Genomic DNA, 61,495 nt, shown 5'->3' with positions numbered 1-61,495 from the left:
CTTGTGGCTCCAGCTTGGCTGCCTGTACAAGGTGACCAGGATTACAGAAATAGCCAAGTAGGCTTCACTACCCACTCTGTAAAACTCCATTTAACATCTATGGACTGTGCACAAATGGCACAGTAAAAGCCCATTTACACACAACAATTATCCCTCAAACCTTACACTAGTCTAACTTTGCCATGGCCATAGAGACAGATGTCGGGGCAGATAAGGAGGAGACAGCTAGATTTCAATGTCCCATCATTTTGTAATTGTGAAGGCCACAGCCAGAGGTGCATGTATATGAGCTTGTCAGGCAACAGAGCGGTTTACTTAAAGAGGTTGTCTTGCGAAAGCAAGTGGGGGTTATACACTTCTGTATGGCCATATTAATGCACTTTGTAATATACATTGTGCATTAAATATGAGCCATACAGAAGTTATTCACTTACCTTCCCTGGCATCCTCGTCTCCATAGCTCCGTCTAACTTCAGCGTCTAATCACCCCATTAGACGCGCTTGCGCAGAAGGGTCTTCTGCCTTCGGGTCTGTGCGGCAGCAGCGGCGCTCTGGCTCCGCCCCCTTCTATACGTCATCGCATATCTCCACCCCATCATGTGTCCCGATTCCAGCTACGCAAAGACGTGTAGAAGGAGGCGGAGCCAGAACGCAGCTGCTGCCGGACAGACCCGAAGGCAGAAGACCCTTCTACGCAAGCGCGTCTAATCGGGCGATTGGACGCTGAAGTTAGACGGCGCCATGGAGACGGGGACGCCTGCGCAGGGAAGGTAAGTGAATAACTTCTGTATGGCTCATATTTAATGCACGATGTATATTACAAAGTGCATTAATATGGCCATACAGAAGTGCTGAACCCCACTTGCTTTCGCGAGACAACCCCTTTAATGAGTGTTATGCAAACAACCATATAATGTATGTGGGCAACCTCAGGGTTCAAAATAAAGAATGCAAGAGGGAAAACCAACTTTAATCTTCTCCCTTCTCAAAACTTTATATACAATTACATGTGTACACATGATCGTTTTAACAGCATATTTAAATTAAGAGAAGTACTCATTCATTAGAAAGATGAATTCATAAAATGAGACAAGTCTGCTTAAAGCACAACGATGTCACTGTACATTGTTACAACATTTAGCTGCACCACATAGCAACTTAAAAAAGGCACACACATGGTAGTAAGATGGTTTTACAGTCTCTGCTTATTGACTTTGCATATGCTATAGGAATTTCAGCAGTTTCCAAAAAACTGTTGGAAATATATATATAAATTAGTGTCTAAGAACTACTTAAGTTAGAGTAGCATGTCAGACAAGAAACACATATTGCGGCAGTAGTGTTGTGCTCCCATGTTCTTCATCATTTGGGAGGACTGAAGCCAGTCAACTACAGAAGATCAGCCAATTGTCTACCGCTTGATCCATGTAGACAAGAGGGATTAATGTAGGAATCGAATGCTCATTTTCTGCTCAACATCTACCTTCTCCAGAACCTGTTAGAAAAGAAAAACAAAACCCAAAAATTAGGTGTGAAGGGAAGGCGTTGCTTTAGTAGAAAGAGTCCTCTGGCAATAATCTAATCTATAGTAGTCTATTCCTAAGTGATTGGATGTAATCTGTCAGTCTGGTCAGTTGTCCTGCAGCAGGCACTGTACCACTCTGCCAGTACTAAACATGCTGCTTATGTCAATGCCCTGTGAAGGCAGCTTCATTTTAATTTAGTGCATACAGTGAGTATTATACAGGACCCTTAAGGATCTTCTTTCCCACATAGAAGAGTGTCTCTGGAAAGTGAAAATTACTTTGTGCTTAGTCTTGGGCCAGCTTCACACAAGCCCAAGTGCAACTGCACACACATACACCAACTGATTAGAGGAGTTCCAGATGCGTTTTATTCTGTGCAATTACACAGCGTTTCAAGCATCTCCATGAAAATCAATGGGTTCTATTCTCTGTATATTGCACACGCAAAGAGGTCCACGTTTATTTTGGTTTTTCTTGACCCCATAACCATTTCTTTTAGCTAGGCCTCCTGCAGATGGCTGTGTCAGATCCCGCTGCGAGAATTCTCACAGTGGGATTAGAGCCGTGCCCCTGCAGTGACCACTGTGGCTCACCTCTGCTCTGTGCCGGCTGCTGTCCAGTCAGCACATGCGCAGAGCAGAGCAGGCGCGTCAGCCGTGAGGTTTCTGTGCGGGCCTCTGTGAGGCTCACACAAAAATAGGACATGCCATGATTTGTTTACCATATGAGTTTTCACACGGTCAGATCACAGCTGTCTGCATAGGATTGTATTATCTAATGCAATCCTATGGCAACAGGCACAGGCGGAAATTCTGCAGGAGCGTTATGATCTAATTATACTATATTCAAAAAGTATGTCACTCTGGAACTAATGTTTTAATTTGTACAACCACTGTTGCATGGACACGCCAGGTCCACCACAGCAAGAAACTGAGACTACCATCCTCACTAGATAATACATGAGAAGCTGCCTTATCACTCCTTAATTGAAAATGGGGTTTCTGAACCAGACAACCTATCCACCATCTGATATTATAGCAGATCTAACAGCTGAGGAAAAAGTAAAAAAGCAAAATAAAGGGGTCTGCAAGATATCTGCAGTCCTCTACTTTGGGTTTATTTACATTGCTACATCATGCTATGAGAATACATAAAAAATATATTGTAACGCCATGGAAGGTTACCCTAACAAACCATAAAGAGGGCCCAAGTTTGGAAGTCCTACAATAACAAGAGTGCGGCACTCAGGAACTAGTATTTTACTCCATATGGTATCATGAAAAAAAATCCAAACCATTTATTGTGTTACAATGGTATCTATCAGATATGCGACATTTCGACCTATGTGGTCTTTGTCAAGCAAAGTTTGGAAGCCCTGTCATCACCATTGAAATCTTTTAAGGAATTTGGAGTTGAGTGTCAAGATGCATACCTTCACAAATTCAGAGAAGGAAATGGCGCTATCTCCATCTTGGTCTGCTTCCTGGATAGTGCGGTCAGCAATGCTTCCTAGTTGCTCATCTGAAATGTTTACTCCCACCATCATTCGCAGGACCTAGAATAGAAGAGGACGGGCATGGTAAAATAAAATGGTCTTACTAGCAAGGTTTGCAAGACTCCGGTCTACATATGCCAGCTATACCCCTGCTTAGGTTACAGTTCAAAGTATCTACTCGACAGATTTTCCAAATCTGGTAGGCTAGAAATAAGGCTGGGTTCACACAGGGCGGAAATTCTTCTGCCCGTGGCTCCCAATTCCGGATTAGCCAGCATGATGCATTGATTTGCTCAACTATATGCCTAGCAAGAGTTTTCTTTGGGGATGGGGGGGGGGGGGGGGGGAGACGGACCTTTTGCTTCCACTTCAGAACTGTTCAGCATTATGAACCCTCTAGGCATCAGTATTCTATAGCTATTGGCTATAGCAACATCACTGCTTGTCAATTGTTTTAGACAGCTTGCACCCACTTCTTCAATCAACTGACCTAGAGTGCCTGTACACCTTCAATGGAGGTAAACCAAATGCTTGTTCGACTGACAGATATTACCCCCAATACGCACAAATATTTGGTTTGGCCAGGCATGCATGTATCCTGAGAGGGAAAAGATGAACAAAGTGCTGCAAGGCATCTAATCTTCCTTGAAAGCAAAATATTGGGCATAATGAATTTCACCATTTCCCTCCCATATGGTTCTTTTATATGAGCCGATTACCAGACTCCTCTGAATGCTCATTTACCTGACAGCTGAGCCATGTAAAGGGACCAGTGATCAACTAATGAATAAGCAAAGTAAAGGAACTTAGATGCCATCACCACCAAGAAACATTTAATACAGCAAACTCACTAAGGAGGGGTCAGCTATGTTTACATGCCAAGAAAGGAGGAGTGGACTAGATCACTTTTTTTAGATCCATTAGCCAAAAGCAAAAACACTTTATAAAATGGAGTTAATCAAGCAAATTTGACAGCAGATTTAGTTTTAATAATAGTTACCTGGAGAAGCTCCTCCCGAGAGATTTTGTCATCTTTATCCAGGTCATAGAGACGAAATGCAACTGTAAGAAGAACAAAAAAGAAAAACAAAAAGGTTTTAATTTAATGTCAGGTCACAGCTTCATCAGGTAATTCTACATAAAACATGCATATAGCAGCCAAGAAACAATACAAAAAGCTAAAAGGCATTTCCAGCACTGAACTATTGATGGCCAATCCTCAGGCCAGATCAATAGTTGATCGCTCAGGATCCCCCAAGGATCATCTAATATAAGAAGCTGCAGGTGAGCTATGTGGCCTCTTCTCAGGCATGTGATCAGTCACAAGACCACCTCAGTCCCAAATCAATGAGACTCAGTTGCAACACCAGGCACAGCCACTATACAATGATCGGCACTGTGCCTGGTAAGCACTGAAGTTATAGTGACTCAGTGCCGCTGTCACTTAAATCAGCTGATAATTGAGTATCCTGAGCAGCAGACCTCTGCCAAATCAATTAGATCCCCATCCCTAAGGCTAGGTCCACAATTGTTTACTACTAGAAAACCTATTTAAAAAAGGAGTCTCAAAATAAATAAATAAATAAAAATTCTCATTCTAGACAGATAGCTACTTGGGAATGAGCTACAATACCAGGCATGGCATAACCATGGAGAGGTTTTCAGAAACTTTCAGTAGAATCCAATAAATAAAAGCTTTTAAAAGGAAACATAAATCTTACACAAAAGTTTGTTGTTTCTGCTGTTAAGAGGCTCTGCGCTGGAAAGATCTTTTGATTTTTCGTTATCTTCAATAGGTCTGAAGTGAGCTAGTGTCCTCATAAAGCCACGGAAATTAACTTGGTCCTCTCTTAAAAAGGAGGGGGAAAGAAAAAGAAAAAAGTGTAATATACATGATAGATGTGTCTAAATAGGGCTTTACAGTTTCAAAAACAAACAATTCATATTATACCCCATTAACAGTTAAATGACACACACTTGCCTCTCACTCTGAAGGTCTCCATGTATTGCAACCACTTCCATGCAGTGCAGCCTCCAGTCTAATGCCTAGGTTTTTTTTATTATATACTTTGTTTCACATCTATCCCATGATGCATCAGCACAGCATTAGCAGAGGCTATACCATTTTTGCCTTCTGGGAGGGCAGTTCAATTATAATTACCTTCCATATTCACCTAAAAACGCTACTGACCATAAGTATTCAGTCTGGAGGAGGAGATGGGATCTCCTCTATTATAACTGTGTAATCATTATAAACTGTGATAGGAGCGATTGTGTCCCCCTCTAGGCAAGTCCTATGTAATAGCATCACACAGTCTAAGAAATTGACTAGTTTCAGGCATCGTATAAGGGTTGATCATTTTATTACTTGTTGGTGCAGATTATGCCACAATGGCAGTACTACAGAGGTTGTGGGTACATGTAAACATTGATGTGACAATGCATGCAGTAAGTCCCCTGCTATTGGCAAAACAGAACACCACACGACTGCTACTGTGCACATGGCATGCTTTGTCATATGTGCTCTTTTTGTCGGCTGGACACGGCAGATTTGCATTGTGGATGCTATGGATTCCACAGCGAATTACCGCAGTTTTTCCTGTCTACAAGTGGAAATAAGTTGTGAATTTTCCATGCAGAGGGAATAAAAAAAAAAGAAAGAAAACCGTAGCATGCTCTATTTCAGTGCGGATTTTGCACGGATGGCTTCCATTTGAGGTCAATCGAAGCAGTCTGACCAGCAGTTCTTCCATAACATTGCGAAAAGATCACGAATTCCGCATCAGTCTAGCAATGACACAGGAAAAGCTGGGATTCAGAAACATTAAGCTGTACTGTGGATGTCCGACACGCTCGCTGTGCGGACCATCTGCAGTACAGGAAAAATTAAAAAAATGAGAAAAAAAAAAAAAAAAGACAGTACACGTGGATGCCGGCTGGGCACAGGGTTAGATTCCGCTGTGGAATCCGACCCACCTGTGTGCAGGCGGCTTTTAAAACCGCGCTGAAGCATCATGCGGGATGGAAGATCTGGAAGTATTGGGGGTCTCAGCTTTTCTATTAACTATTCCCTAAATGGGGAATTTGAAAAACTCATAACCTCTACTGATTAGCCTGATTGGCAACAAAGCCTCTGGAGGATCAGTGACCCAGTGGCAGTTCCATAAAACTATACAAAAATTTGCGGCCAAGTTCTTCAGAGGCTACAGTGGATCACTGGACAACTAATGGGACCCCAGCAAACGGTTTCATTTTGGGCAGTTTCATTAAAAAAAAGAAAAAAAAAAATAACAGGTAAAGGAAGAATACTCCTTTAAAGTGTGAGCCCATACTAGTGTTCATCCAAATATGCACCGTTTGTTTTTGTTTTTTTTTAACTCAGCTTCTCTGTTAAGAAAATTGTAGATCAATGTATCAGTTAATTATTCTATATTGCATTGTAGACTAGGAATATATAGCAGTGAAGGGGTTAAACGAAACTCTTCTATAGGCCTGCATGTCTTCTGAGGAAGAAAGATTAGAAGATAAGACAGTCTATTAAATCCTTCATGTATGTTTATAGTATAACATACACAGGGAGAAGTGACTAGACTATATGGCACCTTCCCAGGCCTTCCTTCTCCCTGAATTTATGACGGTCTTATTGTATGTAATAGATACACTTAAGGAGGTGTAACTTATGTTAATCACTTTTATTTTAAGCCTATCATATATCCTTATTCACCTTGGAGGTATAAACTTTTGCTGTGATGTCATTTATAATATATAATCTTTGACCACCTTAAAATTAAAGCAGAAATCATCTGATATAGCTCAGGCTAGTGTGATGTGTTTCTCCTGGGCCCAGACTTCTGCACGGGATCTGGGACCGTCTTCTCTTTGATAAACACATAAATTCTCCTTACATTTTTGGTCCTTCGAGCCGGAATCACTCACTGCAGAGGGAGAGGACAGCCTGGCTGTGAAAAGGTGGGTCTGAAGTACTCTCCGATCATTAAAAGACCTCCGTCTTGCTTAGACGTAATTAGAGGCCAGTCGGGCATCCTGTCTGAAACAGTGACGTTTTTCCGAACTAGCCGGAGAATTTGGAAGCCTCCCAGATAACGTGTAGTAAGTATAACAATGGTTAAAACTTTTCTTCTCTCTTCTTCTTCTGTATACTTTAGTGTTAGTAGAATTTACAATGTGTATTGTAAATGAGAGGCAATCATAGACGAAGGGACAATAGCAGTAGTCTATGTGAAATGTGTAAGGTAAATGAGAAGTATAGACGAATGGGTTGCCAAAGGGGCAATAGCAGTAGTCTATGTGAGACCATAGCCATTGTGAGAAGGTTACAGGAAAGAATTAACTCCGTGCGACACGTAAAAAGTGGTTAGATGACGTCATGGGACACAGGGGTGTCCAGGAACTTTACTTCTTATCTTTCTATTACTTTCTCTTTGATATTGTGTTATAGAGTAACTAAGAATATGAAGAGGGCGGCCGCCTACTAACATAATGTACTATTTGTATTGCTGTCTTATATTGCATGAAGCGAATGTGTGAGTGATTGAGATGAGTGGAATAAATAAATAAATTAAAAGTTCTAGTTGTAAAGAATTATGTGATACAATACGGACAAAATCAGCTAAAAGATCAGCAGAAATACGGATTATCCGCTGCTGAAGTCTGGTTAAAAGAAGCCCCAAACTGTCACGCCCATATAAAAAGAGACGCCCGACAGTTTGATGAACAATTCAAAGGGTTAATGGGGAGTTCCAATGGAATGAAAAATAGAGAGAGCAGATAGAATAATTCTATGGCCAGATTGGAGTTCTGTAGAAGGAAATTAGAATGGGAGGGGAGGACATGGTAGACCTCTTCCATAGTATAATCAGGGGGCATGAGAGATGATCCTAATGCTGCATATAATCAGCCATTAAGGAACACGTTAGTAAGTGCAGTAAAGAAGGAAATAGGAGGTTATATAATGAGATACATAGTTACCCTGAGGATAAGATCGTTGCAGGATGTTTTGCAATATGCAAAACATGCAGAAAAGTGTTACAAAGAAAAGGGTCAGAAAGTGAGGTTTTTTTTTTTATACAGGGAGAGGAATGTGATATGATGGTTCAAGAAAGTAAGAGAGGTCATTGGACAGCGAGAGGATGTGAAAGTAGAGACAGAGGAAGAAGCAGAGGTGGGATGCAGCTCGGGGATTTAAATGTGTGTTTGAATAATGGAAGTCTAGTGATTTTGCCTGAGAGCGCCCTGAGAAACAATGTTCTCAGCGACCTTGGGGAAAAATGACTAGGAGGGGGTCGATGTACAACACTTGGAGGATCTCATGGCAATCTCCACTGCCTGAGATAGATCTCCAGGTGAATGGGCGGATGATTACTTTCCTGGTGGGCTAAGGAGCGACCAGGACATTAACACATCCCAATATGTAGCCAATGTAAAATGTATTAATAGTCATATCCTGGTAAGAGGGGTTAATGGCCAGACCTACAGGGAATCCCTCTCTGAACCAGTTATAACAGACCTAGAGACAAATAAGCCTGTGAAATGTCAGATTATATAGTCCCGAATATGTCCAGTAAATGTGTTGTAATGAGATATTATGATAAAATTAGGTATACCTTCACCAGAGTACCTCAGGGCTGCTGTGAATCTCCAACAATTGTCTCCCAGGCTATGTCAGTACACTTAGCCCAGTTCCAGCCTCTTAGAGGTAGTCAGCGACTACTGCATGTTGGTAGTCAGCAGCAGACAGTGGAGAGAATTGTGGGGGGACACAGTCGTACTCTTGAGGTTTATTTATGAGCAAGGCCATAAAGTAAACATGTAGAAACTCCAATACGGTCAGCAAACGGTTAAATATTTGGGGTATAACCTGTCAGATGAAGGTAGGCAAGCAATTCTGGAGGTCCCAAAACTATGAGCAAATGATCTCCTTTTTTGGGAATGAGAATGTTACGTGTGCTGCTGGGATTTGTTGTTCTATTGTGTTTCCAGCAGCACAGCACTCACAGGGTTAATGATTGAGCTGGCTGGGTGTGGTGCTGTCTGCTAGCCAATCCCCTGGTCAGTCTATATGGCCCCTCAGGTGGGCCGTCATGAATGCTTGTCTGGTGAGGGTTGCAGTGTGACTTGGTTCATGTCCGTTTGTACGTTTAAATTCTGTCAGTTTTGTGTTAGCTTGCTGTGTGTCCTGCTATCGGTGTCCTGTCCTGTTGCAGCGTGCGGTGTGAACGGTGTCCGGTTCTGCTGGACTCCTGGTTAGTGTAGGGACTAGCAGTATAACCAGGAGCCGTGAAGCGGCCTGCTAGTTTTCAACATCTTGTACAACATGTCAACCAATACCTGGTATTTATATTCAGCTTCCAATCTGTTACTAGTGGTTGCATGTTGTGTGCAGTGTATTCTGGGTCTGTCATGTGGCATGTGAATGCATCCTGTTCTGGTGTGTGGCTCCTAGGATCAGCTAGGGCCCAGATCCGAAGACCGCTGGGCTGCCCTTATTAGGGCAATGTCCCCGCTTAGGTAGGGCCACTATCATCCTCCCTTGTAGCACAGGGTCAGTTGCCTGAAACCCGTGTGAGTCCCGTGTGACCCTGGTGATACCCGTGTGCGTCCCCTTTGGTCATGATCATGTGGGTTCCGTGCTTTGCTTGCCCACACGATCGTAACAGACAAACTTCTACAGCTCCTGGATCTCAAATTCTGCATCTCTGACAGCGCTTCTTACCAGAATCATCTATGATGACCCTCTGGCTGCAGCCGGCAGGATCCAGTGAGATGGGCCTCTGAGGAAGCCTTTGTCAGGTTAAAACAGACTCTGGTGGGCACACCAGTCTGGGGGGCTGCTGAACTACAGCAAGCCCTTTGTGCTAACTGTTGACTCAGGAGAAGGATATATCACCTCTGTGTTAACTCAGGAACACGGTGGAAAACAGACTGCTGGCATACTACTCTTGCAGATTAGATCCAGTGGCCGAGCACTCCCAGCCTGTGTACAAGCGGTAGTCAGACCTTCTGCCACTATAGTGCTGTCCCCCCACACACTGAGTACCGCACGCAGTTAGTTATACTCATATCTTAGTCCTTCTAGACATCCCCCTGCAGGACACTACTGCTCACAGCCACACCTGACAACCTAGGGATGTACTACGCTCCATCCATCTACCTTACTGCCTATTTCTTCAGACGGTCCTCCATACAACTGTCTAGGAGAGATGGCACATGAGGTGTTACTCAGACCAGATCTGCAGGATGTATCTCTTGTAGATGCTGAATACACTCTTTGTAGATGGGCTGTACATCTCCGTTAAAAAAAAACAAAAAAAAAAAAAACTATCTTACCTAAATCGTTCTTCAGATGTGCAGCAGTTTTGAGCCATGGCCTGTGTCATGTCTCAACAGGGGGGATGGTGGCACTCATATGGACAGTGTTCACAGCCTAGGGGTTTACAAACTACTCTAAAAAAAAATTTTTTGTCTTGTATTATTTGTGCTAAACAATGCAGAAGGGAGTATAAGACCAGGAGGGGGCGCCGTCCGACACATGGGGGAGGCTTGGAGAGCTCTGAGTGTAACTTCTATAGAAGGAGTGACGAGCGCCATACTGGTAGGTCTGCTCCCTGACCTACTGACTGCAATCCCTGCTAGCCGTCATAAACCAGCCCTGCAGTCACACAGTTTCTGCAGTCACACGGCTAAATGTCTGACCATTGTCTATGTGTATAGCATCCCTCACTCTTCACTTCACCATACCGTGCACATCTTCACCCCGCCATACTGTGCACATCTCCAGCCCTTTACCTTCTGTATCACCCCATTACCTGTAGTATGTAAGCTCGTTGGAGCAGGACCCTCACCCCTATTGTTCGCATCGCCTGATTACTATGTAACCGTGGTTCTGTAATGTTTGTACTTCTGTCTTTCTGTATCCCCCGTCTATGTAAGCGCTGCGGGATACGTTGGTGCTATAGACAAAGATTATAGATGTGTGTCAGATGAGGGACTTGTTGGCATTGCACACAAAGGGGTAAGGCGTGGCTAGTGCTTGCCTGGCTTGATAGTACTCCTAGTCAGGCCACGTCCCTGGTGGCCATCTTAGTGCTAGTCATGGCCTGCGGCCATTTTAGTACCTGCTGTAATACCTTCGGCCGCCGCCCAGACGCCATCTTGGCTCCTTACATCCCATAGCTGTACCTTCTACCTGGCATCCCAATGCTTGCACTTGTAGTACACAACACCAGTGATTAGTGCCTTCTCTGAATTGCATAGGAATAGTCAGCAGCCTCCATCACTGTCCTCTGGGTGTTGATGATATGTTGTCTATCTTATTAAGTGTGTGCTATAAGATGGGGTCAGCTCACAAATGGTTAAATCGTCTGTTACATGGGAATGCTTCTTTCACCCTCGCCCCCACCTTTCAGCTTTAGAGTTCAGTGAGGGAGGGAGGGGGTATGTGACTGACTCTAGCCATGCTCTGCTTGCTTGATATGAATAGACCTGTAATGAAGATGATCAGGAATGAAGTTTAGTATAAACCTGTGTGAACAGGGAACGTCCATTCTTGCTGTTATTTGTGTACATGTCAGTTCTGTGATTGGTTTGCAGTGATTTTGATTGTTAAATGATGTTTTCAATGTGATAATGTCATGTAAGATATAATAATAATGAAGTTGTTGATAATGTGAGAGCTGAGTGTCCCTATTAAGGGGAGGATAGCACAAGGATGCTGCAGTTATCTGTAGGAGGCAGACACAGCTAAAGCTCTGTTTATCTTACTCCATCACCTCTCCTTGATAAGAGAAATTCCTGAGGGGGGTTGTTAACGTTGGAGGATCAAGCGACTGCAGATGATTGGAGTAGTAGTAGTTGTGTGAATCTTAATGTTATGCAGTAAATATTGTGTATAGAGAATGTTAATAATAATTATATGAGATAGAAAGACTTGACCCCACGATAGATAAAAGTTAATGACAAGTCCTCACGGTGTGATGAACGTAAGATGTGTGATTAAGCTTCTTAACTGTACCTACCCCCCACAGATAAGTGATCCATGTTATACATTGAGTTTGCTGTTTCCACCTGTGAGCAGGGACCAAATACCTGCTGTTGCCTCTGATCTTGGGGTCATGCTTGCTTCGCGCTACCTGGTAATGGGACTGAGGCAGACTATGGGAGACTGCCTGAGGGATGCTGTGCGGAGAGGAGAACCATAAGGGCACGCTGTCTCTGGGATATGGCCTGAGCTACAGAGAGCACGCACAGACGTGTGATGGTTGTGTGGTGACCGGGCCTAGAACAGGTGCCAGGTACGGCCCCTAACGGGATTGTGCTTGGTACAACTGATAATGCCTGTGTACCTCATGACCTCCGAGGGCAACAGCAAGGGCCGTGTCTGGAGAACTAGGAACACCTCTCCCAAAGGTTCCTCTGACCCATCGGGGTCCCAAGGGGGGTACCGGACGAGTATGGGACGAGAAATCGGATGGCTGCAGGGGGGTTTGAGTCTCTTCTTGCATGGTGGGTAACAGTGAATAAAAATGTAGACTGGATTATATATATATATTATAACCAACAGAGATTTGTTAATTATACAAGAGATGCAATCAAGGGCCTAGCGGAACAACTAGGACACACCTTACACTCATTGCATGGCAAAATAGAATGGCTCTTGTTATGTTACTAGCAGAAAAAGGAGGAGTTTGTAAAATGATTGGAGGATATTGCTGTACTTTCATTCCTAATAACACTGCACCAGATGATACCTGAGCACTGGAAGGGTTAAATGCATAATAAAATGAACTAGCTGATAACTCTGGCATAGACGATCCATTCACAGACTGGTTGGAAAACTTGTTCGGACACTGGTCACAAGTCATATACTCCACACTAGTCTCTATGTCAGTATTTGCCTCCATTCTAGTACTTTGCGGTTGCTGCTGTATCCGAGGACTGTTACAAAACCTTATTATTATTAACACTTCCATCACCAAAACTATGTTTCAAAATATACAAGATGACGAAGAACAAGATGCCTTACTGGGTCAGGTGACCACCTCTGTATGACAAGTGATGGTTAAAAGTTCTACGAAGAAAGCGCCATTTTACTTTGATGATTTTGAAGTGTGACATTTTGATTCCAGTGCGTTCTGATTGTACCGGAGGATCGCTCTAATAACTGATGGACATTTCGATAAGTAAGATCTTATATCATGATGGACAATCATTTATATATGAAGAAAGGAACATCAATTGGATAATAAATCAAGGCCAAGCTTCTCTTGGGGGGGCGGGCCTAATTTTGGGTACAATTAGTGGAATGACTTCACATATATATATATATATGCATCAATGTAATACTTTTATATGAAATAATTACATACTTAGTATTGAAGTGTGAACCCAGGCCTCCTGGTAATAAAGCTTCGGGCCGCAGCCAGGGGGTCTGTGGTAGGTAGAGTCATTATATATGTGTATTTACTGTGTTGACATATTGATCTAAAGTGGGGAATGTTAAGAAAATTGTAGATCAATGTATCAGTTAATTATTCTATATTGCATTGTAGACTAGGAATATATAGCAGTGAAGGGGTTAAACGAAACTCTTCTATAGGCCTGCATGTCTTCTGAGGAAGAAAGATTAGAAGATAAGACAGTCTATTAAATCCTTCATGTATGTTTATAGTATAACATACACAGGGAGAAGTGACTAGACTATATGGCACCTTCCCAGGCCTTCCTTCTCCCTGAATTTATGACGGTCTTATTGTATGTAATAGATACACTTAAGGAGGTGTAACTTATGTTAATCACTTTTATTTTAAGCCTATCATATATCCTTATTCACCTTGGAGGTATAAACTTTTGCTGTGATGTCATTTATAATATATAATCTTTGACCACCTTAAAATTAAAGCAGAAATCATCTGATATAGCTCAGGCTAGTGTGATGTGTTTCTCCTGGGCCCAGACTTCTGCACGGGATCTGGGACCGTCTTCTCTTTGATAAACACATAAATTCTCCTTACATTCTCATTTATAATAGTCACAGTCCATTATCATTACTGATGCTGCCTGCCGCCACCATGAGAGACAATGGAGTTCAACATATGCAGTAAACTGTGGCTGTAAAGCAACTTTCACTTGGGTGACAAAAATCACATCATTTTCTTGCGGTGCAACACTGCTACAAACCGCGTGTATGTAAAGCCCATGCTTTCCAACGGTTCTCTTCACACTTGCGATGTTTACTCTAATGCGATGTTGTGAGGAAAAAGAATTGCAGTATGCTCTATACAGGCATGATTTGTGATTTTTTTGTAGCCCATGTTTCCCTACAGAGCTTTCATTTGTGTGGCATCGCATGAAAAAAAGGCTTTGGTGCAAAGCGACTTTAAACATTAGAAAGCCCTACCCTAGTTTTTTTGTATTTTGGGGAGGCTTGAAATAAGCCTTACTCCAAAAATAACACCTAGCTGCTAATAAGAATGTTAATTACTAATAACACACACACACACACACACACACACACACACACACACACACACACGACTGCAAGCAATTGCTTCCTGGTTATGGGGTTCATACATCCCGCCTCCAGGAAACTATGGCTTTGATTGGTTCTCAAGTGCTGCAACTCAGAGCAATCACTTCTTCGGAGGGGTTTATGAACCCTATATCCAAAAAGCAATGTGCTGAGGATTTCAAGCAATTGTGTCGGAGCAAAGGACACTAGCAGGAGGACCTGGACTGCACCTGTTAGGTAATGTATTTTTTTTATTGCGGCAAAATCGCTGTCATCTGTGTGAAAGAGGCCTTACAGGCAGCAGGAATTCTACAGTTTTGTCATCTCTCGTCTTTTAACCTGTTGGGGCAAATGCTTTGCACTAGTCTCCCAGTCAAGCACACTGCTACATCTCAGGTTCATTTGGAGAAGCGTCTAAGCAATAAGGAATAAACTGCCCCAAATTAATCCACTTCTATTGATCAAGAATACAAAAAACAAACAAACACCCAAAACAAAAAGGGAGTCATAGATAGAGCCAAACACTATGCATAGGAAGCAGGGCAAGCATCATCACCCACGCCGTAATTTTTTTTTTTTAATTATATATTACATGAACTCTGCATTTGGGAGAGTAAAGGCCCTTTTAAACAACAATTTTCACAAAACAAAAAAAAAAAAAAACGCTCAGCCATCTTAAGTGATAATTGTTGTGCCAAACTACACTGACATCGTGCAGTTTTTTTCAGCAATGACACCCGCACCGATCAGCAAGTTATCCCATATCCTATGGGTAGGGGTTAACATGAAATTCTATTACCCATTTTAAACAGGATTTTAAGAATTGTTCCCTAGCAAAGAAATCCATGTGTTGCTAAACATACTATATGGACCCTTTATACACCATATCCATATAGTACAGTGTGACACAGCAATGTTCCTATGACATCAAGGTCATTAATAATCCTTACCCCTCAATGAAAAACGCATTGATAATTCGATCTCCCAGAGGGTTAATGGCTAGTTCTGGAATTCTCTGGAAATCTTCCCGGCTGTTAAAGAGAAAAGTAAATTTAATAACCATTTAATGCAGTTATCCATTAACAATTAACTGTAAGCAGCAGCCACACTCAAAGCCTACACTGTACTGCCATGGTGTGTAACACTGCCACCATTGTACAGAGAAACCAGCGTGTTTACGCTGCCATTATATTGCTAGGCTTTTGCCACCAATGTTTGTCATGAGACAACACATTTAAATATAGTATGTCCAGGTACATGGAAGAATTGAGAGCCAGAGACAACTCCAAATTTTCCAGTTATTACGCTACTTGGGCAACATAGATAAACTTCCGAGTCTCTCCTAAGTTTGACCTTTGGTTAACTAATGGCGTCATAACACCCTAAACATATCCAACTGTGGACGCTGTCTCGGACAGTGCCCACACTCGGGTTGCTGCTACCAGGCTGACAGGCCACACACTTTCAGCCAGGGCTGCCAAGGACCCCTCCCCCCCCCCCTCTCTAACATGCTGTACTCCCCAACTCTCCCCCCCCCTACTCTCTTTCTCTTCTTAAGTCGCTCTTCTTTATTCTCCCTTCTTTCTTAGCTGCGCGACTTAACAGTATTGTAATGATGAAGGTCTCAGGACTTAGATGGATCCTTACTCCCCCTACATGCCTGAGACACTTACACAGTTATACACGAGTTCGTTCATATAAAATATTTATATGAGCCTACGCAGAGATGTGTGTAGGTTCATAAGTTCCCACACAATAAGTATATTTTGTTAACAAATTTCACCATCTCAGTTGTGGGTAACCGAACTGGGAATACCCAGAGAAGAAATTGCTGATTCCAAGGAGTAGAACCAGCAAAAACTACCAGGCACCCATAGGGGCCCTATTGAATTTTTGCACATTACACTGCGGATGTAATGGTTACCTAAAACTGGACCTGATGTACATTGTATTTCTGATGTTATGCTCAATAAAATATATATTGAACAATAAATATAGTATGTCCCGGGGACAGCTGAGCGATTGACCAATACTAATGAGGAGCAGACTGGTATGAGCTCTTTAGTAATGCCAATGTGTACAGGTCTATGGAAAACTCCAAGGGTTATTCAACTGAAACAATGATAAAGGGTTAGAATCAATAAAAGTTTTGAAGGTAGAGTTGCAGAGTAAGTTAGAGCTAGTTAGGGCAGTTCTGTGTGTTGTGCTACAATGCTGCAGTTATGTAACGTTTACTTTTATTATATACAGCAGTGCAGAGTCCACAGCCATGTTCAAAGAAGACAAATTGTTTCATAAAAATGATCAAAGATAAGTAGCAAAACAGGAGAAGCAAGCAAACAAGGTGGCAAGAATATAAACTTTAAAGGGAACCATTTAACTAAGCACTGTGAACCAAGTTATGGTGCCTCTTTTCCTACTCACCTGCAGTGTCCCCCAGCAAAGTCACACATACAATCAGCTTGAATCTTTTCAGAAGGCCGTGCGCACACTCCCATAAAGATGAGTAGGAAAAGAGGCTCCTTGACTCCATGCCACCTAAGCTACAAGCACCATAACTTAGTTTATGGTGCTTCCAGCTGATGACAGGTTCCCTCAAATCAATTTTGGAGCATGTGGTCTACAACAAAGCTTTTTGCATAATGGTCAAGGGTAGCCACATGTAGAAGGGCACTAGTGAATTCAGCCTACTCAATCATGCCCAATTATGCCATATTTTTTCCTTAGGGAGAGCACCTAAAAGGAGAGTGAGGAGACTTAAAGGGGTTGTCCCGCGCCGAAACGGGTTTTTTTTGTTTTTCTTTCACCCCCCCCCCCCCCCCCCGTTCGGCGCGAGACAACCCCGATGCAGGGGTTAAAAAAACAAACCAGGTAGTACTTACCCAAATCCCGGCAGTCCGGCGTCTTCATACTCACCTGCTGAAGATGGCCACCGGGATCCTCTCTCTCTGTGGACTGCAGGGCTTCTGTGCGGTCCATTGCCGATTCCAGCCTCCTGATTGGCTGGAATCGGCACGTGACGGGGCGGAGCTACACGGAGCCGGCATTCTGCACAAGCGGCCCCATTGAAGACAGCAGAAGACCCGGACTGCGCAAGCGCGTCTAATTTGGCCATTAGACGGCGAAAATTAGACGGCAACCATGGAGACGAGGACGCCAGCAACGGAACAGGTAAGCGAATAACTTTTGATAACTTCTGTATGGCTCATAATTAATGCACAATGTACATTACAAAGTGCATTAATATGGCCATACAGAAGTGTATAGACCCACTTGCTGCCGCGGGACAACCCCTTTAAGTCCATTCATGCTCCTCTGGGTAATATGCAAGTAAGGGAGCTGGAACAATACCTCTGCAGCACCACCTAGGTGGCTCTGCAGAGGTATTGTTGCATCTTCCTTATTTGCAATAAGATTCAGTTAGGGAGCTTCTGTATGAAGTTAAATGAAGGGTAAAAGATCCATAGACTATAGAGTGGTGGTGTATATCGGATCTGCATCATGCTCCTCTGCATCAGCACTAGAAGACCATTCAGAGCAGAATCTGCAGCAAAATTACTCCAAGCTGTCATTATAGGGGCACAACAGCTGGAGAGCTATAGGTTGCAGATCATTGGATGAATGCGGCTTAGTCAAACTGAACACAAAACCTGTATAGGAGGAGGATCCTAGTCAAACACTTCTGACAGTTGCAAGTTACTTTTGTAGAGTAAAATAAGGTATCATGTTATCCAAAGCGAGAAAAATGTTATTGCTTTCACTAAAGAAGAAATAACATTTTTGTAAAAATGGTATCTTATCATGGCTCCAGAGTGGGGAACCCCTTAACAACCCAGCAATGGACAAATCACACTATATTAAGAGCATTAAAAAGAAAAAAAGAAAATTAACAGCGTTTAAGGCTGGGGGAAGAGAGAAAAAAAAAAGTTTTTGTTCAGCCCATCACCCCCACAAAAGTTATAAACTACACACTAAAGCAGTAAGTGAAGTTGCCATATCATGTGATTAAGATTAGGTGCCTCACTAGCTCTGTAAATGACTTAATGGCTGTAAAAGAACAAGAACTAGCCTGCCTAATTACATAACTCAGGCCCCTTAATGAAATGCCAAGCCATTAAGACATGCAATTAGTTTGAGGAAAGCAATTAATGGTCACCACCATGACATAATTATGTCTGGAAGGCAGTTTTTATTTTTACATCAGTAGTAGTAATGACCCGTTTAACCCCTTCTCTCTGGGCCCACTACACCGACTCCTGTCTAACACTCATTGGAATGCACACCAGTTTTAAGTTCCCTCAGAAGCAGATATACTACAGTAAAATGACAATGCTCTCCCATCTATCTCCCCAAGGACAGATTTGCTTTACCTGAACTTTTGTTTGCATTTCCTTTTCATTCTTCACCTACATTTTATTGCAATAAGACATATCGTCATTTAGGGTAGGGCCACTTTCTATAGCTAGGTTGCATTTACATGGCCAATAGCTAATTGCGCCAGAGATTCCGGCATGCAAATTACATCGCACAGAAGACAGACACCACGTTCTTGTTCTTTGCATGCAAGACAGCACATCAGCGTGTTCTATGTCCCGCGCAAGCCCCCCCCCCCCCAAATACATACATCTAAATAGGCGCACTGCAAACGATGGCGTCTACTTTCATGTATCTCACAACACACAAAACCTGTATGAGTATGGACCGTATAAATACAGCCTTACTGCTATAACACTATGTGATCTACTTTTTCATGCGGTTATGACAATACATACACCCCATGAAAGGGCTACTGCTGGGCTCAATACATTTGTGTAGAATTATATTTTGAGGGGACACAGATGTCCTTTAACAGGCTTGGCCACTTTAGAGTAAAGCCAATCCAAAGTGTTTAATAGGAATGTGTACCACTTACTGATACGCTTCTATTACAACTTCATAAAAGCAGCACACATTTCTATTACAACAGCAGCCAACCCCTTTAGAGAAGCTGTGCACATCATTACTACTTGCATTCCCCACAAAACATTCTGGAGCATCTTTTCTTAGAAATAGAGGAACAGTACAAGCAGAGTTCTAACAACTAGGTTTTAAGGCTGGGCGATTAATCAAGTTAATTTGCCCTTTCAGGGGTCTATGATTTGAGTTTTCTAAATTACAAAATAGATTTTAGTCCCGCCCCTGTGGTTAGGAATAAGAGCACGGGAGAGGCAAAGGGGAGGATTATAAACAGCACATGGTAGGTAGGGGGCCCTGTTGCAGATTTTGCATTGGGGGCCAAGAGCTTCTAATTGTGGCTCTAGGGAGAGGGCACTGTCAGGTGAAATAAGGCGCTGCAAACCTGTTGGATGAGCAGACCAGCGAGTTTGGCAGGCTACCTGCGCTGTTGCTTGGAGTAATGAGCAGTGCTGCAGAGAGCAGAGACGCTGCCCTTGGTTGGAGTCTCATGTGGAATAGAGATCCAAGTCTTCAGAGATTCAAAGCCAAGATTCCAACTAGAGCACATTATCCAGGTGTAGTGTTTGTATGCCCATAATGGCTCAATTGGAGAAACACTTCCCAGTATTGAGCCTGTGCTGGAAAATGCGGGTTATGACAAATGTACTGTATTCCTGCTATAACATCACTACAGTATAGTATACAAATGAAAGCATAATTAGGTGGGGCAGATTGGGGAGCTGCAATGAAACCGAAATCCTTATTCACAGAAACGGGAAAGTCTATAGTATCACTAGTTATGCCCTTCACAGATAGACTAAAATAATTCTTTATTAAGATCCTTTAAAAACATATACGGGCTAATTTATACACACACAAAACAAAGACAAAAGGATACTGCAATATCCTTTCCATACAACAAGTCTCTAATATTTAAAGGGGTTGTCTCGTGAAATCAAGTGGGGTTATACACTTCTGTATGGCCATATTAATGCCCTTTGTAATATACATCGTGCATGAAATATGAGCCATACAGAAGTTATTCACTTACCTGCTCCGTTGCTAGCGTCCCCGTCGCCATGGATCCGTCTAAATTCGCTGTCTTCTGGCGTTTTTAGACGCGCTTGCGCAGTCCAGTCTTCTCCCTGGTGAATGGGGCCGCTCGTGCCGGAGAGCTGGTCCTCATAGCTCCGCCCCATCACGTGTGCTGATTCCAGCCAATCAGGAGGCTGGAATCGGCAATGGACCGCACAGAGCCCACAATGCACTATGGGAGAAGACCCACGGTGCATCGTGGGTGAAGATCCTGGCGGCCATCTTGGTAAAGGAAGAAAGAAGTCGCCGCAGCGCGGGGATTCGGGTAAGTAATAACTTTTTTTTTTTTTTTTTAACCCATCCCTTGGGTTTGTCCCGCGCCGAACAGGGGGCCTATTGAATTAAAAAAAAAAACCCGTTTCGGCGTGAGACAACCCCTTTAATCACGAGACTACCAGGCATCCAGATGATCGAATATGACTGGATAGCCGTATGATGATTGTAAATGGTGTATACAATCAATAGGTCAGTTGGTATACTCAAATTGACTAGTATATAAAGGGACTCTTCATAAATTGAAGACACACACAGACACACACGACGCGTTTCCCCACTAATAGGTGGTTCATCAGGAGCAAGGGGTATGCAAAACTGACTATTTGTGTTAGTGTATACAGTCTTGTAAAGACTACGTGATAGAAAAAGACCACTTGATGGTAAAAGAATTTTATCGACTACTGAAGGTTAGTAGATATATCACGTAAGGCGTAATATATTCACTATTATGCGCTAAATTTGCTTTCCCTCCGACATCATACACTTGGAGGTTGCTCACCTGCTGACCTGGTGGGACAGGAAGAGGCAGAATATAAAGGCACCTCCCCTCCAAACACCAGTGCTTTTCCTGTCCCTCCAGGACAGCAGCGGCAGAGCTGTCCTATGCCGGTGGTTCCAGGACTTACCGGTGAGCGACGGCATCTCTTCTGGCAGCCCCGATTGCCCCAGTGGGAAGTACCTCATCTGGGAGCTAACCAGGGACTGCGTGGGCCTGGGTCCAAGGACGGACTTTCCGGCACCACCGCGGTCGTCAACCAGGCGGCGACCGCTATCTCTGGGTCCCGGCTGTAGCGGGCGGAACACAAGGAGTGTGACGCCAGACGCTCCACAAGAGGGCGTGGCCTCGATGGAGCACACAAAGGGGGCGTGGCCTGGCGCGGCTTGGCGCCAGATTCAAAATTTAAAGCCCCTGCACCAGGAGAAGTCGGCTGGTGTTTTTTCTTTTCACGCTAGGAATCGATTCTAAGGACAGGAATGGATCCCACAAGCGCAGGATGGTCGGCCAAGAGAGGACCCAGAGAATCTCCAAACTGTAAGTGGTCCTGTGGGCCAACCTACAGACACCTGCACTACACTTCCCTTACTAATAGAGCTCTCCCTTGTCATGTACGACAGGGATACTCAAAAACCTAGGGAGGCTAGGAGCAGAAGTAAAAAGCGTCCAGTATGTTTACAAAACTTGACGACTCCTATTCTAAAACATTATGCGCTTCCTGCTCAGCGAAAATTCTGCAGGAAGAAAAATCTTCCCCCATGTCTGAAATCCAGTCAGTTGTCCGGGAAGAAACAGTCCTGCCTCTCGGACCTCTAACCAGGGCCCTTAGGGGCCACAAGAGGGTCTGCTCCGGCAGTGTTAGAGTCCGACTCTGACATGGCGGAAGAACTCGATCTTGAAGATCTTGGAAGTGTCGCAGGGGAAGAAAAAATATCTCGTTTTCGAAAAAACGCTAACAGAGAAACCTTGCACTGTGCAGGACGTCATGTTGCGAGTCAGCTTCCACAACGTAAATCTACATTCCCTGTAAACACCACACTTAAACCATTGATCCTTAATGATTGGAATTGTATGGATCAAGCTCTGTTAATTTCTAAAAGAATTTTAGGAGTGTCCTTTATTTGGAGACAATGAAGTGGCTATCCTTGAGGAGACGCCAAATGTTGACACTAAAAGCCATGGACAACAAAGTAGACGTGACCATGCGTAAGGCTTGGTCCACGTCCAGCTTCATTATAAAGCTAATACTGCGGCCACCTTGGTGGCTCGCTCCACGGCGGTTTGACTAGGTCAGCTTCTACGGTCTGCTTCGGATCCCGCGTGGCAGCCCTATCCAACACGAGCATCTCTTCTGCCAGCCCCGGTTGCCCCAGTGAGAAGTACCTCATCTGGGAGCTAACCGGAGACTGCGTGGGCCTGGGTCCAAGGACGGGCTTTCCGGCACCACTGCGGCCGTCATTCAGGGGTAAAGTAGTGGTCAAGAGACATAACCTCCAAAAATAAGTTGTGTACCCTACCCTTTCGGGGCAGCTAGTCATCAGACCCTGCAAAAAGCGCCTTAATTCCATGTCCCTCGTCTACAACATAAGTGGGGAATGGAAAGACCGGAGGAAGCGGTAAGGCTCTTACTGTTGTCCCTTAACCTGCATCTTCATGCCCGCAGAAGATTAGTTCACTTCTGCACTAGTTGGAGAAACATAGCTACTGACGGCGCCTACCACACGCTGGGAAACGATCCTAATGACAGGAATCGATCCCACAAGCGCAGGCCTGGTGACGGAGGGGGTACAAGATTTGAGCTAGAACCCCGCCCTCCAAATAGATTCATTTTAACCTCGGACTGTGTGGGCCTGGGTCCAAGTACGGGCTTCCGGTTCCACCGTGACCGTCATCCCGGCACCAACCCTAGAGCAGGCTCTACTTAAGGGTGAACAAATCGTGCTGGATATTGGTGCAGTTATCCCCATCCCTAAGACGGAATGGGGGAAAGGGTTTTACTCCCCTCTTTCTGGTTCCCAACCAGATGGCTCCCACCGATGGAGACGATCAGAACCGCAACCCCCCTGATTGGTAGGGATAACGTTATGGCTACGATTGACAAAGGATGAGTATTATCACATCCCCAGTTATGTCAACTCGCAAAAAGTTCCTAAATTTGCGCTGAGAATGGCGCCTTCCCTTTGGAATCTCCTCTGCTTCACGGATCTTTTCCAAAGGGGTGATTAAAATGGTAGCCTTTCTGCACAATCGCAGGATTATCATCCCCCATCTGAAAGGGGGCATAGCTCAGTAGATGGTTCCCTGCTGGTGGCAAATCCCCTCACTATTCTGAGGTCACACTGGGGGTCCACGCTTCAGCTATCTAAGGGTCTGAGCTGGATCATTAATGATTTGAAATCCAACATGGATCCGGACACCAGTAAAAAATTCCTGGGAGTCATTTTGGATTTTCGTCTCCAATGTTCATCCCTTCCTCCTTTAAGGAAACAGCTCATTCTAGAGAATGTTCTGCTCTATATAAAAAAATCTACAGTTTCAATAAGAGGCGATGCGGATCCTGGGGCTAATGACTGCATGCATTGGAGTGGTTCCCTGGGCCCAGTTCCACAGCGGTGATCTCCAGACACTTATCCTCCAGAATGGGGACAAGTCAGTCCTCACTTGACAGGACAATCCCTATTTTCACTAGGGCTAGATCCTCACTCCGCTGGCGGTTGTCCTCAGACCTTTTAATGGGGACCCCGCGATAACTTATGCCAGCGCAAAAGGGTGAGGGGTCACCTTTGAAGGTGGCCATATACAGGGTACATAGGACCCTCATGAGAGATCCAGGTTATCTAACGTTAGAGAACGTAATGAGGTTTGGGAAACCTGACGTAGCCTGCAAACCGTTTAGGGATGAAGCATGTGAGGATTTTTTCCGATAACATGATGGCAGTGCCACTCATTCGCCACCAGGGTACCACCAGGAATCCTCTACTTCAGCATTTGGCAGGAAGGTTCCTTCAATGGGCGGAACTCACAACTAAGTCACTGTCGGCCTTCCGTATAAAAGGAGCCGAGAATTCAGTCGCAGATTTTCTAAGCAGGAAGAAAGTGGACGCAGGAGAGTGGGGACTCCATCCCGAAGTGTCTAGCCTACTCGGGACAAATGGGGGGTACCCGAAATAGTTTTGTTTGCGTGAAGCGCAAATACCAATTGTCGTCTTCTCTTTTCCCGAGACTCGGAGAAACAAGCCTTAGGCATGGGCGCCCCCTCTCACCCCTGGGTTTGGGACTTGGCTTACGCTTTTCCCCCCCTTTACCCCCGATTCCGCTACTCCTAAGAAAATTACTGCGGCCAAGGCTGTCAGTAACGTTAGTAGCGCCTTATTGGCCCAAAAGACCTTGGTTTCCTCTCCTGAGATCTGTCAGTGGGAGAGCCTCTCCATCTTCCGTCAAGACTGGACCTATTGCTGCAAGGTCCTGTCCTCTCTACCCGGAGGTTCACAAGTTCAGGCTTAGAGTCTGGATCTTTAACGGGTAAAATTCTTAGGAAAGGGTCGATCATCTAATAGGGTTTCCACTAATTGCGAGAGCCTTATGCCCTCGATGGAAAAGATTTATTCCAAAGTCGGGAAAAAAATTCTCAGACTAGATGGGTCAGGACATCCAATCAGACATTCGTAAAAAAATTTTAAGTTTTGTCCAGGCAGGCCCGGATAAAGGGTTGAGTCCAGATTACCTCAAAGCCCAAGTAGTGGCTTTGAGGGCATTCTTTGATCTCGTGCTTGCTAAGCACAAGGGGATCAGGAAATTTCCTAGAAGGGCGAGTAGACTGCATCGATTCATAAGGCTGATGGGGCTCCCCCTGGGATCTGACTATAGTCCTTCAGGCCTTCTGCGATTTTCCCCCATTTGAACCTATTAGAAACCTATCCATCGCTTTGCTGACGTACAAGGTAGCCCACCTTGTGGCAGTTATGTCGGCTATGTGCGTGGGTAAAATTCAGGTCCTTTCGCAAAGGGCCCCATATAGGACTATGCACCCTGATGAGATCGTATTCTCCTTAGACCCTTTCCTCCAACCCAAAGTCTTGTCAGACTTCCACAGAGGCCAGCCAATAGTCATTCCAGCCTTTGTCTAAAATTTAAAAACGAAAAGGAGCAGAGACTCCATAATCTTGACGTTAAAAGAGCCGCATTAGCGTACCTTGAGGCAACGGAAAGTTGCAGAAAGACTGACAAACTTTCGTTCAATTTCAGGGGCAGGCCAAAGGGAAGGCTACTTCTAGAGATTCTATAGCCATGTGGCTCAGAAGAGCCATCCAGGAGGCTTACAAGGCCAGGGGCATTCTTCCCCCAGAAGGTTTGAAAGCCCACTTTACTCAGGCGGTGGCATTTTCCTGGGCAGAAAGAGCACACGCCTCAATCGAACAGATTTGTAACGCAGCCACGTGGACTTCTAGTCATACGTTTATTAAACCTTATAGGCTGGACATTAAAATCTAGTGAGGATGCAACCTTTGGGAGGAAGGTGCTTCAAGCAGTAATCCCTCCCTAAAAAATCCCATGCCAGTTATTTGGTATTTCTCCAGGTGTATGCTGTCATGATGTCGGAGGGAAAACGGGAATTTTTCTTACCGATAATTCCCTTTCTTGAAGGCATCATGACAGCATACGGGCTTTCCCCCCCCTACCGACACGGTTACCCTTGTTTGTCTAACACATGAGGTAATGTGTATGCTTATGATTTCTTTGTCTCAGGTGTGTGGTGCCAATAAAACACCTTCTGGTTAAGTATACTGTCACTGTGGTTATTTGGAATGCACTGGTGTTTGGTGGAGGGGAGGTGCCTTTTATGTTCTGCCTCTTCCTGTCCCACCAGGTCAGCAGGTGAGCAACCTCCAAGTGTATGCTGTCATGATGTCGGAGGGAAAGCAAATTTAGCGCATAATAGTGAATATATTACGCCTTACGTGATATATCTACTAACCTTAAGTAGTCGATAAAATTCTTTTACCATCATCAAGTGGTCTTTTTCTATCACGTAGTCTTTACAAGACTGTATACACTAACACAAATAGTCAGTTTTGCATACCCCTTGCTCCTGATGAACCACCTATTAGTGGGGAAACGCGTCGAGCCTGAACCCATGAGTAAGTAAGTATGTATATATATATATATATATATATATATATATATATATATATATATAAATAAAACTTTTGGAATTATAGTCCTGGGAAATTAATGACTTGACAATGTACCTTTAATAACACTGGGACTCAACCTCTCTTCAATTTATGAAGAGTCCCTTTATATACTAGTCAATTTGAGTATACCAACTGACCTATTGTTGATTGTATACACCATTTACAATCATCATACGGCTATCCAGTCATATTCTATTATCTGGATGCCTGGTAGTCTCGTGATTAAATATTAGAGACTTGTTGTATGGAAAGGATATTGCAGTATCCTTTTGCCTTTATGTTCTGTGTGTATAAATTAGCCCGTATATGTTTTTAAAGGATCTTAATAAAGAATTATTTTAGTCTATATCTGTGAAGGGCGAAACTGAAATCCTTGTGGACTGCTGAGTATGTGAAGCTGCAGGACACTTATCTGATGAGGTTTGATGTCTCCGGAGGATCAGAGAGGAGTTCTAGCAGCAAATTGGACTTTGTTGCACTGAGACTCATCTGCTGTGCAGCCCAATCTGTATGAAAGTTCAAGCTTCTGCTAGAAGCTCTTCTACTGATCCCCCGGAGACTGCCTCCACTGACAGTTAAAGACTATTCAGTTCAGCTATATAAGGGAGAGTTCACAGTACACTCTGATTAATTTAAATGATTCAGTCACAGGTGCAGAACACAGCGCCGTGACAGAACCCCAAATGGTAGCAAAGAGAACCTTTGTTATTAAATGTAACCATTACTTGGATGCCCATATTACAAGGGTTCCACTCGTTTCCGTTTTATTTGGAGCACAGAAAGCTGAGTCAACCAAGTTATTCTCTACTCCAAATAAACAAAGAAAACTGAAACCTTGTTAAAAATAAAAATAAAAAAAAAGCGGCCAAAGGAATGCCTAATTCACAATAGAAGGGAATGGTTCCTTTTGTTAAGTTTGGCGATTCAGCACAGTGCTGTTTTCTGCCCGTGACGGAACCCCCTGATGTTAATCAGTGTGCTGTGTAAACACTCCCTAAAGTTGCATTTCCACTTTGCATTTGTAGCCCATTTAACACATTTTCACTGCATATTGATATACAAAAACAGTGCAATATTACATGCGTTTTACTGTGAAACGCTGCAGTTTTCAGCAGATTGGCTTCTACTGGGTAAATGATGTGCTTCACCTGTCGAAGGCGACTGGCTGTAAACAATCACAAAAATCACAGCATTTCATTGTAAAACGTATGCAGTTATCAGACAGTGTATTTGATGCACAAGTGCACAAAACTCATGTGAGAATATCGCTTGTGTGATAGTATTGAAGTATCAGTGTATTCTGCATGCAATCAGATGATCACTGGTTCAAGCGCATCAGAAAGCTCCATTGACTGAGAAATACGATTGTGGGGAGTGTCAAAAAGCTGGCAACAAAGCTTTTTTTCCCCCCAGTACACACATTAATTGGCATCACTGTAATCAGACTAAAGGTCCATTTAGATAGGACGAATGTTGGGCAAATGATGCCCAACACTCGCTCCTGTGCTGTTGCATGGGAGCCAGTATTGCTGGTTCGCTTACAGAACCAGCAGGGGAACAGGAAGGCTGCAGGAGATTTCTCTACTCACACTCCCCCACCCCTCTCCATTGACTTAATATAGCGGACGTTCAGTACTGAACAGCTGCTATTTACACTGAACGATCAGATCAGCTCATTGATTGTTTATGCAGCATAAACGATGGCTGATGAGCTGAACAATCGTTTAGTGTAAATAGCGGATGTTTAGTATTGAACAGCCGCAATGTTAAATCAATGGAAAGGGGCGGAGGAGCGCGAGAGAAATCTCCAGCCTCCCCGCTGTGAGCCAGCGATACTTGCTCCTGTGCAACAGCATGGGAGCTAGTACCGTATGTGCGGGGACAAATGTCCGGCATATAGTTTGCCTGACAGTCTAGTTTAAATGGATGACAACCCAAAAATAAAGACTACCTGTTTTTTTCTGCACCTGACAAATTAACCCCCCCCCCCCCCCCTACATAGCAAGATTGTGTTTTATTTCCATATCCCCACTGAAGAAATTTTAAAGTTCCCCCAAAAGGGTAAGAAAGGCTTTAAAAGGTTATCCAATGAAGACTAACCATAAGCAAACGAATTAGGCTGGGTTCACACAGTGCAGATTTGCAGCGGTTTTGCCGCTGATTGCCGTTGCATATCCACACTGCGGCAAAACTGCTGTGTTTGCAGTGCAATGCAGCACAAATTAGTTTTGCCAAAAAGCTGTTCCGTGCGGATTTTTTCTGCACAGCCACAGTGCGGAAATGCAACTGCGGCGCGGTTTTCAAAGATGCAGCATGTCCATTGCACAGTCTTTTCCGCAGCGCTTTTTTGTCCATAGACCTCTATGGATGCAGCAAAATCCGTGGCAAAATGGAAAAAAGCGCTGCGGAAAAAAGAGCTTGCTGATTTTTTCGCACGAAAATCTGCAGAAAAATCCGCAAGCCAAAATTAACCTCTGAAGTGGTTTTGCCGCAGAAGCAGTTCTTCTGCGGCAAAACCGCAATGGAAAAATCGCGACAAATCCGCCCTGTGTGAACCCTGCCTTAGTGTTCAATTGTTGTCTATTTACACTGAACTTTGTGTTTACTTTTGATCATTTTACATGGAACAATTAAGCTATTTTTTGATTGATAAAGGGCCTTTAGACAGATATTCCAGGACTAATGTTATTCCAGCTGTGTCCACCTCAGAAATTGTTCCACCTGCTCAGTCCTGCTTCCCTTTCTGCTCTACTGGGTATGTGGAGGGATTCCCAATGTGCTGAACACCTACTTCTGAAGTTGCTGAGCCTTCTCATGTTAGAAAAGATGCTGTGTAATTACATTAAAGGGGTTGTCCCGCGCCGAAACGGGTTTTTTTTTTTCCACCCCCCCCCCCCCCCCCCCCCCCGTTCGGCGCGAGACAACCCCGATGCAGGGAAGTAAAGAAAGTTTACCGGAGCGCTTACCTTAATCCCCGCGCTCCGGTGACTTCAATACTTACCGCTGAAGATGGCCGCCGGGATCCTCTGTCTTCGTGGACCGCAGCTCTTCTGTGCGGTCCACTGCCGATTCCAGCCTCCTGATTGGCTGGAATCGGCACGTGACGGGGCGGAGCTACACGGAGCCGCTCTCTGGCACGAGCGGCTCCATAGAAGACTGCTGAAGACCCGGACTGCGCAAGCGCGGCTAATTTGGCCATCGGAGGCCAAAAATTAGTCGGCACCATGGAGACGAGGACGCTAGCAACGGAGCAGGTAAGTAAAAAACTTTTTATAACTTCTGTATGGCTCATAATTAATGCACAATGTATATTACAAAGTGCATTATTATGGCCATACAGAAGTGTATAGACCCACTTGCTGCCTCATGACAACCCCTTTAATGCTGTGTCATTACATTACCACTGTGTCACCCTCGTCAGAAGAGATGCTAAGCAAGTAGTAAGATGACAGAATTAATGTAATTGCTTGAAATCTGTTCTGACATTAGAGAAGACGCAGCAACTTCAGAAATAGCCACTTACCACATCAGTTGTATTAGTAACTCCCCTTACCCTCCCCATAGTGGTCCCAGAGATGCTGCCCATCCAGAGAACAATAGCAACTCTACTGGCCTCTGGTTGGGCAGCATTCCTAGAAACTTTACTCACCCGCTTGCAGCTCTGGTCTGGTGGGAGCAGCTGGGGCAAATAGAGGCAGTGCCCTCTGGAATACATCAGGATCAGTGTAGAAGCACGGCTCCGACCCATATAGTGGTTGGCGCTCATAATTGCAAACAGTTCCCATTGATTTCAACGACAGCGGTGCCTGCAGGTACGAGCAGTGGCTGCTACACAGGTGTCAGCAGCAGCTTCCACTCTGACCCCAATGTATCCTGGTGGGTGCAATCTGGATAACCTTTTTTAAGATAGGCCAGTGGGCCACATAAATTGCAGCAGGCCAGATTTGGCCCGCAGGCCTTGTGTTTGACATCTGTGCTCTACATACCTCCATGATGCAAGACTGAGCAGGTGTGACAACCTGTCAACAGTTACTGAGGTGGACACAGAATAGAGGCAGCCAGCGGTGTTATTCTAACACTAGTCCTGCAATTTCTGGGGGTTGAACATTTTTGTATTTACTTATTTAAAAAGAATATTTTGAGTTCATGGGCTAGATTTAATGATTAAACAGTATTTTTCATGTGACAACCCCGCTAAAGATCAAACCGCTTTATTTATAAAAAGAGCTTTAACCCTTTCCAATCCAATTTTTGTCCTGGTTTTCCTAGGGGGCTTACTGTTATTCTGCCATTATACAACAGCGCTATATGCTGGCTACAGCCAGTACTGCATGAGGTGACACATTGGATAGGCTCTGACATCAGAGAGGCTGGCAATATACAGTAAGAGAAGCCTGACGGACGTCTTCAAATATCGGAGCTGTACAGCCCTAAATCGTAATGTCTTCAGACGTCAGACAGTGGATTGGAAAGGGTTAACAGATTCATGGAGTCAGATGTAATCTGGGTTTAAGGATAATAAACATTAGTGACTTGCCTTAATGTTCCATTCTCTCCCTTATCGAGGCTGGTGAACCGGCTGTACAACCGTGTTATCTGGCTGTGTGAAACTAGGAGGAAAAAAAAAAAAAAAAAGTTGTATATCATTATAAAAGACAGTTTTCACAGTTCTCCATCACAGCAGGACTTGTGCGCTCATAAATGGCCATATAGAGCAGGGCTATAGTAGCAGTTATTCCATCCTTACCTTCTGTTCATAACCCAATATTGCAGCTCACTGTACTTCTACCCTCTTAACCCAGAAGAAAGCATTATTACAAACTCCAGAGCTCAGCTATTCCAGTAATACAGAGACGTTATGTACGAAGCCAGATATTTTACAACCTTTAAAGCATGTGGTCCCCCTACGCGTCACTGCCATTATCAGCACTTTTACACCTTCAGCAGATTCTTCAGTTAATTACACAGCAGAAATTTAGTTGTTGAACTCCGGTAAATGTCAAGTGCATAAGCATCTAATCTCACTGGCAAAGAATCAAAGCCATTATCATGCACAATTAAGTAGCATACACCATCACTGAAACCACTAGCCAAGCTTTTATTGCTACCAGAGGAGGGAGGGGTTCACGTTTACAGGCCAAGGCCAAGTTTGTGGTGTGAAAAAAGTGCCTATACACCTTGGTATTCCGGGGCTTTTGCCATCCTCAGGCTAGGTCAGCAGTGGATTGGTGGGGGTCTGCTACACGTGATCCCCAATGATCCTCAGGCCTGCTCTGCTGCAGGTTCAGCAGAGCCAGAAGTCCACATTGGTGGTCAGAGCTAGAAATGTAATAGGCAGCTTTGCAGTGGGGGAGATGCCTTCCATTACACTACTGGTTCTGACCACAACAAAAAAAAAAAAAAAAAAAAAAAAAAAAAGGGAAACACTATGGTGTCTAACCTTAAAGGGGTGGTCCAAGTTATATTTGGCCATTAAAAGTCCATTAGTGGCTGCAGGCCGATTTTCTGCAGCAAAATCTGGACGGAATTTCCATGGCAAATCGACTGTGAACCCAGCCTCATTTTGCCACTCAAAGGTGGTGCAAATTAAATTTTTTAACTTTTTGTGAAGTGGTTGAAAATTGACTCCTGTGCAATTATACTGTCCAGAAATATGGCCGACCGACTATAGCATCCCCAAGGGTATAATTCGTTAGTGACTTTTTGGCACAAGGACTATCTGGCTCCCGGCACTTGTTCAGCCCTGGTGGGCTGGTGATAAATACTGAAATGCACCAACGGATTTGCACTTTGTTGGCATTACACAATGAAAGACGACAAATGGTATTGACTATTTTGAGAGATACAGGGTGTGCTATTTGACAACACCAGGTTATACTGGAACATGAAAGAGGCAGAAAAATGTCAACAGATCAGTCACAGAAAGCCACACCCTTATACCAACACAGATAGTGGCAGAATTACCCCAGCAAACTAGCATAATTGCAGTAATCAATCTCTATAGGCGTCTCCAGTAGAATAATCCTTTAATCCAGGCAAATTACAATCGAGCGAGCAGGCGTATGTCATATTGATATAGCACCATTATATCCTGCCATGGGGGAGGAAGCAGCACAGAGAAACAAACTAGACAAAAAGTTTCAGTGTTTGTTGTAGTGTTAGGAAACTAGAAACTAAAAAAGGACCCTGTAAAGATTAGAGAGATTACGCACCTCAGATTACCAGTAAGTGCTCTGAATTTTACCTGACCTTGACTATATTTACACAGTCATCAGGGGAGGAAGTGTTACCAATCTTTACAGACACCTGGACCGCACACCAACAATTGCACAAACACAATAGACATTTTCATTAAGGGTGGAGTCACACGTGGCGTAATTTCCACAGTGGGGAAAAATAGTTGATTTCAATGAGGGTTTAAAAAAAAAGGTTTGTTTTTTTGGTTTTGTTTTGTTTTTTTTTAAACCCTCATTGAAATCAACGGTGGTAAAAACAGAACCGATTAGTTCTGTTTCTGCTTCAAAAATAAGGTGGAAACCCTGAACGGAGGCCAAGCGCTAGTGTGATTGAGCCTCAATACAGATAAAACAAGTCCTTACATATAAAAAGTTAAAGACCTGCATGTACCTGTAAATCACTTTCCACATAGAGTACAGAAACTTCTCCAGGGTACATTCCTACACAGCTGATTAGAAAAATATGGAGCCACCCTCACCTGATGTCCTAAGGAGCAGCACTATACTGAAAAGAGGCGCTAGTAGCTTAGATTGATTTGTTGTTTTACTACTACTAAAAAGGTGTAATGTTTGCCACCGTGATTGGACGATTTTATCTTTCTTTGTTCTATCTATACCATTAATATAGCCAACATTGGGCCAGCCCCTCAGAAAGAGCACAGTGAGGACCTTCAGACAGTTCATGTCTCTTGTTCTTTCTTCGGAGATGATTGTTAATTAATTTGGTCACTTGAGAGAGCTTATCTGCAGTAAAGCTACTGGGATCTAAGAAATTTAAAAGGAGTATTCCAACACCAGCATAACAGTATCACTTGCCTACAGCGTCATTTGAGCATTACAGAATATGGTGCGGATTTCACCCTATGCAGTGCATAGATTTACATCTACAGTGAAAATGCATAGAAAGAATAAATATGCTACAGAATTTCAAAATCCACACTGAAGTTTAATTCGCAGTAATTTTCCACAACATGCGGGTGAGATTTGTTACAATTCTCATCTACTTTGCTGGTATAGAGTTAGAGGGGGCGGGAAAAAAACAAAAAAATTTGACATGTGAGAGTAGCTTTAACCCCTTAATGTTCCACGACACAGTTAAAGGGGTTGTCCCGCAGAAGCAAGTGCAGTTATGCACTTCTGTATGGCCATATTAATGCACTTTGTAATATACATCGTGCATTAAATATTGGCCATACAGAAGTTACACACTTACCCCCTCCGGTGCTGGCGTCCCCATGGCAACTACCAAACTTCTCCTCTGGTCGCTGCAACAGTCGCGCTTGCGCAGAGAGGAATCCTGGCTCCTCACCCTTCTCAGCATCATCGTGTAGCTCCGCCCCCATCACGTGGTGCTGATCAGCCAATAAGGGGGCTGTAATCAGCAGTGGAGCTCAGACTGGAGGAGAAGACCGGCGGCGCACCATGGGAGAAGACCGGCGGCGCACCATGGGAGAAGACCGGCGGCGCACCATGGGAGAAGACCGGCGGCGCACCATGGGAGAAGACCGGCGGCGCACCATGGGAGAAGACCGGCGGCGCACCATGGGAGAAGACCGGCGGCGCACCATGGGAGAAGACCGGCGGCGCACCATGGGAGAAGACCGGCGGCGCACCATGGGAGAAGACCGGCGGCGCACCATGGGAGAAGACCGGCGGCGCACCATGGGAGAAGACCGGCGGCGCACCATGGGAGAAGACCGGCGGCGCACCATGGGAGAAGACCGGCGGCGCACCATGGGAGAAGACCGGCGGCGCACCATGGGAGAAGACCGGCGGCGCACCATGGGAGAAGACCGGCGGCGCACCATGGGAGAAGACCGGCGGCGCACCATGGGAGAAGACCGGCGGCGCACCATGGGAGAAGACCGGCGGCGCACCATGGGAGAAGACCGGCGGCGCACCATGGGAGAAGACCGGCGGCGCACCATGGGAGAAGACCGGCGGCGCACCATGGGAGAAGACCGGCGGCGCACCATGGGAGAAGACCGGCGGCGCACCATGGGAGAAGACCGGCGGCGCACCATGGGAGAAGACCGGCGGCGCACCATGGGAGAAGACCGGCGGCGCACCATGGGAGAAGACCGGCGGCGCACCATGGGAGAAGACCGGCGGCGCACCATGGGAGAAGACCGGCGGCGCACCATGGGAGAAGACCGGCGGCGCACCATGGGAGAAGACCGGCGGCGCACCATGGGAGAAGACCGGCGGCGCACCATGGGAGAAGACCGGCGGCGCACCATGGGAGAAGACCGGCGGCGCACCATGGGAGAAGACCGGCGGCGCACCATGGGAGAAGACCGGCGGCGCACCATGGGAGAAGACCGGCGGCGCACCATGGGAGAAGACCGGCGGCGCACCATGGGAGAAGACCGGCGGCGCACCATGGGAGAAGACCGGCGGCGCACCATGGGAGAAGACCGGCGGCGCACCATGGGAGAAGACCGGCGGCGCACCATGGGAGAAGACCGGCGGCGCACCATGGGAGAAGACCGGCGGCGCACCATGGGAGAAGACCGGCGGCGCACCATGGGAGAAGACCGGCGGCGCACCATGGGAGAAGACCGGCGGCGCACCATGGGAGAAGACCGGCGGCGCACCATGGGAGAAGACCTTTATAACTTCATGAAACAGCTTCATGGTGAGTAGAAACGCTCTAAAAAACCAATTTACATGGGTAGTTTGTGATGCTTGCTTAACATGGGGGACTGGGGTGTGAAAATTTTTTCGTTTTGGCCGCGGGACAACCCCTTTAAGTCATGCAAGTCCAGGTTTGTATGGAGGGGAATCGGGCATAGATCCCACTCCATACATTGTGGGTGACAGCTGTTTCTTAGGGTGCATTTACACTGCACAGATGATCGCTTAAAATATGGCTTTTGAGCGATAATTTTGCATAAACTACTACTCAGCACTAATGCCTATTAGGCCTCGTTCACATGGGCGACAGTCACGTGATTTTGTAGCATTGCTACAAATTGCATGTATGAGAAACCTATGCTTTCCTATGGGTTACTTCACACATGCGATATTTTGTAGTATGTGACAACCCAACACAAAAACCTTGCGGGTCTGGTGATATGCCCGCAACTCGTGAAGTTTTGTAGCCCATATTTCCCTTTGGAGCCTTCCTCTGTTACGTCGCACAAAAATGTCATTTTCGTGCAGTGCAACTTTTGAGAGTAGGAAATCCGACGGTCAAAGCTATAACCTAAACCCTTGCTGCAGAACAAAAATAAGGTACATATACATCACCTTACAAGCACTCTGACGCCACAGCAGCTTCTCCCCGGGTCTCTCCATAATCTTTTGGCCATAGATTGAAAAAAAAAAAAAAAAAATCACCGTCTTCTGGAAGCGCTGGCTGCAATTGGCTGACACTTAGCCAGTCACAGCCAGTGCTTGATGAACCAATCACAGCCAGTGTTTTTTTTTTTGGTCTTCTCCCATGGTGCACCGTGGGCTCTGTGCGTTCCATTGCCGATTCCAGCCTCCTGATTGGCTGGAATCGGCACACGTGACGGGGCAGAGCTACGAGGAGCAGCTCTCCGGCACGAGCGGCCCCATTCAGAAGGGAGAAGACCGGACTGCGCAAGCGCGTCTAATCGGGCGATTAGACGCTGAAATTAGACGGCTCCATGGAGACGAGGACGTTAGCAACGGAACAGGTAAGTGAATAACTTCTGTATGGCTCATAATTAATGCACGATGTACATTACAAAGTGCATTAATATGGCCATACAGAAGTGCTGAACCCCACTTGCTTTCGCGGGACAACCCCTTTAATATGAGCCAGAATAGGACACTGCATTTTTTTCAAATGCCTGTAAAAACACATCTGAATGGCCTGCTGTAAGTCGATAGGCTTTTAGGACTGCCTATTAGGTGCATGAAAAATATATGCGCAATATGCAGCCCCCATACACCTGTGTGAGTGCGCCCTGAGCCTAGTGGAGTTTGATGACAGCTCGATGGGATCTGCTGATGATCCAATGTTAGATCCCACCAAGCTTGTCTGAGCCGAGAACAAGTACTAAATGTCTACAGCTTATCCAAGTTAGAGAAACTTTTGTTAACCTACAGAGAAGCCTAGCAAAAAGGCTTGGAGGAGGGAAAAAATTATATATAATCACACATCTGGTCACAGTAAAAGGACCATTTACACCAAACGATGTATTGTTTGAACAAGTGATCAATGTCAGAGTTCGCTCCTTCGGCTTGTTTATACAGGAGACACATCATTGGCTCGAGTTCAAACGGAAACCGTTCAGTCGTTCACATTCGCTGTATAAGGGCTCCATCACACTGGCAAGAAAATCTTGCAATGAGAGTGAGTAAAGACATGTGATAATGAAACCAGTGATTTTCAAGGCTTTCATTCTCATTTGCGAGGTTTTCACTCCTGCGATGTGGAGTGAAAGAAAAAACATTTTGCAGTATGTCCTTTTTGCGATATCACCCGTTGTCCTTAACGGCGGCAGCCCCATTGAGAACAATGGTAGAACATCGTGATCCCCTGCTGGAGCTGTGACAGTGTCAGGGGATTCCTTCATCCCTGCAGGGAGTTCCCTCATCACTGAACACTAACAGCCGCCATGGGGGATTCTTTCACCCCGTTGGGATGCAAAGCTGTTCCCATGTGAAAACACCTGGCATCCACTGGTTTTCATAAAGATTGTGACAGCGATATCAATTGCTCTCGCCAGTGTGCAGGAGCCCTAAGTGGGTCAAAACAACCAGATGATCGGTATTTAAATTGAACGAGACAACCATGGTTTTCTGCAGGTATAAAAATAAAATGAACGATTCTCGGTCACTGGTTGCATTTCCACTGAATGATTATTGGTCACTTTTGCTGGTTTGAACAATTTAAATTTTTTAGTATTTTTTTAAAAACAATAGTTCTGTGTAAAAGGGCTTGAAGAGTACAACAAACCAACCAAACCACATTTCTCCTGCAAATTCCATGTGTAAAACCACCATAAAGGTGCATTCAACAGTCAGTGATTTATTGCAGGTTTTGGTGCAGCTCTGCAGCAAATGGGAAGTATGAAACCTGCACCGGAGTAAGGCCGCTCTCATACGAGCGGTAGTAGAAACGCAGCGCTGCTTCCTACAGCGTTCAGGCCAGTTTCATACGGGCAATCGAGATACCGCAGCAATATTACAATTTTGCTCAGGAGATATCAGAGCACGTTTTCTTGCACACATCGCTGTTGCTTATAGTTTTCTCTTGTGGAGGACAACAGAACTTTTGAGGCTGGGTTCACACGGGGCAGATTTGCCGCGGAAATTTTGTGCGGAAATCTGCATGCGGCTGCTGATCCCAGGATTAGCCAGCCACATGGAAGAGATTTCTCAGAAATCTCATCCACATGGGACAGCAAATGCGCTGCGACGCGGATTTGCTGACCGCAGCATGTTTTTTTCCCCCCACTGCGGCCGCGCTCTAAAACCGCCACGGGTTTTGAAGCAGCGGTTCTCCCAACGAAAATCTCACTGCGACCAAACCGCGGGATTTCAGTCAGGAATCCGCACCGTGTGGACCTAGCCTTAATGTTAAAAATGCATCGTACGAAAATCTCAAGTTCGTGCGATGCAATAAATTGAAGGCTCCATAGGGAAACATGGGGGGGGAGGGGAGTGGGGGGGGGGGGGCGCGCACGCAACAAAAAAAGCAGAAAGATGGAGCATGCCGTGATTTTTTTTTCTCAGTTAATTATGCATGAGTAAAGTTGTTGCAACTGTGAAGGAAACTATTGAAAAGCATGGGCTTCATAATTCTGCATTCTCACGCGCTCTCGTCCATGTGACACCAGCCTCAGTGTGAGCTTTCAGCGCAACAACGCAGGCAGAGAAAGCCACTGATGTCGCCACTTTCACTTTCCAGCCCGGTGACAGAGAACGCTGTGTTTTAAAACATAGTAGAGTGCTGTACGCAACGTTCTACCACATTTCTGAACGCATTGAAGACGCTCCCCATTCATTTCAAACTCCCTAAAATAGAGCAGACAGCGCTTAAAAAAAAAAAAAGCTGTAAACAAAAGCCTGTATGAGAGTGGCGACAAAATCTGCATCAAGCCAGCGATGTGTGAACTCACCCCAAGGCCACTTGCAGACGAGCAGATTTTTAGGCTGTATTTGCTTCACGTTTTGTGGACTACAACACGGAACTAACTGAAGTCTGTACATTGAGTCACATGGTTGTATATTTCATGACTTAAATACGCAGCATGCGACAATTTTGTCGGTTTCGCATCTCTTGGTATTATTTTATATTGGGTAGATACAGATCAGTATTTGCCCTATAGAGAAGAAAATTAATGACCACCTATATGGAGGCAAACCCTAATGAAACGCGACATACATCTGCAGGGTCGCAGGATGACGTGTTGGGCGCAGATGCCCCACAGCTTGTCCTAGTGATAATCCTCATTAGTGAATGGAGGCTGAGTGGACCAGTGATCATTCTGGCCGCCCGCCGTCATTGGCAACAATCAGGCAGCCTTTCATAAGTGACCAACCCCCTGTTTACATGGAACGAAGACACATTTGGAACTAACTAGATAAATTAGCCATTTAAAATGGGAGTGTGCGTACATTTGTCAGGCGCAAATGACCATATCCTGCAGGCAGAAAAAATAAATAAATAATTAAAAAAAAAGCTACAAAAGTTTGACAATACACCCGCAAAAAACAAACAAACAAAAAAAAAAACAAAAACAATCTCCTTCACTGCACAAGTCTGCAGCGCTTCAGCATGCATTCTCCATCACTGCGCCAAACTGCATACTGTTCACTACAGAGGAGCAGGGCTTGATCAGTGGTGCCCCAGTGATCTAACGCTGATCTCCAATACCCTGTGATGGTAAAAGTGGTAGTTCATTGGGAAGTCCCTCTATGGTGCCCCCTGCAGGTACCTGTACAGCACAGGCTGTACTCGCATCAGGTCACCTGCGCTGGAGTGGATAAGTGACACTGATGAGGTGTCCGGTGACAGGAGTACTACAACCCCCAGCAGGCAGCGGCCCGACCCCAATAACTGTACTACAAGTTCTTACAGCCGGTCTCCTTCTTGATCTCTTCTATCTCCTCGTCCCGCAGCAGTGTTGACGCCCGAGAGCCCATCCTGCCGCTTCCGGTCTCCCAGTGAACACAGCCGCGGAGCCCCCGGTATTTATACAGAGGCGAAGCCGGCGAGAGGGTTTAAGCACCAAACCACGCCCACAACACACAGAAAGCCCCGCCCGCAAAGTTGATACTGAAACGCTAGAAGACAGCTAGCACGGGGAGCATATATCTATATTCCACAGGACTTCTGCTCGATTCATAACCTGATTGGTTGTTTGAGTTGGCTGGTTCACAGTGATTGGTTGGTTGGGTTGGCTGGTTCACAGTGATTGGTTGTTTGTGTCGGCTGATTCACAGTGATTGGTTGTTTGCGTTGAATCGAGCAGAAGTGCTGTGGAATATAAATATATGCGCACTGGGGCGTGGCTAGGAGTACTTCCGGTGTTTTGGCGTCACGTGATCGCTTCTAGGTTATTTTCCGCCATCAGTGCTCTGGCTGGAGTCTTCTGTGATGAGATAGTTATACTGGGAGCGCCCTCTGCTGGCCACAATACTGCAGTGCTGGAAGAGCTGCTACATTATAGTGTATTCACACGGGCGAGAAAGTCGTGCGACTTCCGCCCGATAAATGATATGGACAGAACTGGTTTGTGAAAATAACACAACGATTTCCATGGCTTTGGTTACACGAGAGATTTTTCTCTCACAGTATGGCTACCTTCACACCGACCAGCATGATACTAGGCTGAGAAACTCTGCCTGATATCGCGCATGTCAACGTGCTTTTTACCTGCGGATGAGAGGCGGTATTCACGCATCACTTCTGTGAAATTGCGATCCTCGTGCGCTTGCCTTATCGGGAAATGTTACATGGGACTCGCGTGCACATTGTACGGCACGTCATGCGCTTGACTGTCCCATTGAAAACAGCAGGCGATGCGTTGGAACGTGAAAATTTAGGTCATGCAGTGATTTTTTACCTCACAGCATCGCTCGTGTACAACTCCGCTCTAATGGATAAAGTTTCATATTCGTGCGAGTTTTGTGCATCTTGCAATGCACAAAACTTGCGCGCGAATCACACTCCTGTGAATGTAGTCTAAAGCTGGCTGCACACGGAAGGATGTTTGTTGCGGAATGCGCGGTCGGCTGCGGCATGTGGATCCGCAGAAAATTCTGTTCAATGCATGCTATGCAAACTCACTTTTTTTTCCTTCATACTCATGGAAATGAATTTCGATTTCCGCAAGCGGAAGAGAAATCGCAGCATGCTCTATTTTGCGGTGGGCGGCTTCCATTGCAGTCAGTTGCGGATAGGCCGTGGGTACCCGCGTCATCACCCAGCGACGGCAGGGGTAAAGCAAGCATTTAAAAAAACAATCTGTACTGTGCATGACTGACGGCAAGCTTCCGCGGTGATCCGCAATACAGGAGTAATAGATACACAGGGTCACCGGGCGGGGCCACAGCCGGGATCCGTGTGCAGCCGTCCATAGAGTGCGATATTGGTTCATGTTTCTTGGACGAATATTGTACTCTCCCATGTAAATGCACCCCTAGGTTAATTTCACACAAGCAAGTGCGATTTTCTTGCGGATGTGATGGCGGGTGGAAATCGCTGCGGAATAAGTTGGCTATAAGATTACTATTATTATATGACCCTATTTAAAAGGGTGGGGTTCATATTTGTGCGTGATGTGTGTGTCTAAAGCCCAATGTCCACGGGCAGATCTGATTTCTGGAAGATCTGCAAATCAAGCGCGCCATAGAGATACATTGGCGTCCGCAAATGAAATAAACCACGCAGATTTGATTTGCGGACCTTTTGGTCCAGAACACATTGCAGTGTGCTCCAATTCAGTGCGGATCGCACACGGACGGCTTCCATTGACAGATTATGTGGGAAAGCAAGAGTTTAAAAAAAAAAGACACTCCACTACGCATGTGTGTTGGTGCGCCGGCCCACGCTACTGCACACATCTGCAGTAAAGAGGATAGAAGACCTGGACGGGTAAGCAGAAGCCGCAGGCAGGGGCAGATTCCACTGTGGGCTCCAACATGCGGAAACCGATCCGCCCGTGGACATAAGGCCTTACAATGCACAAATCTTGCGCAATATTTTCGGCGGTGTGAAAGCGGCTTTAGGCCTGTGTCACACGAACGTATTTTGCTTAGATCACATGCTCGTGTTCTGCGAACACATTTTATTTGCGTAAAAAAATATCCAGCGTGTTCTATTTTCCTACGCATTTACGCACACAAATAGCAGATATGGAACTAATTAACTTACCCATTTCAATGAACGGGAACACAGGTGTGTGTTTTTACACGAACGCAAAAATACAGTAAAACTCGTAAGTGCTCATGCACATCCATGGAGCAAATGCGCATGTAAATGTGCTTATGCCCGTGTGACACCAATCTAAAGCCAAAGTCACACAGGTGTGTGTATATTTGCATGTGCACAAGCGGAGTATTTCTGCCGACTGAATTATTATTTTTTTTCTACGCATGCTGGCGAATTGCATCTGATGTCATCAGGGCCAAAGTATAACATCTAGGAATAAATACTGCTTGTGATTCTTGGGGGTGGGAGTAGGATCTAATTCTTGTCAACAATCTGGTAGGGCAATGAAAGGGTTAAGAATTAGCATACAATGATGGTAATTGTCCCCTGGTGGGAGGAGACAGAGCAGAGACATTCCAGATAATCCTCAGGTTCACAACAATGGCCTCCAAATGTTCCGTTTCCTTAACCCCTTAAGGTCATGGCCTATTTTGGCGTTGAGGACCCAATGATTGGGGAGGGGAGATTTTCATCCACACTTTTCGAAACCCATAACTTTTTTATTTTTCCGTCGACAAGGGCTTGTTTTTCTGTGTGGCGAACTGTGTTTTTTTTATTGGTACTATTTTTGGGTGCATATAATGTATTGTAAAACTTTTATCTTTTTTTTTTTTTTGAGAGCAGGAAGAGAAAACACTTCAGTTCTGCCATTGCTTTTTAATTTTTTTAAATCATACAGCATAAATGACACAATACCTTTTTTTTTCTGCAGGTCAGTATGATTACGACCAAAAAGATTTTTTTTTCATTTTTTCCACTTTTGCACTGTATAATTTCCAAAAAAAGAGTTTTCAACTATTTTTACATAATTGCATCCAAAGTCCGATATCTTTTTTATTTTCCCATGGACGGCGCTTTCTGAGGGCTTGTTTTTAGCATCACGAGCTGTAGTTTTTATTTGTATCATTTTGAGGTACATACGACGACATTTTTGATCACTTTTATTGCATTTTTTGTAAGGTAAAATGAACAAAATAAGCATTTCACATCCGTTTTTTACGTTCTTTGCTGTGCATGATAAATAGTGTGCTAAATTTATAGTACAGCTCATTACATTTTTAATTTTCTTTATACAATAGGGGGAAATGAGCAAAAAGGTTTGTAATTTTGTTTTTTTACATGTTTTTTTAAACACTCTTTATGTCCCTGTAGGGGACCAAAGCCATAGCATCTATGATTGTTATGATAAAGCATTGCAGGACTTCTCTTCTGAACTGCAATGTCTCATCGCTTGTAATAGCGATCATAGGCAAAATAACATGATACCTTCCTTATCCGGATCAGCGCGATTACTGCAATACCAAGTTCAAATAGATTTTTTTTAAATCATTTACTACTTTGCACAATAAAAACATGTTTTAAAAGACAAACCATTGACTGCATTGCTGCATTCTAAGGCTAATTTCACACGGGCGAGGGCCATGAATCATGTCCGATATCAAACTCGCCAGCATGCGATTTTTATATAGATATGAGGCGTTTTTGTTACAAAACTGCCTTGCAACACTTCAGGGAAGTAGCGATCCTGTCAGCCGCAAGGAAATGTGAGAATAAATAAATAAATAAAGGGCTCATGTGTATGACCCCATTCAAAGAAATGGGGTTGATATTCATGTGAGATTTGTGCGTCTTGCAATGTACAAATCTCACGCGATTATCTCGGCCGTGTGAAAGCAGCCTAAATGCCCATTTAGACTTTTATTATCTTTGAGCGATAATCGTGGTATGTAAATGTGCCCATCTTTCACTTTTCTGCCAAACTATGAATTTCAGTTCAGCATGAAATCCGTCGTTGGCAGAACAGCTGATAAGAAGGACCGCACGCTGTGTTCTGCCCGGGTTGCGCTGATTACATTGTCTCAGCTGTCAGCCCCGTGGCAGAACAAAGGAAATTTATTCCAGGAACAGCGTGTGATCTGTTCTCTGAATACAGCTCCCGGCGGCTCACACACTGCTACTTGGTACTAATAGGCATTAATACCAATTAGTAGTTCATGCAAAATTATCGCTCAAAAGCCATCTCTTGAGCGATCATCTTTGTGTGTAAATGAACCTTAAGGGCTTATACAGACGAGCGTATATCGGTCAGATTTTCACACCCGACCGATATACGCTGCCCCTCTCTGCAAGGGGGAGGAGGCGGGATGGGACGGCAACTAGTGCATTGAGTTCCCACCCCCTCTCCGCCCCTCACCACTGTTTGCAATGGGAGGGGCGGGGTAAGTTCCGCCCTGTCCCGGCCCTCCCATTGCAAACAGTGGCAAGCAGCAGAGAGGGGGCGGGAACTCAATGCACTAGCTCCTGTCACGCCTTCTCCCCTTGCAGAGAGGGGCACTGTATATCGGTCGGGTGTGAAAACCTTACCAATATACACCCGTCTGAATAAGCCCTAAGACACATAACATTGCTATTTTTCTGACAGCGGAGCTATGGGAGGGCTTCTTTTTTTGCTGGAAGATTTATAGTCTTTATTATTACAATTATGAGTTGCATGTAAGTTTTGGATATTTTTCTTTACATTTTTTGGGAGGCAAATAAAAGAAAAGTGAAAAAAAACCATCAATTCTGGCACTACTTTTAAAAATTATTTTTACGAGTTCACTATACAAACGCAGTAATACCTATTATGTGATGATTTGTTTTTAAAACATTGTGGGTATTTTTTTCATTTAAAACAACTTTTTATGGGGGAAAAATCCTTTTTTTTAAAACTGGATTTTTTTCTTTCAATTATACATCATTAAACTTTTTTTTATAATACTTTTTAGTCCCTGAAGGGAACTTGAAGATGCGATGGTTCGATCGCTAGTATAGCAGAATGCAGTATATAATTAATGCAGTATCCTAAGTCTATAACAGCAGCCTATTACATTCCGCGTGAGGCGGGGCCTAATAGCCATAGACATAAAGACAGGCTTCCAGCAGGTACCTTGCAATCGTACTGCAGGGTACTGATGGGTGACACGTAGCAGCCCCCTCCCACTGTCATCTGATGACATGCTGCAGTTGCTATTGATTGTGGCATGGAAAGAGAAAGGCCTGTTTGAGGAGCGCTGCTCTTGCTGATAAGTGCTCATTAAAGATGAGCGAGCATACTCGCTAAGGGCAATTGCTCGAGCGAGCATTGCCCTTAGCGAGTACCTGCCCGCTCGAGAGAAAAGGTTCGGCTGCCGGCGGGGGTGACCGGTGAGTTGGGGGGGGGGGGGGGGAGAGGGAGAGAGAGATCTCCCCTCCGTTCCTCCCCGCTCTCCCCCGCCGCTGGCAGCCGAACCTTTTGTCTCGAGCGGGCAGGTACTCGCTAAGGGCAATGCTTGCTCGAGCAATTGCCCTTAGCGAGTATGCTCGCTCATGTACCGAAGCAAATTACTCCATGTAGAAGGACCATAGCATGTTGTGGAAATACTTCTGATTTGTTGCAGAATCTTCTCAGCATAACCACAGGTTACAGTTCAGTTACAGCAGGAGATCTGCAGTGTTTTTTTCCTCTACATGTGAACAGGATTTGCTTTAACTCCATTCACTTTAATAGTAAATGTTTGTTGCACACAGCCATTATCAACACACTAGGCTACTTTAGAGGCGACTTACCGCTGATGGGGTGAAAGAAAGGACTGCCCAACCTTCCCTGACACAGGAGAACGACTACAGTGGCATCCAGTGCTTCCTCAGCGGTGCTCAACCCGTCACGGCTCCGGGAGTGCAGCCTTCCTCTGAGATGGGTTACCCCAGTTCTCCGGCTCACCAACCTGGCTCCATCTTGCCCTTCGGAACAGTAGAAAATGATATTTCTGGAGACTCTCAGGCTGCATCAGCTCTAGGTAGGACATGCATGCGGTCCCCTGCACCACTTTCTCCCTCAGCGGTGAACGATCAATCTCCATCCTGGGCTTCTAGTCCTGCAGTAGCCCTGCATCCCCTATGCCTGTGGGCACAATTGCTCTTCCACTCTCCCCCGATAACGATTGGGACCGGAAAACTGATATCAGAGCAAACCCTATCAGAATAGAATTATATGAGCTCTTCCTAAGATTTAAAACCTGCAATAAACATTGCAAACGGAGATTCAGCATAAAGGCCATAGGGTAGTGGCGGTGGAGGAGGCCCAGGAACATACACTTACTGTGCTTGAGATTAACAGACAAGCCAGGCAATTGTCATTGCCAGATTGGCCTACACAATGTTCCCTCCCACTCTCTGACCCACAAGAACAGTGGCAGACCATTGGCCCAAAATCTCATAGAAAATCGGAGACGTCTACACACTACTACAACTGGATAGCCTCACTTCCCACAGAGAGTTTCTTTTTAGATCACACCGTGCCGATGAATTGGGGACCAATTAATCTCATAAAGATGCTATATCTGTTGTCCATACAAGGCAAGAGTACTTTTCCCCGAGTCTGCGTTTGGTATACATGGAAGCAGGCCTGTACACGTCTCTTTCACTGTAACATTCATGTTGCCCATTTTTGGACTTTGTTTAGATCTCATTATTATTCAGTTGGTCAATAGGGAAGCTCCACTTTTTTCCTGGCTTCCTATCATCCCACTAGGGCTCACATCATGATTTGTGTTGCTTTTACTCTACAAGTTATACTTAACTTAGTTTTGCTGGGTTTGAACCCAGATATTACACTTCCGTCATGTTACTTGCTTTTCACTTTACTTCTTTCCTCTCTTCTTCGTCTGCCCACGACAAGCTATCCATACTCAACTCCACTATGGGCAATTTAATTTTTTACACTTAAAATGAAAGGAAGCTAAATAGGCCAGTGAAAAGCGGGCACATTTTGTACCATCTCCACAAAATGGGTGCGATGGGGTCCATGCTTCCAAATAAATTTTAAGGCCTGCTACATCCCTAAATGTACATCAAAATACTATAGTACCTGATACCATTGTTCACATCCCAATAACATTGGGGCAGTCTCAATAGCCATGTTGTTAGTTGTGACAGCATTGTGGCCACGACACAGGATCAGACCGGTCGCCCTGTTGCTATGCAGGACAAGGGTTAATGCACATTGTGCAGAGATTGCTTTGCTATCTCTCTGTATGCTGCATAGTTGCATGCTGACTATTAGTTATACCTGGAAGAGGGTTGGGGTGGGGTTTTCTAGTTGCTCTTCCTATCAGCAGTTGTGGGGAGCTTTGTATTCATACCTCTCCCTTTCCTCTTTGCTGGTTATTTGGTTCACTACAGGAGAGGTTGAGATGGTGAGATCATCTAGCCTGGGTGATAAGCTCCCATTTCAGTTAAGTGCTGCTTTATCCTTTCTATTGTTTTTAATTACCTTTATTGTTTGTGTTGCTGTGGCAGTAATCTTTCCAGGGATTAAATAGGGATAGTCAGGGCCCAGAGGAAGACAATGGGGCTGTCCTTATCAGGACAATAACTCTGCTTGCAGGCAGGGACTCCTCACACATTAGATAGCCCTGTTGTCCATGCTCCCCAGGCCCATAGCCAAGGTTAAGAGGGATCTACTCTGTTTCTTTAACTTGACCTTATGGCAAAACATCCCAAGATTGTAGAAATCGTCCACTTTCCCCTCGAAGCTGACATGGATGGAGGCCCTTAACCCCTTCCCGCTGCAGGGCGTAAGTTTACGTCCTGGCAGCCTGGTACTTCCCGCAACAGGATGTAAACTTACGTCCTGGAGATAGCGCGGGATCACATATGATCCAGCGCTATCCCGCAGCGGGAGCCGGTTGTCAGTCACAGCCGGCATCCCGCTGCAACAGCGGGGGGGCATCGGAGATGCGCCCCCCAATGTTAACCCCTTCCCTGCCGCGATCTAAGTAGATCGCGGCAGGGAAAGAGTTCACAGAGGGATCGCGCTCCCTCTGTGTCTCCGGCCGGAACTCGCGATGTCATCGCGAGAGCCCGGCATGTCAGCATGACAACAGGACGCCAGACACTGGCGTCCTGTATTGCCTATGCCTGAGATCGCTGTATAAGCGATAAGGCATGGCAGAGCAGTAGCTCTGCCATGCCTTATGACAGCGATCATCAGGGCAGTGGTTAAAGTCCCTCAGAGGGACACAAACAGTGTAAAAAAAACAAAGATTAAAAAAATGAATAAAAAAATGTAAAAAAAGGAGTAAAAAAAACATTTTTTTAGGCTTTTTCTCAGATTAGCATAAAAAAAGGTAAAAAAATAAATAAAACCCCACATATTTGGTATTGTCGCATCCGTAACGATGCGTACAATAAGTTGCACATGCTTTTGACTGTGCACAGAAAAAAACGCCCCAAAAAATGCTAAAAAAACTGAGGCAAAATGCTAATGTTTAGCATTTTGCCTCCCTAAAAACGCAATAAAAGTGATCAAAAAAGCCGTATGTACCCCATAATGGTACCAGTAAAAACTACAGCTCAGCTCGCAAAAAATAAGCCCTCATAGAGCGCCGTACATCAAAAAATAAAAAAGTTACAGGACTTTGAATGCAGCGATTTAGAACAGAAAAAAGATTTCCAAAAAAAAGGGTTTTTATTGCAAAAAAGTGGGAAAACCTAAAAAAATGTAAGAATTTTGGTATCGTTGTAACCGTACCGACCTGCATAAAAAATGAAATGTCTCATTTATGCTGCATGATTAACGCTGTAAAAAAAAAAAAAAAAAAAAAAATCTATGGCAGAATTGATGCGTTTTTCTCTCCCTGCTATCATAAAAAAAATAAAAAAAAGTTTTACAATATAGTCTATGTACCCAAAAGTGGCACCGATAAAAACTACAGTTCGCCACGCAAAAAACAAGCCCTCATACGGCCGCGTCGACGGAAAAATAAAAATGTTATGGCTTTTGATAAACAGAGAAGAAAATCCGCCAAAAATTGTTGCGTCCTTAAGCCCAAAATAGGCCGTGTCATGAAGGGGTTAATTCTCTAATGCAGTTGGAGCAAATCAGATCAGAAGACAACTTGTAGGACAAATTTTATTCCACGTGGAACCCATGGTTTTCGTTACATTCATCTTCAGATGTTAATGCCAGGCTGAGTAGTAGAACTGTGGCTCAATGATGTTCCCCTACAAGTGTGTTGGCATTAGAGATGAGCGAACGTACTCGGATAGGCACTACTCGTCCGAGTAATGTGCCTTATCCGAGTACCGCTGTGCTCGTGCTCAAAGATTCGGGACGCGCTGCGGAGCGGGGAGCTGCAGGGGAGAGCGGGGAGGAACGGAGGGGAGATCTTTCTCTCCTTCTCTCCCGGCCGCTCTGCCCCGCTCCCCGCTCCGACTCACCTGTCAGCAGCGGAGCGCCCCGAATCTTTGAGCACGAGTACAGCGGTACTCGGATAAGGCACATTACTCGGACGAGTAGTGCCTATCCGAGTACGTTCGCTCATCTCTAGTTGGCATACATTAATGGCTTGTCATTTGTATGTGGGCCGGTTGCTCACAGTCAGGCGATGCTGCTTCTTCTTTTCACTTCCTTTACTTTGTTTTTTTTTCTTTTCTCTGCCTTTAGCTCTCTTTTTCTTCTTATTTCCTATTCTTTCTTCTCCTCTACTTTCTTTTCTTCCTCCCTGCTTTGTTTTGTAGTGTTGGTGATAATTTTACCTAATGCTATCTAGAACATTTGTAGAAGCTACATAGTGGAAGATTTATCATAGGGTGATTGATAAGTGTAATTCAGAATGTTCTCTGCATTTCTTACCAATTTTCGATTAAAGACATTGTTTTTGTTTCTAATAAAAATATTTGAAATCATAAAGTGTCCCAGGTCCTTTCTCAGCACCAGAAGCAAACAGCACAATCTACTGGGTAATTCATAGTCACCCAGGCATTTTACCTGCAATAGACGGAGAATTCAGAAGAATGGCTGCCAATATAATAACAAGGGCAGCATCAGTCTGCCAGAACAGGAGCGGTGCTCAGTTCTGGCTCAAATAGGGATTCTTAGTAGAGAACTCACTCTATAATAATGAGGCAAGTCCACAGAAGTTGTGTTGATGAAACAACCCTTTCAAGTACTTGTCTGAATAAAAAAAAAGGAACAATAAACGAAAAAAAGAAAGCGTTCAAACTACTAAAGCAAGAAGGCAGCGAAGAAGCACTAAAATCATACAGGGAAAAAAACAAAATATGCAAAGGTACGATCAAAACAGCCAAGGAGGAAGCAGAAAGACAAATCGCCAAAGAGAGCAAAAACAACCCGAAGCTATTTTTCAACTATATCAACAGCAAAAGGATTTGCAGGGAGAGCGCTGGCCCTTTAAAAAACAATGCAGGAGAAATCATTGATGATGACGAAGGGAAAGCAAATCTACTAAACAGTTTCTTCTCAAGTGTATTCACAAACGAAAAGGAAATGCCACACGAGATGCAGGGGAATAAAACGAACCCCTCACAAAATATCTCATACCTAACGCAGGAGGAGGTGTGAAAGCGTCTAAAGAAAACTAAAATTGATAAATCACCGGGCCCAGATGGATTACACCCAAGGATACTAAGGGAACTAAGTGACGAGATAGCTAGGCCGCTATACCTAACCTAATATTTCTGGACACTATCAAGACCGGTGTAGTACCATTGGATTGGCGCATTGCCAACGTGGTTCCAATTTACAAAAAAGGGAGCAAAAGTGAGCCTGGTAACTACAGGCCAGTAAGTCTCACTTAAGTAACGGGAAAAATTTTCGAGGGGATTTTGAGAGACGCCATCGATGAGTACCTTAAGGAGAATAAGGGAATAACTCCTCACCAGCATGAATTCATGAAGGGTCGCTCGTGTCAGACAAATCTGATCAGTTTCTACGATGAAGTAAGCTCTAAGCTGGACCAGGGAGAATCTATTGATCTTGTATATCTGGACTTCTCTAAAGCCTTTGAACCCGTGCCACATAATAGGCTAATATACAAAATGAGGCAGCTCGGACTGGGCGAAAACGCTTGTAAGTGGGTAAAAAATTGGCTCAATGATAGAAAGCAGAGGGTGGTAATAAATGGTTCGTACTCTGATTGGACCACAGTCGCTAGCGGGGTGCCACAGGGTTCAGTATTAGGCCCCACTCTGTTCAACAAATTTATCAATGACCTGATAGAGGGGCTGCACAGCAAAATATCAATATTTGCAGATGACACAAAATTATACAATATAATTAATGGAACGGAGGACAATGTGCGGCTACAAACGGACCTGGATAAGCTGGGGGCTTGGGCTGGAAAATGGCAAATGAAGTTCAGTGTTGAAAAATGTAAGACTATGCACATGGGCAGGAGAAACAGATGTCACAAATATTCACTTAATGGGGTACCGCTGGGGAAAAGTGATATGGAAAAGGATCTGGGGGTATTAGTGGATAATAGACTAAACTGGAGTAACCAATGCCAGTCAGCTGCTGCAAAGGCAAATAAAGTCTTGGGGTGCATTAAAAGAGGTATAGGGGCGAAGGACAAGAACATTATCCTTCCATTATATAAGGCACTTGTCAGGCCTCACATGGAATACTGCGTACAATTCTGGTCACCGGTGCTCAGGAAAGACGTCACAGTGCTTGAGGGGGTCCAAAGAAGGTCAACTAAACTAATAAATGGAATGACAGGACTGGAATACCCAGAGAGGCTATCCAAATTGGGACTATTTACTCTAGAAAAAAGAAGGTTAAGAGGCGACCAAATAACCATGTATAAGTACATGAGGGGACAATACAAGGATCTCTCCCCGTGATCGGTTTACACCCAGGACCATGACGGTAACAAGAGGACATCCGCTACGATTAGAGGAAAGTAGGTTTCATCACCAACATAGAAGGGGATTCTTTACTGTAAGAGCAGTTAGACTGTGGAACTCTATCGGAGGAAGTGGTGATGGCAAAATCCATAGAGGAGTTTAAAAGGGGACTTGATGTCTTTCTGGAGAAGAAGGCTATTACAGGATATAAATCTTAGGTTAAGGCCGCCTGCAGACGAGCGGAAATCCCGCCGCGGGATTTCCCGCGGGATTTCCGCCGCTGAAAGTCTGCATAGGAGTGCATTACAATACGCACTCCTATGCAGACGGCCGCGGTTTGGCCGCGCGAAATCTCGCGCGGCAAACAAACCGCGGCATGTTCTAATTTTCTGCGGGGCACGCACTCACCTGGCCGCCGGCTCCGGTCTGCGCATGCGCCGGCTGCGCGGCAGCCGGCACATCAAAGAGTCGGGGCCGCCAGGCGCGGGTGAGTACGCGCTCGTCCCTGCAGGCTCTGGGGTCGGATCGCGCGGCGAGATTTCTCGCTGCCGGATCCGACCCGCTCGTCTGCAGGCGGCCTTTGTGTCAATCCGGGTATATAGGAAGGTAGGAACTATTAGGGGTTGATCCAGGGAACAATCTGATTGCCATTAGGGAGTCGGGAAGGAATTTTTTCCCCAAAAGGGCTAATTGGCTTCTGGCCTTGTGTTTTTTTGCCTTCCTCTGGATCAACACAGTAGGATATACAGGCTGGACATTGTCTTCATTCAGCCTTACATACTATGTTTTTATTTTCCCAACTTGCTCGTGGTGGCACTTTGACACTACCCTTCCTCAAAAGACCCTTTTTTAAGCTAAGACAGCCCACTTCATTCTACCCAATAACTTCCCATGTCACAGGATACGGGGAGTGCTTAGGGAGATTACTATTACATATTTCTATCTGGTCATGGAATTGACATGTATTTGCTAATTTGCAAACTCCCATTTTAGTATCTGTGTTATGGGGCCTTCACACTGGCGATATTTAAAAAAAAAAAAAAGTGCGCAATGCAAGAGTGAATATGTAGAATTATGAAACCAATGATTTTCAATGGTTTCCTTCACATTGGTAATGTTTTCACTCATGCAATGTTCAGCGTTTTTTTTTTTTTATCTCCCATGTTTACCTATTATGCCTTTCATGAGTTCCTGGATTTGTGGTCCATCGAATTTACCAGCTTTTAGCTTCTCCATGTTCATTGCAGTAAATTTTCTATATTTATAGCCGAAACATGTTCCATTTTTCTTCAATGTCTTTATACATTATTTCATCAACCCAAATTTGATGTGCAGCGATGACAATATGTACCATATGTACTAATAGTAAGCAAATGAGTAATTAACAGAATGTTATTTAACAAGGAGAAATGCAATGTCCTACATCTGGGCAAGAAAAATGAAAAAAAGCACATACAGAATGGGAGGAATTGGGCTAAGCAGAAGCACACGTGAAAAACACTTTGGTATGCTAATAGATCATAGACTGAACATGAGTCAACAATGTGATACAGCAGCGAAAAAAAAGGCAAACACAATTCTGGGATGTATTAAGAGAAGCATAGAGTCTAGGTCCCGTGAAGTCATTATCCCCCCTCTACTCCTCCTTAGGGTGCGGGCAGACGAGCGCATAAACGGCGCGTTTTTGCGACCAAACGTATATACGTGACCATCTGAGGCAATGGTTTTGAATGTATTCGTTCACATGGGCGATTTTACGGCGCGTAAAAACGGCAATTCGAAAAAAAACGGAACATATGCGACCGAAATACGCGCCAACGCATATTCGATCGCCGAAAAGACCGTTTGCAAAGTAGGAACAAACGAAAATATGCTTTCTAGCTCTGGTCGTGATTGGTGAAAAACGATCGCTCGGGCGATTATACGTTGCGCTCGTGCGAACGTAAATACGCCTACGCTCGTCTGCCCGCACCCTTAGTCAGACCTCATCCGGAATACTGTGTCCAGTTCTGGGTACCCCACTTTAAAAAAGACAGACAAACTAGATCAAGTTCAGAGAAGAGTTACCAAGATGGTGAGCGGTCTACAAATCATGTCCTATGAAGAACGGTTAAAGGATCTTGGAATGTTTAGCTTGCAAAAAAGAAGGCTGAGAGGAGACTTAATAGCTGTCTACAAATATCTGAAGGGCTGTCGCAGTGCAGAGGGATCAGCCCTATTCTCATTTGCACAAGGAAAGACCAGAAGCAATGGGATGAAACTGAAAAGGAGAAGACAGAAATTAGATATTAGAAAAAACTTTCTGACAGTGAGGGTGATCAATGAGTGGAACAGTTTACAAACGGGAGGTGGTGAGTTCTCCTTAAAGGAAGTGTTCAAACAAAGGCTGGAAAAATATACTACATTTTAACATTTTTGTTTTCCCACAGATTCTGGAACGCAATTGTGATGTGGAGCATTAACAGCGGCTGTATTATTTTTTTTTTAACACATGCTTTCCACGCATTTGTTTGTATACAGTATGATGTGGGATGTTTTTGTCCTTATCTAGTCTCTTTCTCTATTTCGGCTGCATTTTTCTCAATAACGTTTTCTAGATTTGCGATTCTTTCTGGGTGTCTAAAAAAAAATAAATAAAAAATTCCCATGGTATATGGATATATCCCTTTAAGATCATTTATGGATTGATGTGGATTTTTGAGAAAGTGGATATTTAGTTTTAAAAATTCCCTTGTGGCTGATTATTATATCTATATATGCATACAGCAAGTCTCTCCTCCTGATTAGGTGGAGGTATGTGCTGCATTTCTTTATCAGTACCTGCGGGTTTTGCCTTTACATATGTGCACTAGGTCTGCTCTTTATGGGCTGTGCCATTGACCATAATGGAGTGCCGGTCGGGTGATCGTGAGAGCAATACGCGATTAGACACGGCATTTGAGTCTCCATGGTGAGCTAAACATTCCCCCTTTAGGATACTGCGATACTATGTAACTCTCGCACATGCGCAGTATGCCGTATTGACGCCGACTGACATGCCGACTATTGGGAGTTTCCCAATGAGAACAGTATCAGCCACTGCTAGCTCCAGTCATCCCAGCTGTGCTCTATGGATTGGTGAGTGTTACACCTCCTGTGGGAGGTGTTAATTTGTCTGTGCATTTGTTATTGGCTTGTTTCTTTATTGTGGGTCTGGTGGGTTCCTATTCAGCTTGACAAAGGCTCTTTAGGAGCTGAAACGTTGCTCATGCACTCGTGTAGTTTCCTTTTTACTCGGACCAATAAAAGAGCATCGGTTATGACGCAGTGATCTTTTACCCAGCTGATTTTGCATGCTGCCCTATTCTTTATTCTGGACTACTAATTGGACCTTTGGGGTCAGCTCCCATTTTAGGGCTGTGCATGCTTACTTTGCCTCATACCAGTGGTGTTGAATTGGGAGTGCTGCTGTGTTTTCTATTTTCTTTGGAAAAATATCTGTCTGGGACGACTTTGTGAATCCTGCACTGAGCCGGGGATTGGACCCGATGAGGTCCCTTCCAGCTCTACCATTCCATGAAATGCTGGCAGGAAAATAAAGGAAATAACAAAACTAGATGATATTAGGAATAGCTTAAAAACTAGAGATGATTTTTTTTTTGTTCCCCAGTATTATCAATGGCCGATTGGCAGGTGTGGGCCACTTGGGAGCTTTCCCAAGCAGCTGTTTGCCTAATAGCTGGCAGTAATACAGAGCAGAAAGCAGTACATCTTGCGGACTACCCGGTTAGTAATGTTCCCATTGCATTAAATCCTGATGAGAACTGATCAATTTGTAAGTAGGTGGACAACCCCTTTAAAGTAAATAGTATCAATGTTAACCAAATGATGGATACCGAGGTGCCCCATGGCTTGTATGTGCGTATAATAATAATATAAACCCTGTATAATGATGATATACACTTAATTTTTTTTTACAAAACAATATAAGGCACCTAGGAGTTGTCGTTTTGCTGCAGAATCCAGCCTAGTTATATCTTAACAAATATTAAAAATGATTAGAGTTGGGTTGTGATTAGATAACAGTCTTGCCCCCAATGGCCTATTTAAAAAAAAAAGGCTCTCGGAGGCCATTTGTGTGCAGTGACCTCTTTTTCTGCTTATGTAGAGCTCGTTGACCACAAATTAATTGTTACAAGCCCCTCTGGCTGTCAGAACCATTTCCAGGCGCTAGGCTGAAGGACATTTGGGCTTATGGCACCCATTACATGCACTGCCTTACATTCACTCACCATTGTCTCAGTTGGCAGGGGCATCAGGAATGATACAACTGGGCGACTATGGGGTGGACCAGGTTGTTTTCAGTGACAAATCCAGGTTCAGTTTGGGCACTGATGACAACTGTGTGCATGGCTGGAGACCTAAGGGCGCACACCTCAATCCTGCCTTTGCTGTGGAGCGGCACACTGCCCAAACAGTGTGACAGTTGGTCACCCCTAGCAGCAGTGAGGGACAATGACAGCTCAGCGATATGTTCAGGAGATCCTGCATCCACATGTGTTCCTCTCATCACAGAACTTGCAAAAGAGATTTTCCAGCAGGATGATGCTGGGCTGTACTCAGCAAGGGTGTCACAGGAATGACTCTACAATATTACCATACTCCTGTGGCCTGACCAGTTGCAGTATTCATCACCAATAGAACATGGATAGAACCATCGTGGATGCCAACTTCAACAGCTTACAAGTTTACATGATCTAGTGGCTCAGTTACAGTAAATGTGGGCCGATATGCCACAGGATACCATATGCAGCCTGTATGGCTCCATGCCCACCCGTATCACACCTTGTACCCAAGCTAGAGGCAGCCCAACTAGAGCCTCCATGCCCACCTGTGTCACATCTTGTATCAAAGCTAGAGGCGGTACAACAGGGTACTACAGCCTCCATGCCCACTTGTGTTACAGCTTGTATCCAAGCTAGAGGCGGTACAACAGGGTACTAGAGCCTCCATGCCCCCGTATCACATCTTGTATCCAAGCTAGAGGCGGTACAACAGGGTACTAGAACCTCCATGCCCACTTGTGTTACAGCTTGTATCCAAGCTAGAGGCAGCCCAACAGGGTACTAGAGCCTCCTTTCACTTGCAGGTTTCCCAAATAAGTTACCCTTGTGCTCCTATCTTGTAATAATTTTTATCAAGGTTACCATCACACATAGAACATTTAATTCAATTCTGACAACTTCTCAGGGAGGGATTTTTATTTTTTCCAGCTTTTGACAATGAGACCCTTCACACTCCTCCACCTATTACTAGGACAGGCTTCTGTTGCTAAGTGAATATCTGCAGTACCTTGCTGCGGCGGTATGGCAGCTGATGTTAGGAAGATTGCGTTCGGCTCCAGTGTTTCTTATTCCAACAATTAATTCAGTTTTTCGGCTATTTTGTGAAGGCTGGTTTATACGAATAACGTGTAGCTGTTAAATTTTATTTCCTTTTCCATCACTCGAAGCAAGTGTTAGAAGAAAAATGTCAGAGTGAGATTAGCTAAATATTGAGGGCGAGGCAAAAGGTGTCTGCCATTTTTCATCATTTTTATCAGTGCTTGGAGCAGTGGAAAACATAAGATTACTTACCGGTAATCAGTTTTCTATAAACCCATAACAGCACTAGTGAGAGTCTCCTGTCTGGACAGAAACCAGGAACCTCCCTGATCTTTAAGGTAGGCACACCCTTCACCTCCTCAGTGCTGTAGCAAGATCCATGAACTAATTAAGGCTCAGCCCGTTTTAGTCATTTTTAAGTATAAATGTAAATACATTTTATTGCATAAAGGTAAACTCAAATACAGCAGTAAAGGAAAGTTAGTGGTGTTGTCATGAGCTCATAGAAAACTGATTACCGGTAATCTTATGTTTACCTTACACCCATGACAGCACCAGTGAGAGATTAACCTAGATTAATAACTAGGGAGGGCTGATAGCCAACTCCAGGCCAGGTGCAACAATATAGGGAGTACCCCACCACCACTGAAGGGTTTTCCCATAACTATAGGACAGGTAATCTCTCATGCCATAGAGTAAGGCCCTGCAGTCCGCCACCTTTGGAGATCTGAAAGAATCCTTGAAAGAGCAGACAGCCAAGCATCATCGACCTCCTCCAACCTGTCTTATAGACTGGGAACAGGAACTGAAGAAGTGAAGGGTGTGCCTGCCTGCCTTCCTTTAAAGAGATCTAGGAGGTTCCTGTTTGGATGGGGAGCAGTCTCTTACTGGTGTGGTCATGGTAGTAAGCGAAAACTAAACAAAGCTGCAGATTGCTCAAATGAATCAGCCATCACAAAGTTGGCAAAAAAAATGAACAACCAAACGCAACCTTCCAAAAACCTCAGCTCAGAAGGGTTCCGCAGACAGTCAACTATCAACAGAATCCTGTTCTAACACCTTCCCACCAGAAGAAGGTGCCCGTTTCTTTTGGGTGTGCACACAAACATGTTTCAATAACTAAGGCCTATTGTATAAGCTATGGTAAAATAAGAGTCTCTGATCAGCGAGATGAATAATTTAGATGTGTGCTGGACCCAGATTACCTCTGGAAAAAAAACCCATTGGAGAAGTCCAGTTGAAAGCAAAAGTAGAATTACTGTAAGCGACAGACAGATGAGAAACTTTAGAATGAGCGGAAAAGAGCCAGGACATCAAGGGTTGCAGAGACCCCAAAAGAGCATAAGACCTAAATTCAAAGAGCGCTGGAAAATGCCAGTACATCAGGGGCTTCAGAAGCCATAGAATAGTATGAGGCCTGATAGTGGAAACAGAATGAGACTATAATTCAAAAATAGAGGGAAAGAGCCAGGACATTAAAGAATGCAGAGACTCCCGAAAAGAGAATCGGAAGCCATTCCAATGTGTTGCTGGAAAGTGTTCAATATGATCCTCAGGAGGACAGCGACCAACAACGAAATATTATTAGGCAAATGGACCAAATATGTAGCTGATGGCACACCAAAAAGTTTAAAATTAACACTCCTGGAATTTTCTTGTAGGAGTCAAAACCCAGACCATGCCAGGTATAAAAAGCTAGTTTAGATATAAAATTGGAGTAATATTCATTTATTTGCTAAAATACATTGTCAGGTTTATGGTTGTTTTTTTTTTAAATATATTTTTTCTTTATCGGCAGTTTAAATACAAAGACATTACATGTCAAGACTGCACAGAGCAGAGAACCTCAAAAGGATTATTTAATCTAACAATAGATTATATATATTTATCCATCATGTGTGGTACGACACTCCAATGCATTAAAAGTACCAATCACAGTTTACAATTCCTTTTTGTTAAAAAGGTCCCCTAAACTAACCCGATAAGCTGGTAACCCAAACAATCAGTTGTCATTTATAGTAGGTAACAGCACTGAGTGTTTGATTTCCCTGCGGAGCAGCCACTGCATAGTGCCTACCGAAATCAAGGGACAATTTGTATAATGTACAGACATGCTGGATCCTCATGAAAAAGCCTGCATTTGTGGCAATACCCTTAGGCCAGTATCAGACGAGCATATTGTAACATGTCCGTAACAAGGATCCGTATTACAGATGTATTATAGAGGACATTACGACTGTATATTGTCATTATTTGATATGTATTTATGACAATGGTTTTATTTTCTACTAGGCAAATACTGATCACTATTTATCCAATAGAAAGAATGCCAATACAGAGGCAAAAACAGACAAATATAGGTCATGTTGCGTGTTACAGAAATAACTCCTTGAAAAACTACAGCCATGTGAATAGATATAGATTTACATCAGCTCTGCATTACGGAGATATCATATACACTCTTCTGAAAATGGCCAAATTTGCTGCAGAAAATATGAAATAGCCAAATCCACACCAAAGAGCCCATTCTCATGGGCATATTTGGTGGACAACAGACAGACCCATTATAACCAATTAGGCTAGTCACACAGGAATTTTCTTTTTCTTTCACAAGAACTGATGGTCCGTGTGGGAAAAAAAACGAACAAACCATGGCTTGTCCTATTCTAGTCCGTATAACTGACCAGAGTTGGACATGCAATATCCACTGCCCACAGATATCAAATAGCACATGGATGGGGTGTCCATGCGAAGTGGGCTGCACCCAAGAATCTCAGGCAAAACGTGCACACCCCCTTTAGTAAGGGCACTAATAAAGCAGATTTGTTACAGAATTCACCCACTACAAATACGTGAGATTTTACAGTAAACACTTGACATGCAGCAGATTTAAAGTCAATTCTTCATGACATTTTTCTACGCTATGTGGGCGCAATTTGTGAAATCTCATCAATGTGACTTGTACTCTAAATTCCACAGCACTTTTGTCTCATATGAACATACCCTTGACCGTTGCAGTTTTTTTTTTTTGGTAAAAAACACAAATTTCATGCGTTTTGCAGACTATTAACATGAGTTTTTAATGTATTTTATCGATATATGGCCAAGGTGAAGAAAAATATAAAATATGCGCAGTGCTTAGTGTTTCATAACTCCCCATGAACCTACAATTTCAGGTTTCCTTTACCTAGTGTTCGGGTTTTCCAAAACAGACAAAACAAAACCTACTTTTTTGGTTACACACACTTTGTTTGGCATTTTTGTTATTTGCAGATAAGCTTATGGGACAAAACCAGAAAACTGAAGAACTCAGAATATTCTCTGAAAATGCCGCAAAAGTGAGAGTAAGAAAGAAAAAAGCTACTAACTCCTTTGGCAAAAATGCAAAAACTGTAGCGTTTTTACAAACAAGTCTGTGTGCTACACCAGACTTGGCGGCTTCTACAAGATGCTTTCACAGACAAATCTGCAGTAAAAACCATGTGTTAATGTGGAGTGGTCTCTTTGCAAATTCTCGGAACTGCTACAGCAAATCCACATGCAGATTTTGCATGTCAGTGGCTCATATTTCTGCCATATGTAAAAGCACCCTTGTGATCTCACAAAATAAGTTGATCCTACCATGTAATTCAGCTCTGGGGAGTCATCTGAAGTAGCCACACAGTTTAGAAGCCAATAGGGGGTCCTCAAGACCCAACTGTGTGGTCTGAAGGCTCTGCTCTGGTGGGGCTCATGTTCTGCAGACCATGCAGCACCCTACGAGCCCATTCTGTACCTGCTTCAGGTAACATTGTAGTAGGCTGCCTTTAGACTACAGCCGTATTCATGAAATGTAACCCAGTCACAGTGGGGTGCTTGTATCAGAGCACTAAATTCAGTATAATTTTAATGAAAGAAAAAGGTGTCCTAACTGGACAATCTGTACAGTGAACCTAAAGAAAAGGTCTTCCAATTACATAAAAAAGAAAAAAATATATATAACAGGCAGCAGCAGAGCAATGTATGTCAATGGACCTAATCCTTGCCATCGATTGTTACTGGCCTCTGGTATAATATAAATATAGGCTGTGCTCCTCCTCACTGCTCTCGTCCATATCAAATATAGTCCAAGTCCATCACTGGGTGGCACTACTTTTCTTTGTTTTACTTTTCTTATCCTTCTTTTTCAGTCCATCCATATTTGCACGGAGTAGGTTGGAATAAGCCTGGAATACAGAGACCAAGTATTACAAATGCTAGAGTATAGTACATGGAAAGGTCATCC

General features: G+C 44.3%; 2 protein-coding genes across 2 annotated transcripts in view; both read right to left on the bottom strand.

Annotated features, from left to right (window-relative positions):
• Nucleotides 1-968: 968 nt before the first annotated feature.
• On the bottom strand, nucleotides 969-40,000 carry CHP1 (calcineurin like EF-hand protein 1). The gene is made up of 7 exons (XM_066608531.1): nucleotides 39,840-40,000; nucleotides 31,083-31,155; nucleotides 15,499-15,579; nucleotides 4,743-4,870; nucleotides 4,022-4,083; nucleotides 2,959-3,081; nucleotides 969-1,495 (listed from the first exon to the last, which is right to left on the bottom strand). The coding sequence occupies exons 1-7, from the start codon at nucleotides 39,904-39,906 to the stop codon at nucleotides 1,442-1,444; spliced, it is 588 nt and encodes a 195-aa protein (XP_066464628.1). The 5' UTR covers nucleotides 39,907-40,000; the 3' UTR covers nucleotides 969-1,441.
• Nucleotides 40,001-61,100: 21,100 nt separating this feature from the next.
• The window catches only part of SRP14 (signal recognition particle 14), an 11,137-nt gene continuing 10,742 nt past the window's right edge, over nucleotides 61,101-61,495 (bottom strand). The window contains exon 5 of the mRNA XM_066608530.1: nucleotides 61,101-61,436. Coding sequence (XP_066464627.1) covers nucleotides 61,347-61,436 — 90 coding nt within the window. The 3' untranslated portion in view covers nucleotides 61,101-61,346. The remainder of the gene's footprint in view (nucleotides 61,437-61,495) is intronic.

This window comes from Eleutherodactylus coqui, chromosome 6 (genome assembly GCF_035609145.1).
Source record: "Eleutherodactylus coqui strain aEleCoq1 chromosome 6, aEleCoq1.hap1, whole genome shotgun sequence".
Classification (NCBI taxonomy): Eukaryota; Metazoa; Chordata; class Amphibia; order Anura; family Eleutherodactylidae; genus Eleutherodactylus; species Eleutherodactylus coqui.
Note: the sequence above shows the minus strand (reverse complement) of the source record. Positions and strands in the feature narration are given on the sequence as shown.

Bases quoted from the DNA above. Each gene is read 5' to 3' on its own strand.
- CHP1 (XM_066608531.1), bottom strand. From the start codon at position 39,906: ATGGGCTCTCGGGCGTCAACACTGCTGCGGGACGAGGAGATAGAAGAG. The intron at 4,084-4,742 runs GTAAGATTTATG...TTCTTCTTACAG, and splicing joins CAGAAACAACAAACTTTTGT to TTGCATTTCGTCTCTATGAC. The intron at 3,082-4,021 runs GTAACTATTATT...CTTCTATTCTAG, and splicing joins CTCGGGAGGAGCTTCTCCAG to GTCCTGCGAATGATGGTGGG.